At 44.8% G+C, this 70,053-nt stretch overlaps 1 protein-coding gene across 1 annotated transcript; it reads left to right on the top strand.

Moving 5' to 3' along the window:
- The first annotated feature begins 14,067 nt into the window (after positions 1–14,067).
- Positions 14,068–65,507, top strand: bag3 (BCL2 associated athanogene 3). The gene is given in 5 exon segments (XM_028825644.2): positions 14,068–14,445; positions 54,642–54,974; positions 60,981–61,243; positions 61,245–61,413; positions 64,621–65,507. Coding segments are annotated over 5 exon segments (1,707 nt in total). The 5' UTR covers positions 14,068–14,082; the 3' UTR covers positions 65,200–65,507.
- The last annotated feature ends 4,546 nt before the right edge of the window (positions 65,508–70,053 follow it).

The following is a 70,053-nucleotide window of genomic DNA, read 5'->3' as shown; positions in this document are numbered from 1 at the left end:
GCACTAGATAGATAGATAGATAGATAGATAGATGTGAAAGGCACTATATAATATAGATAGATAGATAGATAGATAGATAGATAGATGTGAAAGGCACTATATAATATAGATAGATAGATAGATGTGAAAGGCGATAGATAGATAGATAGATAGATAGATAGATAGATAGATAGATAGATAGATAGATAGATAGATAGATAGATAGATAGATACTTTATTAAATTCACACACTCCAGCAGCAGCATACTGATAAAGACAATATTAAATTAAAGAGTGATAACAATGCAGGTATACAGACAGACAATAACTTTGTATAATGTTAACGTTTACCCCCCCCCCGGGTGGAATTGAAGAGTCTCATAGTGTGGTGGAGGAACGATCTCCTCAGTCTGTCAGTGGAGCAAGATGGTGACAGCAGTCTGTCGCTGAAGCTGCTCCTCTGTCTGGAGATGATCCTGTTCAGTGGATGCAGTGGATTCTCCATGATTGACAGGAGTCTGCTCAGCGCCCGTCGCTCTGCCACAGATGTCAAACTGTCCAGCTCCGTGCCCACAATAGAGCCTGCCTTCCTCACCAGTTTGTCCAGGCATGAGGCGTCTTTCTTCTTAATGCTACCTCCCCAGCACACCACTGCGTAGAAGAGGGCGCTCACCACCACCGTCTGATAGAACATCTGCAGCATCTAATTGGAGATGTTGAAGGACGCCAGCTTTCTAAGGAAGTATAGTCGGTTCTGTCCTTTCTTACACCCGCTGCTTTGCTGGCACAAAGTCTCCTCAGGTCTCTGCTCACCTGCGCTACTGTAATTGTGGGTTAGGGTAAACTCTCTCCTATGCTGGTATCAGCAGAAGGATGTGTGGAGGGTGCAGTACTCTGAGGTGAGAGTGGGTTAGGGTGGTCAAACCTGTTAAAGAAGTTGTTCATTTGGTTTGCTCTCTTCGTGTCTCTCTCGATGGTGGCACCCCGCTTCGAGCTGCAGCCAGTGATGATCTTCATCCCATCCCACATTTCCTTCATGCTGTTATTCTGCAACTTCTGCTCCAGCTTTCTCCTGTACTGCTCCTTCGCCGCCCTGAGCTGGACTCGGAGTTCCTTCTGCACGCGCTTGAGCTTATGCTGATCACCGCCTTTAAAAGACCTTTTCTTCTGGTTCAAAAGGCCCTTGATGTCACTTGTAATCCATGGCTTGTTGTTAGCATAGCAGCATACTGTTCTTACTGGAACTACAATGTTCATACAGAAGTTGATGTAGTCAGTAGTGCAGTCAACAACCTCCTCAATGTTCTCACTATGTGATCCCTGCAGGATATCCCAGTCTGTAGTTCCAGTCTCTCAGAGTATTCTCTGCCTCAGGGGACCACTTCCTGAATGAGCGTGTGGTTGTAGGTAGGACCCTCACTCTTGGTTTGCAGTGAGGCTGAAGCAGAACCAGGTTATGATCTGCTTTCCCAAGCACAGGCAGCGGAGTGGCGCTGTATGCGTCTTTAACGTTTGCATACAGTAGGTCAATAGTCCTATTTCCCCAGGTGTTACAGTCCACATACTGGGAGAATGCAGGTAATGTTTTGTCCAGCGTCACATGGTTAAAGTCTCCAGCGATTAGCACAAGCGCCTCAGGGTGCTGCATTTATAACTTAGCAACAGCAGAATGGATGATGTCACCCGCTGACTCCACGTCCGCCCGAGGAGGGATATACACGATGACAACAATGATGTGTCCAAACTCCCTGGGCAAGTAATAGGGACGTAAACTTACGGCCAACAGTTCGATGTCCCTGCAGCAAGTGGAGATTTTAACGTTAACATGTCCAGAGTTACACCACCGTGTATTAACATCGAGAGCGAGTCCTCCTCCTTTGTGCTTCCTGCAGGTATTTGCGTCTCTGTCCGCTCTAACTGTGCTAAACCCGGGTAGCTCCACGTTAGCATCTGTTTTGGTGCTGAGTTGAGGCGCTGCTCGCATTTCCTCTTTTACTTTCTCTCTCTATGCGCGGTCATCCAACCACAGGCCATCAGTGACGTCATGGGCTGACAGCGCTGAGCTCCAAAGTGAACTTGAGAACAACACAATGTCACACACGTGTGCATGGGAGCCAGTCACAGGGACCAAAAGAAGGACACTCCATGCCCAGCCAGAGGGTGGCGGGGTGCATTCAACCCTCTTATTTTGTCCCCGCAGACCAGACATGGGAAATCCTACCTGAATACGAAGACGTCACTCCCTGTCCTGGCCCCCCGAGGGCGACGTCACTTCTGCAAATCTCCCTATAAAACCCCGCTCCCTTCCTGTGTCGATCAGTTTTGTATGTTGCCGTGCTGAACACTTTGCCTTAATTTGCAGCCAAGGTCAAGTACACGGGTAGGTCCCCCAAACCCTCTTTATTTCACAGCGGTTACCAGGGTGGGCACATGCTGATGCAATACGACCCGTGCATGATGGCTTCCGAGTAGTGTGAACGCACACACTGCAGCGTCAAAGGATCACGGACAATCACTTGGCTGCAGGATGGCACCACTGGTGAACAACGTGCCACTGTCAGATTTCTTTGGGCAGAGGGGGTGAAACCTGCCAAAAGTCACTAAAGGATGTTGGCTTGATGTAGTTCAGTAAGCTGTTTGGGTATCCATCTTGTGAAAAGTTTATGGTACCCCAAGTTATCACAGATCCATAGCTGATATCCAAATGTGCAGCCACAGTGGACAACGCTATCCGTCGGTCTTCTCCAATGAAGGCATCCGCCATTTTGATGTGGGCTTGTGTGCGCGATGTCAATGCTCAACCAGAGCGAGCTGCGGCGGTGACACTTGCTCTTTCTCCTCTTCATAAAGTTTCCATTGACTTGCTGTTCTCACTTCCATACTGAGCCGACATCCTCTGGTGAATGGCATGATGCAGGTTTCATTCCCTCTGCCCACAGAAACCTCCCCGTTGTGCAGCGTACAGCAAGGGTGGAGCGCCCATCTTCATTTGAGCTCGGCTTCAACGAGACTAACGGCAGAGCGCTGCACGCTCACCACCTAACTTTCAAACAGATCGAGATATACAGTGCATCCAGAAAGTATTCCCAGCACATCACTTTTTGCACATTTTGTTATGTTACAGCCTTATTCCAAAATGGATTAAATTCATTTTTTTCCCCAGAATTCTACACACAACACCCCATAATGACAACGTGAAAAAAGTTTACTTGAGATTTTTGCAAATTTATTAAAAAAAATTTTAAAAACCTGAGAAATCCCATGTCCATAAGTATTCACAGCCTTTGCTCAATACTTTGTCGATGCCCCTTTGGCAGCAATTCCAGCCTCAAGTCTTGTTGAATATGATGCCACAAGCTTGGCACACCTATCCTTGGCCAGTTTCGCCCATTCCTCTTTGCAGCACCTCTCAAGCTCCATCAGATTGGATGGGAAGCGTCAGTGCACAGCCATTTTAAGATCTCTCCAGAGATGTTCAATCGGATTCAAGTCTGGGCTCTGGCTGGGCCACTCAAGGACATTCACAGAGTTGTCCTGAAGCCACTCCTTTGATATCTTGGCTGTGTGCTTAGGGTCTTTGTCCTGCTGAAAGATGAACCGTCGCCCCAGTCTGAGGTCAAGAGCGCTCTGGAGCAGGTTTTCATCCAGGATGTCTCTGTACATTGCTGCAGTCATCTTTCCCTTTATCCTGACTAGTCTCCCAGTCCCCAGAGCATGATGCTGCCACCACCATGCTTCACAGATGGGATACAGTTCTTCTGCTGGAATGCAGTGTTTTCCTTTCTCCAAACAGAACGCTTTTCATTTGAACCAACAAGTTCTATTTTGGTATCATCCGTCCACAAAACATTTTTCCAATAGCCTTCTGGTTTGTCCACATGATCTTTAGCAAACTGCAGACGAGCAGCAATGTTTTTTTTTGGAGAGCAGTGTCTTTCTCCTTGCAACCCTGCCATGCACACCATTGTAGTTGAGTGTTCTCCTGATGGTGGACTCATGAACATGAACATTAGCCAATGTGAGAGAGGCCTTCAGTTGCTTAGAAGTCACCCTGGGGTCCTTTGTGACCTCGCCGTCTATTACACGCCTTGCTCTTGGAGTGATCTTTGTTGGTCGACCACTCCTGGGGAGGGTAACGATGGTCTTGAATTTCCTCCATTTGTACACAATCTGTCTGACTGTGGATTGGTGGAGTCCAAACTCTTTCGAGACGGTTTCATAACCTTTTCCAGCCTGATGAGCATCAACAACTCTTTTTGTGAGGTCCTCAGAAATCTCCTTTGTTCATGCCATGATACACTTCTACAAACGTGTTGTGAAGAGCAGACTTTGATAGATCCTGATCTTTAAATAACACAGGGTGCCCACTCACATCTGATTGTCATCCCATTAATTGTAAACACCGGACTCGAATTTCACCTTCAAACTAACTGCTAATCCTAGAGGTTCACATACTTTTGCCACTCACAAATATGGAATATTCGATCATTTTCCTTAATAAATAAATGATCAAATATAATATTTTTGTCTCATTTGTTTAATTGGTTTCTCTTTATCTACTTTTAGGACTTGCGTGAAAATCTGATGATGTTTTAGGTCATATTTATGCAGAAATCTAGAAAATTCTAAAGGGTTCACAAACTTTCAAGCACAACTGTATGTACAGTCTCTAATTTTGATGGTCGTTTCATTTTAATGGAGAGAGGCAGAATATCAACCAAAAATGCAGAAAAAGCACATGACATAAAAGAATTGATTTGCATATCATTGAGTGAAATAAGAATTTGATCAACTACAACCAGCTAGAATTCTGACTGCCACAGATTGAGAGCCAATGAATCGATCAATCAGATCCTCCTGATCTCGACTCGTGATGCCCACCTGTCCATAGAATCCGTTTCTTCCATTCCAACCTCTCCACCACTGTGGGCTACAACACCAAAGAGCTGTCAAAGGACGTCAGGGACAAGGCTGTAGACCTGCACAAGGCCCGTCTTAAGTTTACCAGTGAACATCCGGGCCTGTGCAGTATATGTGCCTTCTTGTGCAGGCACGCCATGATGACGTAGTGTGTTACCAATGGTGCTTTTGGCGACTGTGGTGGTACCAACTGCCTTCAGTTCATTAACAAGCGTGTAGTGTTGGGTCGACCCCCTCACCTTTCTCATGGTCATCCTCACCCCATGAGGTGAGATCTTGCATGGAGATCCAGCCTGAGGGTGTTTGATGGTCATTTTCTATTTCTTCCACTTCCTAATAATCACACCAACAGTAGCCACCTTCTCACCAAGCTTCTTACTGATGGTCTTGTAGACCACTCCAGCCTTGTCCCTGATGTCCTTTGACAGCTCTTTGGTGTTGTAGCCCACGGTGGTGGAGAAGTTGGAATGAAAGAAACTGATTCTGTGGAGGTTGGCACGGTGGTGCATTGGGTAGCGCTGCTGCCTCGCAGTAAGGAGACCTGTGGTTCGCTTCCTGGGTCCTCCCTGCATAGAGTTTGCATGTTCTCCCCGTATCTGCTCCAGTTTCCTCACACAGTCCAAAGACATGCAGGTTAGGTGCATTGGAGATTCCATATTGTCCTTAATGTGTGCTTGGTATGTGTGTGTGTGTGCCCTGCAGTGGGCTGGCACCATGCCTGGGATTTGTTTCCTGCCTTGCGCCCTGTGTTGTCTGGGATTAGCTCCAGCAGACCCCTGTGACCCTGTAGTTAGGATATAGCGGGTTGGATAATGGATGGATGGATGATTCTGTGGACAGGTGGGCTTTAAACACATCATGAGTTGAGATCAGGAGTATCTGTGATTGATTGATTGTAATCTACAGCCAATCTCTGGCAGTCAGAATTCTGGCTGGTTGTAGTTGATCAAATCCTTATTTCTCTCAATGACATGCAAATCAATTTCTAATTTTGATGTCATGTGTTTTTTTCCTGATTTTTTTGGTTGGTATTCTGTCTCTCTCCATCAAAATGAGAGATGGTTCATTTCTTCGCACATGAGCAAACTCACAAATTCAGCAGGGGATCAAATCCTTATTATTTCCTCCCACTGTATACATAAAGTCACACCGATTCATTCAAGAGCCCCAGTGCCACGGCATGGGTTTAAATCCAGCCGACTTCCAGTAGTTTCCATGTTCTATGGAAGTGTCAAGCATTTTGAAGGGCTTTGGTGTCACCACAGAAGATGTTCAGAAAGCTCTAATGTAGTCCTGCTTTCACTCCGCACAGGCCTTTTACTTCATTCACCATTAAAGAAAAGTGGGAAAGGAAGGATTCAAACCACAAGAAGGAGTCGTCATTTCCGTAGGAGGACTCACTTGAGGAGGCTGCAGGGACCGTCACTCCACTTTCACTCCCTAACCTTTTCCCCTTTCATGTTTGCTGCCAAATCTTAGGAGGTGTTTTCAGTGATCAGGGGCCTCATGTATAAACGGTGCGTACGCACAGAAATGTATTACAAATACCAGAACTGCTTTAGCGTTGTTACTCTCACTGCATCTTCTTCTTCTTTTTGCTGCTCCCGTTAAGGGTTGGCACAGCAGATAATCTTTTTCCATATTACTCTCACTGCACCAATCAGAGTATTTATATCACTGTATCTGAGTGGGGAATCACAGCAGCAGCTGATCGGAAAGAGAATTATCGGTATACAGTTTCAAGCACACACTACCTCAGCCACGGCAAAATGCGTCAAAGCCTTTCCTGTACGGACCTCGCGTTTCAGAAACAGTTTCATCCCAAGAACTCTAAACGCACTCAATCAGTCCATCAAGTGCTCCTTGTAGAACTGTTTGTACTTATAAGTACAATCACCTCACTGTAAACTTGCACTACAGTTATAATATTACACAACCTGTGCCACTTTATAAAGCGCGTATTTACATATGATGACGATATCATTTTTAAGATGAAATGCAGCAAATTATGTTGCTTATAGTATACAGATAAAACTTTATTTAAATAATCTGTATTATTAATAATAATTAAACATGTGAGGACACGGTGCCGCAGTACTAGCTAGTTCACAGATAGCTCCTGCCTTGCGCTGTATTATTGCTGGTGCTGACGCGACACTGGAAGGATAGACGGATAGAATAATTAAACATGTACTACGAAGATATTTCAATGTTCCTTAAAAGTTTTGAAGAATCTGCGTTCTAAGCTTACAGATGGCTTAACGTCTATTACAGAGCTGATTGTGTGGCGATTGGGTATTTGGAGAAAGAAAAGTAAGGACAGGAATTGGAGGTTAGTACGTTTGAAAGAGACAGTACTGCTGTGATAAATTATTTCATCGAAGGTCGCACATGGCGCAGCAAGCCTCTTGCGTGAGATATGAACAAGCACTGCGCCACCGTGTTCCCATGTTTAATAATATGCTTTCATTCCTATCATCATGAAAATCATATCACGTATACATCTCAGTATTTTAATTATTCAGAGAGCTGTAATATCACGAATGTAATGGATTCTGTGTCCTGTCGGAGAAAGAGAAAGAATGGAAGCACGTAGTGATTCACACACATAGAGCACATAGAAGATCAAACACAGAACAAAGCATTTAACGTGCTACTTGAGAAACTAGTAAAATAAACGATTTTAAGATGAAGTTTATGATATTCTACTTTAATGACAAAATAAACTACGTGATTAAAGTGGAAATTTCGAGATTAAAGTTGACATTTCGTGCTTTTTTCCTACTGTGTGCCTATTTTTTTTCTCTGTACCCTAATAAGCTTTTGAGTTTCTCCGACACTCTGTCACTCGATCAACTTCCTTTTGTTGATTATACCACTGTTTAAACCAACAAATAGTACGTTTTTCCTTTGCCTCCACTTGGTATTCGCTGAAATTCTTATATTTTCCCCCGTGCTTTTCCCATTGTCTTTTCACAGAAGGCTATTTATATTGATTTGCATATTCAAAGAGGCGTGATTCTGGGAGGAGTTGGGGCGGGACAGCAGGTGCATGCACATGTGTTACATTTCACGGTGATCAGGATTTATGTAGTGGAAGAATGTGAAAGTTTGCGTGCGCACAGATTCCTGCATCTGGATTTTTCTGTGCGTACGCACAATCCCACTTTTGTGCTTACGCCATGTTATAGTGTGAGTTCTACGCACGGCGTTATACATGAGGCCCCAGGTCATCATCAGATGGCACTGGTCCACTTTCCAAAGCAGATGCGAATGCACACACACAATGATCACAGGTCACTTTAGACCAAGTTTAAAGCAAACGACAATGCAAGTGTATTTTCCGTCTGCATACAACAGGCTGGGAAGGTGCCAGCAGCAATCTGGAAGCCAGCATTTTAAAGTTATGTGGATATAATCCAAAAACAGAAAGGTGGAAAGCAGGCCTTTGTGGGGGCCACATGACCATTGTCTGGTTAGCAGGTCTGAGTGCTCAAGTAAAACTTACCAGAATGCTTCAGCAGACTCACCATCACCTTCTTAGATATTTCTATTATAAAAAATAAAAAAGTAAATCTTAGAAGGAGACGAGACATGATTTTCTCGGACAGACACTTATACGTCCCGCGAGATGAGGCATGATACACAAGCAGAGCAGGTTAGAGATAATGGAAGTATGGAAATTCAAAAGTCTCAAAAAGAAGGGCAGTAAAGATCACGTTAGCGCAAACAAATGGAAATTATTACTCTGTGAAATAACAGAACAGCGAAAAGAGATCGAATATACTGTTCAGATTTAAACTTTAAGTCAGAGACTTGTACAGTAGATCATCTAATTCGTGTTGCCAGCAAGAATTACAAGATTCCAAAAACGTTGGCGTGGTATGAAGTCTTGTGAGAAGGAGACTTTTAACATGAGATTCTTTCAAGTCACGCCCTACTTACAACTACTTGCAAACAAGACCACCGTCATCTAAGCCCTCAGGCGTGTGAATGCTTTTGTCAGACACACACAGTTCCTGCGCTCTCAGCTCTTATAAATTTTAACAGGACAATCATTTTCTACGTTCTAGATGACACGTCAACGACAAAGCGAAGAAGAAAGAGCATGAACAAACATTCACAAAAAGTCATTTTTTTTATTAGAGAGAAAGAAGCGACATTCACTCACGGGCAGTTATATGTTGCGATGTCACGAGGAAAGTCCAAACACAGAATCAAAATTCAATGCAATCTTGAAGAAAAGTTAATTCCAAATATTGTTTTTACTAAAGTTTTAAAGTCAGTCAGTCAGTCATTGTCCAACACGCTATATTCTAACACAAAGTCACGGGGGTCTGCTGGAGCCAATCCCAGCCAACACAGGGCGCAAAGCAGGAAACAAACCCCAGGCAGGGCGCACACACACACACACACCAAGCACACACTAGGGACAATTTAGAATTGCCAATCCACCTAACCTGCATGTGTTTGGACTGTGGGAGGAAACCCACACAGACACGGGGAGAACATGCAAACTCCACGCAGGGAGGACACGGGAGGCGAACCCAGGTCTCCTAACTGCGAGGAGCAGTGCTACCACTGCACCACCGTGCTGCCCAAGTTTTAAAGTTAAAGTGAAAATAATGCATGTGTAACAGTTCCCGTGAAAATAACAATCTCTTTAAATTGTATATCCAGGTAACCAAACCCGGGGGTTGGCATGCAAAGCGGGCATCGGGCAGAGCCCCCTAGTATAGTGACATAAGCATCTTCACAAATACCTGACTTTACACCGGTGTCACTTGAGGGTCACCAGAGACTGCAGTGCAGGTATCACAACTGTGTCAATACCCATTCTTAAAATGGACTGGTGTGTACCTACTGCCCTTGGAGGATGTGATCACGCAGGGACACTTTGATGTCAAAGGGGTTTTTGTCTTCAGTCACTTTTCTGAACTGGCAAATAAATAAACACGTGTCATCAATTACTTAATAAATGCTTTACAGAACTCCACATTCATTAAAAATATAGGCTCTCTAGATAACTTTTGGGTCAATTTCTTAGACTTTTCCCATGATGCAAGACAAAGTTAGCTACCAAGTGCTTGGCTGAAATTTCTGCAAATGTCAGCAGTTTCAACCACATCATCAATATTACGAGTGGCAAAATCTACAGTTTGGTACATCCTGAGAAAGAAAGCAAGCACTGGTGAACTCAGCAACACAAAAAGACCTGGACGTCCATGGAAGACAACAGTGGTGGATGATCGCAGAATCATTTCCATGGTGAAGAGAAACCCCTTCACAACAGCCAACCAAGTGAACAACACTCTCCAGGGGGTAGGCGGGCATATCGATATCCAAATCTACCATAAAGAGAAGACTGCATGAAAGTAAATACAGAGGGTGCACTGCAAGGTGCAAGCCACTCATAGGCCTCAAGAATAGAAAGGCGAGATTGGACTTTGCTGCTAAAGAACATCTAAAAAAGCCAGCACAGTTCTGGAAAAACATTCTTTGGACAGATGAAACCAAGATCAACCTCTACCAGAATGATGGCAAGAACAAAGTATGGAGAAGGTGTGGAACAGGTCATTATCCAAAGTATAGCACATCATCTGTAAAACACAGTGGAGGGAGGCAGTGTGATGGCTGCCAGTGGCACTGGGACACTCATGTTTATTGATGATGTGACACAGGACAGAATTCTGAGGTGTTCAGAGACATACTGTCTGCTCAAATCCAGCTAAATGCAGCAGTCAAATTGATTCATGATACAGATGGACAATGACCCAAAACATACAGCCAAAGCAACCCAGGAGTTTATTAAAGCAAAGAAGTGGACAATTCTGGAATGGCCAAGTCAGTCACCTGATCTTAACCCAACTGAGCAGGCATTTCACTTGTCGAAGACTAAACTTCAGACAGAAAGGCCCACAAAGAAACAGCAACTGAAAGTAAAGGCCTGGCAGAGCATTAAAAAGGAGGAAACCCAGCATCTGGTGATGTCCACGAGTTCAAGACTTCAGGCTGTCATTGCCAGCAAAGGGTTTTCAACCAAGTAGTAGAAATGAACATTTTATTTCCAGTTATTTAATTTGTCCAATTACTTTTGAGCCCCTGAAATGAAGAAGGGATTGTGTTCACAAAATGCTTTAGTTGCCTCACATTTTTATGCAATCGTTTTGTTCTCCCCACTGAATTAAAGCTGAAAGTCTGCACTTCAACTGTTTCATTTAAAATTCATTGTGGTAATGTACAGAACCAAAATGAGAAAAAAGTTGTCTCTGTCCAAATATTTATAGACCTAACTGTAAATACTACTGAAGAATGTTTACTGTGCCATTACTAAAGAAATGCAATACTAAAGGCCGACGTGCTTCATGCATCATGTGTGACTGTACCTGTCGTGAAAGAGTAAGGCTTCGACTGATGAAAAATGAACACCTCATTGAGTCGAAGCCTTACTCTTTCACGACAGTCACAGTCACACATGATGCATGAAGCACATCGATTGATTTAGTTCCGTATGCATTGTAGCGGATAATTTTTCTATGAAAACTGCCATTGCAGAATATCACAGTGGCCCGTGTGGTTGCGATGTCCTGTGCACAGAGTACAGTGAAAGTTTTGCACGTCCATCCAATGTGTAAAATGTAGTTGGGTATCAGGAATATCAATTAACACTTTGAACAATCCAGCTAGGAGAGATGCAGTTATATGGAACTTGCACAACAAATAAATCAAAATACGGCATTTAAAGCCCTCGGTGCTGCTGTGTATTTACACATCAAAGACCTAAATCTTTATTAGTTGAACATTTTTGCTTTAATCAATATATATAATTGAGAAGTTACCAAAGTGGTTATGTAATAAAAAAATGAATGAACGCGCTGGCATCACTCAGTCAGTGCCCAGATTCCACAAAATGCTCTACTTATGAAGGAGCAATGGCAGGGCTGAAAATGCACTTTTGAGGAACAGAACTAGAAAATGTTCCTCTTTCTTTATTTAGAAATTGTACAAGGACAAAAAAAAAGGTATAAATTACCCAAAAGTGCAGCAGCCAAGTCAATGCACAGTTTGTGTTCAAGTGCTCTGCTTGTTCCTCATCTGCAGTGTTAAAAGAGGAAAGGCCCGCACAGCTGACTTTATTTAATATTCGCTGTTTAATTAGTTACTGCTAGTCGCTTGCACGTATGTATTTCAGAGCGGGGACTCATTTCCTGCAAACCTTTTAGCCCTTCCTATCCAACATATCCAACCCAGTAAATCAATTTTCAATATGAATAAATGAATTGCATTGTGTGCCATTCATGCTGCTGGTCTACATTGAAACATACAAGTCTGGACAGTCATGTCCTGAGTTTATGAAAAATGCCAAATTAATGTGGCTTACAAATTTATTTTGGCTTCATTTAATAAAGCCTATAGAAAGTCAAAATTGCTGTAGTTTATATGACCGAGAAAGGAGTAAAACAAAAAACAATTTGAATCTATCTGTATTAGAGTAATTAACACCAAGTTTAACACATTTGAATCTGTACATTTCAATTTGATTTTTTGTTGTTACAAAAAGGTCGTAGTCATGTCTGGAGATTATCTATACTGTACAACAGTGCAATGTTGAAGCTAATAAACACGCTGAGTAGATATAAACACAAAAAATGGATTGTTGTTAGAGATTTGTCTATATTTAAATACAATATAAATTCAGTTTTTGTTCATTTGAAATTTAAAAAGCAAACAGTGGACACGTAGTTTGAGAAACAAATGCCTTATGGGTCATCTATAAGTTGGGTTCTTATTAAACGCACACATAATCTCAGTGTCATCTACAACAAAAGAATGCTGACCATAAAATGCTATTCCAGTCATCTTCATTCAATGTCTTTGTTCTTTTACACATTTTAACCCTTTTATTTTGCCAGTTTCAGATATGGCCTTTTTCTTTGAAATTGTGCCTCTAAGGCCAGCACCCTGGAATTGTTTCTCAGACCACACACACTGATGATCTTCTTCTCTTATGCAGTTGTACGTCTGAGCCTTTCTCTTCTGGTTACCCTCATCTCTCAAGACAGTAACTAACACCTCTGAATGTAATCTTTAGTTTCTTGGCTATCTATTGTATGAATTTGCGTTCATTCAGCTTAAAAAAACATATTTCTTGAAAAAGATTTGAACCCTGAACTGAACTTTAGCAATGTAATCCAAGGAAAGAATGCATGAGCTTTATTGTACAGAATAATAGGTTTCAGTGGTGCTAACGTAATTACTGTACAAAGGTTTCTCTAATAACCAATTTTTATTTAAACACGATTAGTTTAGGATAAATTAAGGGAACTGCTGAAAATGGGCATTTACAGTCACATCTGAATAATACATTAAAAACAGTCATTTCAAGGAGTAACAGCCATTAGAAACACTAGTTTTTAAATCACTTCAATGGTATCTCGGTAGAAAATTCTATTAAAAGATTAACATTTCTGGTTGATTCCAAACTTTTGAATGCTAGTGTATATTATGGAAAATGTCAAAGAAATAACTGTCCAATGTTAACCTATACAGTGTAAACAAAGCGTACAAAGTTCAATTTTTTAATTACATTTACGCATTGCCATCTTTACGTTTAAACTTACCTACTTATTTGCCAGTTCAGGACAGTGAGATAGCTGGGGGGGGGGGGACATCTGTCCCCGGGCGCAGCATCCAGGGGGCGCCGAATTGATGTTCTCCATCAATAGGCAGGGGGCGCGAAATCTTCAGTTGTCCCCGGGCGCTGAGAACCCTAGCTACGTCTCTGGTTCAGGAAAGCCACTCAAATCAAATCAAAACAAAACAAAAACCCCATTAGCCGTTAAACCAAATAACCTGCGCGATCACATAAGAACATCCAATTTTAAGCCCGCTCGACTTGACCATAAACGGGAAGCGATCAGAGAATATCACAAAAGGGAGGCAAGTAGCTACTAAAAGCAAAGTTCTGCATTAGCATCCCAACTACCATCCATCTTCCAAAGCGGTTTCTTCCACTCTTTTCTCCACGCACGGGTATCCATTCTGTACAATTCTTTTCAAAGGACTATTCCCGGCCAGCCGACCACTTGTCTCTCTCCGTCTTCCGAATCCAGTTAATGCCTCGGTCAGGTCAGAGTTACACGCTTGCGCACTGAGTTCTCGCGCGCTCGCCGAGGCGGACGCATGCGCTCTTCGTGCTCTCCCTCGCGCTGGCCGGCACCTGCGCAGTCGTCCGTCAAGCTGGAATGCGTTGCCCCAAGTTTTGACTCAGCGCAGCTCGCGTTCATTCCAGACACTTCCACCCATTTCTATGACGTCAACGGAGCTTTCTATAAAGGCCACTGTCCTGGGAACGCAATGGCACAGTCCTTTCTGCCTAGAAGCTTTTGCGGTCTGAAGAGGCCCCCGATGGTGCAGATGGCAACGAATGATCCGCTCCCTCCCGGCTGGGAAATTAAAATTGACCCTCACACTGGATGGCCCTTCTTCGTGGATCACAACAACAGGACGACGACCTGGAACGATCCGAGGCACGACCTGAAGCGGGTAAGGTTGACGGAGGGGCAGCTGCGGGGGGCTGGGGGTGTCGCACTGTAGTCGGTGCCCCTAGGTCATGCCTTCAGACGTCAGAGGATGGACCTCATGGAGTGGTGTCTGCCAGACCGCCTCCCCAGTTGAAAGGCGCTATATGCAGAATGTTTGAGTCGCACATAAACAGCAACAAAGTAGAAAAGTCCTTGGGGCAGATGAATGTTGGGCTAGAAAAGTGACAGCTGCCAGTGTAAACCTGAACCGCTTTGGTGTGGCATGATTAGGCTGGCCAAGTTGTTTGGGACGGACCGGGCTGCAGGGTAGCTGGTCCAGTTGGGCAGGACACGAAGGCGAAGCTGTGGTGATCTGAGCTGCTGGCATGATGTCTGTGGCAGGAGCCAAACATTTGAGCACAAGTTACTGTGACACTTAGGGAATCTGCTGGAAGTGTGCAGCTGTCAGGAGCAAAAAATAGAAGGGCGTCCATCAGAGCGATAGTGTGGGCTGAGAGCAGCTGAGCACTTGGGGTCGCAACTGGGACTTCCTGGTGTGTGTGAGAGTCATGGCAATCAATCATTCCCAATCTTTATGATGTCTGTTATCCTGAGTATTGTTCTAAAGTTTTTTACAGGGGGGAAACAAAACAGAAGAAGACACCTGTGAGGGAAGGAGAGACAACAAGGACACATTTGGGCAAGGATAACATAGCAAGTGGCACATTATGTCCGATTGTATGCATGTGGCGAGCACAAACACTAGAAGCTATAGCCACATGTGTGGCGGGGCATTCACAACCTACAAGTTGTGTAAAGAAGAGAGGCTTTGAGGTGTCCTATTGGCATTTGGACTCACACAGACACTTTTTATGTGTAGTCTTTGTGACTCGAGTGACCCCATACTAGTTGTTTGTAGACGACTTGGCTCGTGTGGCCATCCTTAGCAAAAATCCGTGAGAGTGTCCCCATTCTTGTCTTTTAGGCTGACCAGAGTGGCACATTGTACAGTGGGGAATTCAAACGTCTCAGACACAAAGGCCAGAGTTGCCCGATCAGAACTTTACTTCTTCATTGTGCCACAAGAGAGGAGACTATCAGTGCTCATATAAAGTTCGGGAGACACTCATTCTCGGGTAATGTGGCCAATTCTGGCATGGATTTTCTGAAACACAAGTAAATGGCTTGACTACACGGGGCAACTACTTTTTCCTAATTTACATGGTGAGGCAAGTGTTTAAATATCTGAGTCTTCATTAAAACATGTGTAAAAGTGGGGGGCAGCTGTGACTTGGCATCTTGTCAGGGTGCTGATGGTGCAACAGATCAGTCATTGAGGACATTTCTTGTTATCATGCAAAAAAATCACTTTGCATATAAAGCAAAATGAGAAGAATGGCCGAACAGTTGAGCATGTAAAGTTACTTTGCTAGAAGGGGCCATAAGCATATGTGGGGAGCAGCCTGGCACATTCAGACCTCAGACATGTGCGCCCCGCAAAACATGGGATTGCCCATTGTTGCCATGATTTAGTCAGAATTCTCCACATACTTGGCCTTTTCCTTTTGCCTAAGAGGAAGCCCAAGAATACCTGCTAGTGCTGCTCAGAGAATTCCGATATAAATTTGCAGGTTTCCACAGCAACTGAAAAAGGAAGCCATAACCTGTTCCTAATTGGCACACACACTCTCACACACACATGCAGACGTCTCCGCACAAAGAGGCAAAATCTCTGGATTGCGTGGGAGGAGCTGGGGATGTTCTAGCCAGGTATTTCCTCAGCGAATGTCCCCTGCTGCACACAGGTCTGCTTCCTGTACACCTGTAATAATCGGCTTCTGTCTGTCACCACGGGAGTGAGTTGGTTTCCAAAAGCAGGAGGGCGGTTTCTACTTTTGAGGATTGTGGGCTGACTAGAGCAACGCTTAATGCTTACTAAAGGCCAATATTCTGCTAATGGAGGAGTCCATGGCAAGGAGGCACAGTTTTCAGAATGCTGTGGGAATCTGGAGCAGGTGGCACTGCATTTAGTTTAGTATGACACCATTTGATAGAAAGGGCAGCACGGTGGCATAGCGGTAGTGCTTATACCTCGCAGAAAGGAGACCAGGGTTCACGTCTTGCACCCTGCCTGCATGGAGTCTGCATGTTCTTCCCATTCTGGTTTCCTCCCACAGTCCAAAGATATGCAGGTTAGGTAGACTGGCAATCCTAAATTGTACCCAGTGTGTGAGTGTGTATGGTGCGTGTTCGCCCTGCGATGAACCGATGCCCTGTCCAGGGTTTGTTCCATCCTTGCACTCTATGATGGCTGGGATAGACTCCAGCAGACCCCTGTGACCCTGTTCAGGACTAAGCAGATTTGAAAATGACGGACTGACCTCTAGATAGACAGACAGCACCCAGGTACACCACCATTTCTATTCAGTAAGTGAAGGGCCACCATCAGGGTGAGATTCTGGTGCTTTTTAAAAATTGTTAGCGTGTGACATCGGGACGGCTTAAATAAGAAATTACCAAATAAGAGGCGTAGGAGTAGAAGGAGTCGTGCTTAGAGTTCTGTGTACAGAGGACAGCGAAATTCTTACTTGTGTGTGCTGATCAATATGCAGCTTCTCCCTCCAGTGCCGTGGAATCAGATAGGTATAGATGTGTAGGAAAGAAGTATCTAAAATAAAGTGGGAGAGCGTGGTAGAAATGAAAGGCAAAACTTAGACACTGACATACAGAACTGAAAGGCACTATGGGAGACATAGATGTGAAAGACACTATACAAAAGATATCAGTGGAAAGCACTGTTTAAAATAGAGATACAGAACGAGAGGTGCTGTGGCAATAGAGGCAGAAGTAGTGCAAGATGTGAAAAGTATTGCATAAGACAAATATAAAAATAAAAAGCTGTATATGATAGATAAGTAATGAAAAGCACAATATAAAATAGATACAATATATAAATAGACATGAAAGACACTATATAATAGAAGCACATATAAACAGCAGGTAGAAATGAAAAGGAACAATGGTGCTCTGCTGCCTCGCAACAAGGAGGCTGTGCTTGACGTCCAGGAGTGTGGAGTTTGCACGTTCTCCTTGTGTGCGTTTCCTCTCGGTGTTCCAGTTTCCTCCCACAGTCCAAAGACATGTAGGTTAGAAGGACTGGCAAAGCTAAACTGGACACCCTGGTGTGTGTGTGTGTGTGTGTGTGTAGTCATCCTCCAATGGACTGGCGCCCTGTACAGTGATTGTCGCTGGTTTATGCCCAATGCCTACTTGATCCGAGGATGGATACAAATGAAAAGCACTTGTACAGAAAACCGATAAGAAGTCATGAAAGACGCTATATAATACAGGCACATGAAACACAGAGAAATGTGAAAGATACAGCGTAGGCCACAGATAAAATGAAAGGCAGTGTATACAATATAGAATTAGAAATGACAGGCATTGTGTGATTGATATGATAAGCACTATAGAAAACAAATCAAGTAAATAAACATGAAAGACGCCATATAACAGGAGCACGTATAACTGATAGAAATGAAAAGCACTAATATAAGACCTAGATATGTAAATAGAAATGATGACCCTTTATGATAGATATGAAACACTTGGTGTAGAATATAAAACAGTTAAAAAAACATAGAAGAGCAGATAGAAGTGGAAGGCACTATATAACATCCATCCATTATCCAACCCGCTAAATCCTAACTACAGGGTCACGGGGGTCTGCTGGAGCCAATCCCAGCCAACACAGGGCGTAAGGCAGGAAACAAACCCTGGGCAGGGCGCCAGCCCACCACAGACATTATATAACACTGATATATAAATAATATGCAATGAAAGGCAAAAAACTAAAGACAGATGCAGATATAACAGACTGATAAACATGAATGGCCGCTTCATAACAGAACACTTATATTTGACAGCAGTAGCAGTCGTGCTGTCCCAGGTACAGAGTTTGGTGACATTCTTATTTGCATGTCCAGTTAGCATGTGACATATTGTCTCGCCACAGCACAATGATCAATTACAATTATTACAATACAGAGAATAATTTTAATAGAATTATTACAACACAGAGCATAATTTGAATAGATAGATAGATAGAAAGATGGGCAGGCAAGACACTAAATAACATAATGTAGGACATAATGATACAGTACATATGAAAGGCTCTATAGATACATAGACGTGAAAGGCACTATATCATAGATAGCCGTTGTATTTCCCCATCTATGGAGTCCAGTGAAAGTCTTCCTTTCACGTTGGACCAATGTGGCCACTCCCCGGCGCCACTGTCTGGACTGACTAGCGTCCTTTGTAAATCCTGCGTGCTCATCATCATCTCTTAAGCTCGGCTAATCTCCATTCTAATGGCATCCTTTCGGAAGACGCATCATCCCAAATCAGAACACAAGTCATTTTTGCAGTGCTGATGATGATACAGTACAGAAATGGCGTGTAACATGTCCGTCGACACATGGAGGCCCGTCTTTATGACTGCTGTTCCGTACAGTTCAGTTTCAGTAAGACCCTTTTCCTCGACAGATGCTTCTGGAGTTGGCTTAGTCATACTTGGCCTGTCTGACCTGACCAGGGGCCATGAGAGAGCAGCGGCCCACGTGCCTCACTCCCAGGCAGATCAGCGTGAAGCTCTGGCTCCCCTACGCCCAGGCGGACCCTCACTGATGCCTGATAAGCCACTGACCTGACTGGTCGTCCACATTGTAAGCGCCCCTTTGGGTAAAATGAGATCCACGAAGTCCACAGTCAACTGAAGGCGAGAGCGACTGAGGACCGCCATGCAGCTACAGCCTCACACAGCATGGCCTGTTCTGTACTGAGAACCGAAAAGCCTGCTATCAGTGAGGGGGAGTGGCGGTGGGGGGGTGACGGTACAATTGCTTTCGCCTTGCAGTGATTGTTATAATTACACAACACACAGGCCTGTGAGTCAGGCTTTACAAGAAGTCTCCTTTTTAGGGTCCTGGCTATATATAGAAAAGGCAGCAGAAACACGTCAAGGCAGCGCTGGCACATCCAGTGCCGACAGGAGCCTAAAAACAGAGTGGCTCACTGACTCTCCCATGGGAAATTAAAGCCCTGGGCAAGAGGGCAGGCCAATTGCAAAGTGGCAAACAGAGGAAGATCTCAGTGACAAGAATGATCTGCGCCTCCAGCCTGTGCCCATTCTGAAAAAGTGGCACGTGTGGGCACCTTGCCTGCTTACCCACCACTGTTATAAAAAAGCAGAGCCTTTGAAGTCCTTTTTTGGGCATTTTGGGATGAGGCTTACCATAGCAGCAGCCAAGATGCCCTTTTTGCCTCCACACTCCAGCGTCCTGATATTGTGGACTTCTCACGGGTACGATTCTGCTCTGCACATTCTTTTCAGGTCTAGGTCACAGTGTTGCATCCTTGAGCTACTCTCACCCCCGTGGCTACAATTTATTTGTGTTACTAAACTGAAAGTGGCGACTTCTTGCTAAGATGACAAGATGGTTGGAAAATGTGGACCAAGCCCATGTGAGATTCATAGGCTGGGTGTGATATGCAGCTGCTGCCAGCGGGTGACGCATCAAATGGAGGCCTGCTAAGCCCCTACTGCTTGGGCCTTAGCGCACTTAGAATGACACACACGCTGAATTATCTTCATGCTTTTAATAAAGGTCTGCCGAGCCCTGGCGTGCTGTGCATGCTGTCCCTGGTCTGGCTGGCGTTTATGGGATGGCCCAAGAGTGTGAGAGGTGGAGCAGCCCAGCACTGTATCTGTGTCAGGGTGGGTCGACGTCTATTGCTGCTCCCCATCTGTCCATCCATCTTCCCTAACTTGCTTCTCGAGGTCAGGGGCAGCTGGAGCCTATCCTAGCAATCATGGGGCACAAGGCAGGAACAATCGCTGGACAGAGCACCAGACCAATGCAGGGTGGTCACTCTCGCACGCACACTAGGGCCCGTTTAGTGGCACCACGTCACCTAACCTGCATGTCTTGGGATCGGTCTCAAAAAATATTGTTGTGTAGTGCATCTCTTCACAGACCCCGTCAAGCTGCTCTTGTACAAAGGACTTTGACTTGCACCTCTCTCTGTGGTCAACAGAAATGATCACCGCGAGCCACTCTAAGGTGGCAAAATAAGTGACTGTGCTTTAGTTAGTATTATTGTAGGGTCATTAGAGGGTCCGTATTGTCACTTGTACAGAGTACAGTGCTAATCGACCTGCAACACACTGTCACACTCCAGTGCAGTCGTTAATAAGTGAAACTATCCTGTCATCTAAAAGGTCCCTCGTCCTTACCTGAAATAACGATGCCAGCTTGAAAAGGTGGCATCCCTAACTACACTGCCCTCTAGTGTTCTAGCTCTCTCAAGCTCCTGTAAAGGTGTGATTTACCCTTGAGGACAAATAAAGATTATCTATCTATCTATCTATCTATCTATCTATCTATCTATCTATCTATCTATCTATCTATCTATCTATCTATCTATCTATCTATCTATCTATCTATCTATCTATCTATCTATCTATCTATCTATCTATCTATCTATCTATCTATCTATTGTGGAAGACCAGCCCAAGCACAGACAGGCAGACACCAACAGTTCCAAACACACACGTTTATTTACACTATGTACAACTAACAAAGTCCCGCACACAACCCAGTGTTCTTCCACCAATCACCCCAAGTCTGGGCCTCTCAATACTCCAGCCTTTCTTCACCGCCTCTACTCCTCTCCTCCGAACTTCGTCCTTTTCCTCTCAACTCCGGCTGACGACTGGAAGGAAGTGGCCCCTTTTATTTCTACCTGGACGTGCGCCAGGTGCCCCCTGATGAGCTTCCTGCGGCACTTCCTGGTGTGGCAGAAGTGCCACATGTGCACCCGGAAGCACTCCGGGTGTCCCTGGTATTTCTTCCGCCAGCACCTCCAGGTAGTGCTGACGTCCAGGGCTCCTCACTCATCCGGGCCCCTATAGGGTTGAGTTTCCAGGCTCCATTCCCGTGGCCTCCACACCAACCGGGGTGGCTGCCCTCTCCTGGTCCGTCCAGGCATCACGGCTGGGCACAGCCCCCAGCCAACCACCACACTATCTATACAGTATATCTTGCCTACTATACCAAATTCTATCTATCTATCTATCTATCTATCTATCTATCTATCTATCTATCTATCTATCTATCTATCTATCTATCTATCTATCTATCTATCTGCTTTAGGTTTATAATTATCATGAACCAGGACTCCCAAAGCACGTAGTCTCAAAAATACTTCCAATAATGCCCACTAGAGGGGGACCATCACCATCAACCCCAGGTAGTAGTAGGGCGCACACACAGAGTCTTTATAAATAAAAAAAGATTAATTCTTCACAAAACTGCTTGTGACAAGCATGAAGCTCTGTAGGAGCACAAAAGGCAAAAAAGAAGTTGCCTGTAACACCAGAGGCAATTAAAAGAAAACAAATCTGAATCCAGATCTTCAAAGAATCATCCAAATAAAGAGCAGAGGGTCAAAAATCTAGAAATGTAAATAAATCAAGTAAGCACAAGTACACCTGCCACTCCCTAGCACGTTCAAAATGAATCACCAGGAACTTTGGGAGACCCTCCAGATGTATACAGCGGGGGAGCAGTTCCTGGTGGTGAATGGCAGGTGGCCCCGCCTCTCAGGGGGAGCATCACCAAAACATATGGGACATAACGAAGGCAGCTTATATATACAGAACAAAAAAGAATGATGCACATAATCACAAAAAGTAACATTAATATACTCATCATAAATCAAAGAATTAAAAATGAATTAAAGAGACATAAAGCATTAATTTGAGCCCCAGCCAAGGAAGGAAACCGTAACTGAGACAGGATAATAAGGTCCATATTGTCACGTGTACAGAGTCCAGTGTCATTTTCACTCAACAAGCAATGCATTAACAGTGTGTGGCAGCTGTCATTAGTGAGCAGAATGTGAACCCTTTGGAAATAACTGCATTTAAGAATACATTTGTCTAAAAGATGTGGTCTGATCTCCAATCTAAACACAAATCTGTTTTAACTAATAATATCCAAATTCTTGTCCTGTTCTGGTGCATTTTGAACACATCATTCAGAAATTTGACAGTGTAGGTTGGAAAAGGTCCGTGAGCCCCCTCAGCTGATGACTTCAGCAGGTGCTGATTGGAGTCTGGAGTTAGTAAAGCGGGAGTCCAACCAATCAAATGTGATTGGAGGTGTGGCTTAGAGAGGCTTTGACCAATTAAAAAAAAGACTCAAAACATTCTGCATTTGCTGTTCACATGAAGCCTGTGCTGATGTGACAACATGCTGTACAAGAAGGTCTCAGCAGATTTATGATGAAGAATTGCTGATTTGCATGAAGCTGCAATGGCTACCGGAGTCATTTCAAAGAATTCAGATAGTCATCAGTCCATAGTTAGACAAACTGTGTATATACAGTATAATATATATATACTGTATATAATATATGAGGTTGATTTATTTCTGGGGTTACCCTCCCTTGAAGTGGGTGCCCAGCCAAGGAGACTAGTTCAACAAAGTAAAAAAGAACCTCAAGCTAACAGTTCTGTTCATGAGTCTACCATGGTGGCCAGTGAGGAGGCCATTGCTCACCCAAAAAAACAAACCATCGCTGCAGGCCTGACATTTGCCAAAGACCACCTTGACACTCCACGGTGCCATTCAGTGAATGTTTTAAGGACTGATGAAACTAAGGTTGATTTTTTTCCGGTGGAATACACAGGAGTGCATGTGGTGTTAAAACAAGGCACCTCATCCCAATGATTAAGAAAGTAAGATCTCTTGTAGTCTGACAACCCATGAAGCATTGCGAACGTCTTAGCAGACCTTTTGTTGAGCCGTTGGAGACGTGTTGTGTTTGTTCTGGTACTGTGATTCCTGATTTGCCAGTTAGGATGACTTTCTTGGAGACCTAATCCGTATTTGGTATAAACCCATCTGATGCTAGCAAGCCGGTGTATCGATATCTGCGGTGGTCAAGAAACAGAAGAAAGGGTGTTGCTAAGCAATAGCAGGGGGGTGGGCTCCCCGTGTAGTGCATTTTCCTTCAGTAAGGTGCCTTTGGGTGCTTTTTTGTGTGGAAATATCCATCGTGTCACGAGAGCTCTGAAAGAGAAGGGATTTGTTCACAATCTTCATTACTCCGCTGCTGACAAACCCAGATAAGCACAGAAGTCTGGTTGAGATTTAATGGTGTAATGTTCCTTGTTTTTCACCACCCAAAAATTGTTGTTGCTAGTGAGTTTCAAGTTCTGCAGTTGCAAAGACAAAACAAATTTTAAGGTCAGTTTCTCGAAACTCGTCAGTGGTCAGCGTCACAACTTGCCACTTCGGTTAGCTCTGCTGGGCTCGTTGGCTCCATTTGTGCTCCTCTTCACTTTGGTATATTTTTGGCCTTTTGCCTTCTGACTCTTTGTTTGATTCTTGTTATGATTCTGAGCTTCGTCACCCCAACATTTCATTTTCGCTATCTTTAGATGTAATTTCGGTGAGGTGTTTTTTTATATTTGCTGTGTTTCGAGACGTCGTTGTGACTACAGAGAAATAAAAGATGGCCATGCAGCACTCTTCTTATCCAAGTCTGGGGATCAAATCTTTCTTAAAAATCGTCAACATGCCTTTAGTGTTTTTTGGTAGGAGTTGCTTTCTGTTAGGTGTCTTGACGTTTTTGGTTTCAGTTCTATTTATTGACACTTTGATTTTTTTGCCTGCTTCCTAATATTCTTTAAGCTTCTGATCTTTAAAGGTTAAGGCTCAATCTTTTTTTACAGTTGCTTGTGGTAGGCTATAAGTTAAGAACATCAGAAAGAGAGAAATGTGATAATACTACGGCCCTACAACCCTATCACTGTATCATTAAATTAACAATGAAACTAACTGTTAAGGTTAGATTAAGCTGGTCAGTTAAAGGAGAAAAAAAATCAGTGCGATTATAATATCTTAAATACAGGTGCTGGTCATAAAATTAGAATATCATGACAAAGTTGATTTATTTCAGTAATTCCATTCAAAAAGTGAAACTTGTATATTCGATTCATTCATTACACACAGACTGATGTATTTCAAATGTTTATTTCTTTTAATGTTGATGATTATAACTGACAACTAATGAAAGTCCCAAATTCAGTATCTCGGAATATTAGAATATCAATTAAGACCAATGCAAAAAAAGGATTTTTAGAAATGTTGGCCAACTGAAAAGGTATGAACATGAAAAGTATGAGCATGTACAGCACTCAATATTTAGTTGGGGCTCCTTTGTCCTGGATTACTGCAGCAATGCGGCGTGGCATGGAGTCGATCAGTCTGTGGCACTGCTCAGGTGTTATGAGAGCCCATGTTGCTCTGATAGTGGCCTTCAGCTCTTCTGAATTGTTGGGTCTGGCGTATTGCATCTTCCTCTTCACAATCCCCCATAGATTTTCTATGGGGTTACAGTCAGGCGAGTTTGCTGGCCAATCAAGAACAGGGATACCATGGTCCTTGAACCAGGTACTGGTAGCTTTGGCACTGTGTGCAGGTGCCAGGTCCTGTTGGAAAATGAAATCTGCATCTCCATAAAGTTCGTCAGCAGCAGGAAGCATGAAGTGCTCTAAAACTTCCTGGTAGACGGCTGCGTTGACCTTGGACCTCAGAAAACACAATGGACCAACACCAGCAGATGACATGGCACCCCAAACCATCACTGACTGTGGAAACTTTACACTGCACCTCAAGCAACGTGGATTCTGTGCCTCTCCTCTCTTCCTCCAGACTCTGGGACCTTGATTTCCAAAGGAAATGCAAAATTTACTTTCATAAGAAAGCAGCAGTCCAGTCCTTTTTGTCTTTAGCCCAGGCAAGTCGCTTCTGACGCTGTCTCTTGTTCAAGAGTGGCTTGACACAAGGAATGCGACAACTGAAACCCATGTCTTGCATACGTCTGTGCGTGGTGGTTCTTGAAGCACTGACTCCAGCTGCACTCCACTCTTTGTGAATCTCCCCCACATTTTTGAATGGGTTTTGTTTCCCAATCCTCTCCAGGGTGCGGTTATCCCTATTGCTTGTCCACTTTTTTCTACCCCATCTTGTCCTTCCCTTCGCCTCTCTATTAATGTGCTTGGACACAGAGCTCTGTGAACAGCCAGCCTCTTTAGCAATGACCTTTTGTGTCTTGCCCTCCTTGTGCAAGGTGTCAATGGTAGTCTTTTGGACAACTGTCAAGTCAGCAGTCTTCCCCATGATTGTGTAGCCTACAGAACTCGACTGAGAGACCATTTAAAGGCTTTTGAGTTAATTAGCTGATTAGAGTGTGGCACCAGGTGTCTTCAATATTGAACCTTTTCACAATATTCTAATTTTCCGAGATACTGAATTTGGGACTTTCATTAGTTGTCAGTTATAATCATCAACATTAAAAGAAATAAACATTTGAAATACATCAGTCTGTGTGTAATGAATGAATCTAATATACAAGTTTCACTTTTTGAATGGAATTACTGAAATAAATCAACTTTGTCATGATATTCTAATTTTATGACCAGCACCTGTACATAAACCCATTTAACGATATCAGAATCGCACTTCAACAATATACGGCGGGTGCTAAATTCATCTTCCAAAAGTATACCATAAATAATTATCTAGCACCCGGTGTATATTGTTGAGGTGCGATTCTGATATCATTAAATGGGTTTATGTATTTAAGATATTATAATCACACTGATTTTTTTCTCCTTTAACTGACCAGCTTAATCAAACCTTAACAGTTAGTTTCATTGTTAACTAGCAAAATGCCCGCGCTTCGCAGTGCAGAAGTACTGCCTTAAAATTGTTCTTAAGAAGAAAAGTAAACCTTTTTAAACTGAGGGAAAACATAGCAATAATTATTTGTTAAGGATCTCTTTGTATACCACGTTGTCAGTTCGGTTGTAATATGACCAAGCTGTGCGCTGAGCTTACTCTTGAGCATGCAATGTACAGTTGGCCATGTGAAAAACAATCTTGCTTCAAATCAATGCCAACCTTTTGTAGGGTCTGTCCCTGAGACTTATTAATTGTCATTGCGAAGCAGAACCTTACTGGAAATTGGAGGCGTTTCAATTGAAATGGGAGATCAGAGGGTATAACGGGGATGTGAGGAATAAAAACTCTCTCCCCTGAGCCACCACCAGTAAAAATAGTTGCCTCAATTAGGTTCTTTTGCAAGCATGTGACCTGAAGTCTCGTGCCATTACAAAGTTTCAGTGGCTGTACGCAAATCCACAATCGGCTTTTTTGAGCCAAACCTGTTGTTTTCGTATGAGCCGCTTTTTATTATTGGGATCGTACCTAGAAACAGAAGCTGTATTAACTTGTGGATTTGCGTGCGAATATTTAGTGACAGTGTCTCTATTAACTTGTGGATTTTTCTGCGAGTATTTGGCGGCAGCGTCACAAAGTTGTTTCCGTCTAGCTGCATCAGAAAATGTACCACGACGTCTGACACGCCTCCTTTTTACTGTTTTCTCACAGCTTGGATTGCTGCTGTCATAATCGGTTTGAGTTTCATGGTTTGTTTCAATTACGTTGGTATTTGCAGCACTTGTTGTGTTGAAGTGACATTCGGCATCTGTCAAGCGTTGTAAGCATACAACCGGTTTCATCGATAACTTTGCATCCAGCTTTTGAGAGTTGAAACATTCATAAACATCAAAGTGTCCACTACTCAAATCGTCACCTGTGAATCTAAGATGTTTAAGAGGCATTGGCGGTTCTCCAAACGTGTAAAATAGGGAGGCAGCCAACTACGTGGGAGGCCGGGGGACGCAGGACACAACCCCGCGTCACACGGCGACCGAGCTGCAGGCTATGGACGTCTATATGTACGTAAGTAGGATTCAGTTATGACCGTTACACGTAGAATTTCGAAATGAAACCTGATTAACTTTTGTAAGTAAGCTGTAAGGAATGAGCCTGCCAAGTTTCAGCCTTCTACCTACACGGGAAGTTGGAGAGTTAGTGATGAGTGAGTCAGTGAGTGAGGGCTTTGCCTTTTATTAGTATAGACTAGCAAAATACCCGCGATTCGCAGTGGAGAAGTAAGTTATATGAAATAGAAAAGGAAACATTTTAAAAACGTAACATGATTATCAATGTAATTGTCATAGGCTTATTTTAGTATTGAGAGTGAATTTGATGATTGTAAAGAGTTTCATTTAGGATTGTAAATGTTGTGTATGCGAAATGCACATTTTTAGGCAGGGAGCCAACCACGCGGTAGGTGCGCGGACAGCAGCCGTGCGGAAAAAGGAAGGGGGACCGGGGAGGCTGTTGTGCGTCTCTGCTGTGAAATAAATTGTCTGTTGATGTAAATTAGGAATGAAACCTCCAAAAGGAGAAGTCAGTTCCGAAAGTTCCTTACAGCATAATGGTGAGAACCACCAAAAAGAAGACGTTGTTTTCGAAAGTTCGTTACGGGGCACGGTGGGAAATGAAAGATACTTAACATTTGTAAGTACAGTGTAAAGGATAAGCATGGGAAATTTGGGCCTCCTACGTATATTGGAAGTCTCAGAAATAGTGAGGAGGGGTTTCCCATATCTATATATACAGTTTAGGGGGTACACCTGTTTCCCCCCACCTTGGGTGTTGCAGTAGGACATGAAACAGAACTAACTTTTGTAAGTACACTGCAAGGGAATGAGCACACGAAATTTCAGCTTCCCACCTATATGGAAAGTTGGAGAATTAGTGAGGAGTCAGTGAGGGCTTTGCCTTTTATATGTATAGAGTTGCCGTCCCCTGCGGCTTCGCCCGGGTAGTAGTGAAACAGGACAGGGAGATTGGCCCTGCCCGGCTCCCCACTCCTGACGTCATGATTCCCTCTCCCCTCAGACCACAGCCTCTCTCTCGGATTGACATGAAAATATGGTATCATTCCTACAAGCGAACTATGATACTTAGTGTGATGAGAGAAGTCGCAAAATCAACCGGAAAGTTCAAGAAAATTCTAGAAAAAAAAGATCTAAATCCGTTAACTAGTTCTCTCATTCGCTAGCTAAGAAGAGGTACGGTACACGCCCCGAGGCTGGCACATGAGTGAGGTAGGACCCGCCCCCCCTCCCCTCGGTCCGCTGCGTGTCTCTTGGATTCACACAAATAAATCGGTGCTGCAAGCGAACTGTGAGTCTTCGCGCGGTGAGAGAAGTTGCAAAATCAACTGGAATGTTCAAAAAAATTATAGAAGGAAAAAACAATCTAAATCCGTGAAGTAGTTCACTTGTGAAAGCGGACAGACAGACAGACAGATGTTGGATTTTATATATAGAGAGAGGTTTAATGGCATGATGTAGGGTGGTAATAGTAGTACACTTCTCTCTCTTACGGTAACGTTCTTTTCTGAGTGAGTGTAGATTTGAATATTTATGACGGCTATAGTATGAGAGAGGCTACAAGTTCAACAATTTAAAGGCAATGCTACCAAATATGAACAAAGTGTCTGTAAACTTGTGAGCGACTGGAATTGTGATATCGTCAAGAAAAAGTGAAACACTCCGAGGTCTGGGAACATTGGTGGAAAAAAACGACTTTTGCCCTGTAGATAGTCGACATCTTAAACGATGTGCCAGATTTAGAGTTTAACTTCGTCTGCGCGTGTTCCTCTTGGGACAAAAGAAGACGTTATTTTCGAAAGTTTGTTACGGGGCACGGCGCAAAATGAAACATACTTAACGTTTGTAAGTAGAGTGTAAAGGATGAGCATGGGAAATCTGGGCTTCCTGCGTATGTTGGAGCTGTCTATATGTACAGTTTAGGGGGTACACCCGTTTCCCCCCCTTGAGTGTTGTAATAGGACATGAAACATAACTAACTTTTGTAAGTACACTGCAAGGAATAAGCAGGCCAAATTTCAGCTTCCCACCTATATGGAAAGTGGAAGAATTAGTAATGAGTCAGTGAGGGCTTTGCCTTTTATATGTAGAGATTGATCAATATATTATTAATTTAATTTGATTAGATTTGTTGCTGATGGTTCTTTAATGTACATGATATAAAAATATAACCCTTGTCTTGTGGTTTACTCCTCAAATATTCATCCCTGTACCTGAGTATATGAGAAAGTCGATTTTTGACTTTGGCTTTGATTCAACTTCCGGCTGTGCTCTGTGTATTTGATTCTACCCATAGCCCTTTGCAAGCGTGTTGTATTATGTCAGCTTTGTAATGATACAAAAAGGACAAGATGAAGGTTTTCACTGGGGGGGTGGCGCGGGGGTCCACCCCGTATATTGTCTGGATCGCTACACAACAGAAAATTGTTTGTTAGCCAAAGAGTAGTCTCACGGGACTGATTCAAAAAAAACGTGACTGCTGTATTAGATGAGTGGTGGGCTTATATAGCGGGAGGAAGGAAGAGGTGGGGTGTCAAGATGAGGAGGGGAAGTGACATCATCCAGGGGGTGTGGTTTAATGCCGGAAGGGGCGGAGACTGGCTTTACTTGTTCTTGCAAGGAAGGAGACAAAGGCATTTGTGCACATGACTAGCCCTGTGCTTTTCTGCACTAAGCAGACCCTGCTGCTGCTGCCCCCCATGCCCACGTGTGTGACACCTTTTATCCGTTGCGTTTATTGCGTCCTTTTCCGATTGCCTTTGCTTTTTCCTTCCCCCTCGTACAATCATCGTGTGCTCTCTTGGTTTTGGAGGACTTGCTTGGAGATTTGGCCGCCTTTTTTGATTTGTTTAGTACGTGTAGTCATGCTTTGGGATTCCTGTATTCTTTGATTAGTGGATGGTTTTTAACAGTTTTTAATTTCTGTGAAATGTGTATCTTTGGAGATACTTTTTGTTTTTGCTTTTGTTTAATTTGTATTCAGTTATTACATATTGAAGTACCTTCAAATCAGATCAGACCTCGAGGCAGACTTGTCCCCATATCCTCAGCACGCCCCTCCCAGCCACTTTATAAACTCTCTTGCTTATTATCTCCACACTGCAAGCCAGCATCATCCCAATAGGCATAAGGCATCTGCCGGACCCCCACCTTTATTTTCAGTCTGCCAACATGACCTCCCTTCTTCTGCACCCATCTTGTGGAACGATATCCCTGACAATATGTCCGCATCCTCCAAAAACCCCAATTGCCGGCTGTCGCACGTGCTAAAGGGTCTGAATGAGGGTAACTCCACTACAGACCAGGGGGTGGCGGAGTGGGCTGACCCTTTTATCTCTCTTTCCACGGCAGACCAATTACACGAAATTCCACCTGGGTGCAATGACCTCACTTCCGGCTCCGGCCCTGATGACCTCACTTCCCTCTGCTCTCCCTTAAAGCCGCCATCTTTGCCTCCTTAAGACAGTTCTGTTTTGGACTCGTACCTGTACACCTTGTGCTCCCAGTTTAACTCTTTCTCAGCCAAGGAAGCATTATATGGGTGGCTACCCCGACTCTATTGTCCATGTTTGACACAGCATGCACAATTTGAATTTGGACGTCGTCAACACCTCACCACTCATAAAATGCCGTGCAGTGGGCAGTTGTGTCCTTTAACTGTCCCTGGCACTTTCCTCCATTTGGTTTGGAACTGTCCTCCAGTTTCTGCTCATCATTTCCACTTGCCTATCCAGTATTTTCTCTGCTAATATTTTTGCTTCTCCTGGACCTCTGATCTCTTAGCTTGACTTGTATCCAGCAGACGTTATTCCTCCTGGTGCCAACTCCACTAAACTCCTCATAGCCTGTCACTTTGTGTAAAGTTCTAGAAATCCTCTTTCTATAATCTCACCTTACTTGAACTTTGAACTTTGGGTAGAGCGCAGATCAGTGGATGATCTGACTCCCAATATAATGAAGCTGCTGCGCCCTTGTGGTTCAGAGCTGGTTGGCAGGGGGTCCACACCATGCCAATAATCTCAATCCTTCATTTTCCCCTCTTATTCTTTTTTCTCCTCTGAGCACCAATAATTTTAATCTTACATGGTCCCCCTTTAAACAGGACAATCTGAGAGGGTGCCATGGTGGGTTACACTTTGGTTTTTTTTTTATGATTCCTAAATGTTGTTCTGCTTATTGAACCTTAAATTTAAAAATGTTTGGATTACAAAAACAAAGTTTTGTTTACTTGAGCCAGGAGGTTTAGTGGCTCCCCTCTCCATTTTGGGACATTGCCTATTTATATGGTCCTTAGGCCTGAGGCTCTTTTACGTTTTTGGGCCTGGCCCTGGATACGGCCCTTTGTCCTTGTCACAATGCAGAGCTTTGCTCTTTGTAATCCTAATGTTGGACGTTTCCAGGTGGTGAGGGCTTTTTCATTTCGGCAGCTATCTTTGTTACCCTCAGCACTGTCCACTTCGTGATGGCGGAGAGACCCGAGGTGAAGGTTTACTACTTTTGGCTGACGCAGTCAGGGATTAGCTTGTGGTGGGCAGTGCCGTGCGACAGTTAAGAGGGTTGGGGCCATGATGGCCTGTTCAGTTCTTTCTTAATCCACTTACTGAGGTGTGGCGAACACTAAACAAATGACAAGGCGTGTGTAAAGTGGAGCCAGACAACACGTTAGAAATGGCTGGGCTGCAGTACCTTAGGCAGAAAAAACAAAGAACCAAAGGAAAGGAGGAGGAATAATAATAATAATTCGCCCTTTTCTAACCTTCTCTAAGATCTTTACATAAGGAGTGGGGAGCCACTTTAACCTCCACCGATGTGTAGCATCCTCCTGGATGATGAGACCGCGGCCATCCTCGTGCCAGTGTGCTCACCACACATGAGCTGTTAGGTAGTGAACAGATATGAGAGAGAGAGTTAGCCAGCAGCTGGGAGATTGGGCAGGATGGACAAGGCCAGGACTGTGGGATACACCCTTCTCCTTCCAAAATGATGCCCAGGGATCTTTTTCCGACCACCGACAGTCAGGATTTTGGTTTTATGTCTCATTAGAAAGACGGCGCCAATTTTCTAGCACAGTGTCCCCATCATTACACTGGGATACTGGGATCCACATTCAGACCACAGGGTAAGTACCCCTTTGCCAAAATCTCTTCCAGCTTTTCCAGGCTGGTCTCCCATCCCTAAACGTGTGACCTGTTCTGAAGTGACGGTGCAACGCCTGCTGCCCAGTGTGCTCCACAAATGAAGAGGCACCCACCTGAGAGTGCCGCCACAAATGACGTGACAACTGGCAGACGAGAAGGGGAGAGGCCAAAGGGGTAGAGGAAGTCTAATCCAATCAAAATGAATTTGGTTTGTCACGTACAAATTATACACAGAAAACAATATGTAGGGAAACTGCCATAGCTCTTCATCTGCGAAAAATATAAAAGGACAATAGCAGTAATACATGACTCTCTAACTAGCAATCTACATCATTAATAGGAGGAATGACAGGTCTCGGCTCTTTGGGGTGCCAAGCCAGCTGTATCTGTTTACTTGGCAAAAATACACAAATAAAAACAATGGCATTTAATAGTAGCGTCAATAAGATGAGGTTGCCCCTCGATGATCAGGTAATCGAGGCTTCTTTTCAGGCAGCTTTTATACCCTAAGTGACCGCTCTTCTCAGGATGGTCTCGAATTTATAGCCCTGGGAGCCGAATGGGCAGAGTTAGTTGCCCTCACTTTGTGGTCTTTCCAAGCTGAGGAATAAAGAGAAGACAAGGTCGTTAGCAGAGGCAGCGCCCCCTCTAGGCTCGGGGTGGTACCACATACCTGTGAAGAACTTGGAAGGTGGCCCTGTGATGCACATGCGTGACGTAGTTCTAAAATATGTGGTCAATGTAAGATTTGGAATGAAATGTAAGAAGTGTAACAATAGGGCATCATGTAAGTTCAGACGCTTTCCTCATTGGAGTTGGAGAGATGCTCCTGGCAGCCATAGCGTTGACCTGACCACAGCCCAGAAACGAGGCCATCGTTGGGGTGGCTGTTATCGCTGACCGTTTTTTCTTTCCCCTGCTCCGATGATGTCAGGCTCTTCAGGTGGGACTTCCTTCACCCTAAGGACCAACAGTTTCTTTGTGTTAGGGTTGTGTTGTCCATCCATCCATCCATTACGGTCACGGGGTCTGCTGGAGCCAATCCCAGCTAACACAGGGCACAAGGCAGGAACCAATCCCAGGCAGGGTGCCAACCCACCACAGGACACACACAAACACACCCACACACCAAGCACACACTAGGGCCAATTTACAATCACCAATGCACCTAACGTGCATGTCTTTGGGAGGAAACCGGAGCGCCCGGAGGAAACCCACGCAGACACGGGGAGAACATGCAAACTCCACGCAGGGAGGACCCGGGAAGCGAACCCAGGTCCCCAGGTCTCCCAACTGCGAGGCAGCAGCGCTACCCACTGCGCCACCGTGCCGCCCCGTGTTTAGCTTCCGAGATCAGACGAGATCGGGCGCATTCACACTGGTGTGGCCGTAAGCGTGTTTTGTTGTCTATTCGTTTATTGTGCGGTTAGTGGTTTTGTCGCGGCCCTTTCCTCACCTCCTCAAGGTGTAGCCTAACACCCCCCTGTGTATCACTTCTGTGCTGAGCCGTTCTTCTGATGTTTGTCTCCCCTTCTTGGATTTTGGTTTTTTTCGAAGTTCTTGTTTGATTTTTCATGTTTTAGACTCTCTGCTCTTTTGTAAGGTTTTGCTGTTTGGTTATTTTATGTGTGGCGCCTTTTGAGGTGTCCGTCTGTGATTTGCTGGTTTTTACTCTTTTGTAAATAGTCTTCACCTTTATTACAGGGGAACATTTTTCCACCTTTAAATAGTGAAAATTTTCTTTTCTGTGCACGCTTTGATGAAATTGTAATGTGAAACGGCACAGTCAGTTTTCATAAAAATTACCAGAAAGACTCGCAGCAGACCTGTAACACCACGGGTCAGGAATCAAGAAATCACAAGAATCAATGTGGTGGTGTGAGCTCATGCCATGCAGGCCAGCCCGTCCACTAACCGCCTTTTTGACTGCAGGATTTGGCCATTCTTCTTGGACATTTACTTTGTTTCTTGCTGCCCTGTGGGACATCCAGAGGGTTCGCGGGATCCCCTTGAGGTTGCTGGATATCATGGCCGGCCTGTACACTGGTACTGTGAGTGCTGTGCAGAGTGGAGGCAGGACCTCTGTGTTTTTCCCAGTTGATTCTGGGGTTCGTCAGGGGTCTCTTCTGCTCCTGCTCTGTTCAGTGCTTGTATGGACTGGGTGTTGGGCAAGGTCGTGGGGTCTGGTGGCTGCGGGGCATCTGTTGGTGAAGAGAGATTCACTGATCTTGGCTTTGCTGACGGTGCTGTGATCGTCGCAGAGTCAATGGAGGCTCTGATCGGGGTTCTCAAGAGACTGTGTGAGGGGTCTGAGTGGCTGAGGGTCCTGATAAAAACCAACATCCAGACCTTTAATGACCTCTTGGGCACGGCCATCAGCAGTGTGTCTGTCTGCAGAGAGAGTGTCGACCTCATCAAGAGGTTTACTGACCTCAGCAGTGACATTCATGTGACTCTGGTTACTCTTCCTATGAAGTCAGTAGATGGATTGGGAGAACATGCGTGGTCATGAGGTCGCTGGAAAGGGGAGTGTGACGCTCCCGATATCTCTGCAAAAGGACGAAGGTCCAAGTCTTTAGAGTCCTGGTGCTCCCTGTTTGTGTGACCTGAGATGAAGACTGGACTCCTTCATGTGTGTCTCTTCAGAGAATCCTTGGGTGCCGCTGGTTTGACTTTGTGTTGCTCACGGAGTCCCAAATGAGGCACATGACCTGCATTGTAAGGGAGCGTCAGTTACGGCACTACAGCAATGTGGCACCATTACCCAAAGGTAATCCAGCTCATTGTTGAGGACTTGAGTGGCTGGACCAGGCCTACAGGACGCCCACATAATGCCTGGCAGCGGCAGATAGAGGGTGGGACTGGACCATCATATGTCTGCCTGGGGGGTTGCCATCAAGGATCCCAAGCTGTTTCGACGTGTGGTGGGTGCGGTAATACGCTATACCAGTGCCTGCTCCCCAACCTGACCTGACATTGCCTTTCAGGTTTGGACTTTGTCCTGCCTTCTGACTCTCCTTTTTGTATCCTAATGCACTTTTCTCTGTCCTTTTTTTTAGAATGTCTTCTTTTGGGACTTGCACAATTGCTAAATTATCCTTTTTCAGGAAAAGTCTTATCATTCTTATGAAAGGCATAACACCTGGGGCCTCATTTATAAAGTTTGTGTACGCACAAAAAGAGGCCTAAAATGTCCATACACAACTGCCCATGCAAACATTGGGATTTGTAAAAGGGGGAACTTCCGCGGGTGTTTTTGTGGCATACGTGACTCCCTCAGTCAAGTAGGGAAATGCAGCCAAACCCGCGAATTGACAACTCGGGTGTATAATAATTCATACCACGAGCCGTTATTATAATGTGTGTGAATGTGACAAACGGAATACCCCTCAAAACAAATTGACGTGATGCCCAGACTGTATTTTCATTTGTTTTTAAGAGGACCAATGCTGCGTATTTGCACTGAACAAGTTTTTTAGTTTTTCATCCATTTATATTGGCTACTTGTTCTTCGTGAAATGACCAACAGGTCAACAGAATCTCAGCCAGGCTTCACTCCGTCAGGCCCGCTGCATGTGCTAGAAGCCTTTGAGTGACCGCTGAGGTACTACGTTCAGTTTTCGTAAGGTGTGGGTGCACATTGTGGACCAACGGGGCGTGTTCAGCTCCCCCAACACAGACACAGACAGGCACAAGTTTTCCACACACGTTTATTCCTGCGGTTGACACTCTTTTCTTTATCTCTTACAGCACAGCACAGTACAACAAAGCACTACAAACACGGTCCTTCTTCCTTCTCTTTTCCTTCTTCCTTCTCTTTTCTCTGCCTCCACTCCTCTCCCAGCAAACTTCGTCTTACTCCTCCCGACTCCAGACTGGAGTGAGGCAGTTTCTTTTATTCCACTCATGGAGTGCTCCAGGTGGTTTATCAGGTTTACCTGGAATCACTCACAGGTGTGGTGGACATCCATGATGGGGCTCTGCAGCTCCCCCTGGTGGCCCCCACGCAGTCCAATCCAACAGGGCTGCACCAAACTCCAGCTCCCAGCATGCCCTGTGGGAATCTGTGGTGCCACAGCCTCCCAGGAGTGGAGGTAGTGCCTCAGCGATCCTCTCTCTTCCCCTAGTCCTTCCATTCCACTGTGTGGCTGCCTGTCACAACGTATATAAAGCATGACATTCTTTTGCAAATATGAAAACGTTAACTTGCAGCTCTGTGTGCTTCACCTGGCGTTATTGTAGCACTTTACTTACATTGAATAGGGCGGAGTGGTGGCTCTGAGGCCAGGGATCTGAGTTGGCAATCAGAAGGTTGCTGCTTCGAATCCCATAAACGTGAGGCCCTTAACCTGCAATTGTTAATTTGTATCCAACCCTGCATGTAGGCTCTCCAGCTTGCAGAATTGGCACTCCAGCCACCATAAAATTACCTCCCACTGGTTCCATTCCATCTGAACTGGTGTGGGGCGGAGGTGTGACCTGTCACGTGGCTGCACTCGGGTCCTAATTTGGGATCCTGAGGTGGATTGTCATGTGGTTGGTGCGACAATGTTCTGTACCCTTAGCGAGAATGACGCTGTTTTTGTTAACTGTGAGCGGTGACACTCCCATTACTGCACGAGTCGTCTGTGATGTCAAGGTGAGACTGACAGACGTCACGGCTCAGTGGCCTGGCTCAGCCCGTGATTCAGAATAGTTTTGACAGACATGACACTGCTGGACGTGGTGAATGGCTTGTGGGTAAGGAGACTGGCTGAACCCGCAGTGTTTCACGTGGCCCGTAATGTCCATCGTAACAGCGATCGTGTCATTACCTGTGCCGAGTGACAGTGGCTACCCGCTCAAACGATGGCTCCATGCGCCTTTCCCGGTCCCCCAGAGCACAGAGGAGAGGCGCAGTAATGCCACACGTGACCTTGCACTCTCCATTGTGAAGCAGGTGGTGGGGGTCTCAACTCTTCATGATGGGGTCCCTGGGCCCTTTCCTTTTTGCCTTATTTTTCAGGTTGTCAAAAGCTGTCATCACAGAGTGGGAAGGATGCGCGATCCTCTGTGGAGGTGTGTAGGGAGGTTTAAGTCAGGCTAAGTTAACCAGCTGACCGCAGACTAGGCTAGCTGGGCCGTGTCAGGTGAGCGCCGTCTCCGACCTCTAAAGCAGGTTTCTACTACTGTGACTCGTGCGCGTGCTCCTTTTACAGGCGGCCATTTGTAGTCCTGCTTCTTACAGTTTTAGGGCAAACGTTGAATGGAATCAGTCACTCGTCTCATAAAAGGGCACTCAGCATGGCACTGGGCCAGCTTGGCCAGCGTTAAGAAGCGGTTGTGTGCCCGGGTGTCATTACCGTATCCAGCTTGTAACAAGAAAGTCACGAGTACATCAACAAAGGTTTGGGGCAGCCACCCATATATCGTGTCCTGGCTACAAAAGGTTAATTTTGGTGAGTTGTGTTCAGGTTAAAGTTCTAAACACAACTGCTTTTTGGTTTGATAAGATGGCATCTTTAAAGGCCGTGGCAGGAAGTAATGTCATCTGGATCGGGACCAGAAGTGATGTCATTTAGACTTGAAGCGACGTCTTTGGGGACTGGAAGTGAGGACCTGAGTGGCTGGACCAGGCCAAGGGGATGCCCACGTAACACTGGGCTACGGCAGGTAGATGGGTGGGACTGGACCGCATGTCTGCCTTGGGGGTCGCCAACTGAGATCCTGAGCTGTTTCGTCATGTGGTGGGTGTGACAACGTGCTGTACCATTGCAGGATCCATGACCTGACCTGACCTGAGTTTTGACCCCTGCCTGTCTGACTACGTTTTGGGGTCTTTGGCCTTCATCTCCTGGTCCCATTTGCTGTCACAGTACATCATTTGGTTTACCTGTCTTGGCACACGTAACATTAGTAGAACTTTGGCCATTTTTTTTTTTTTTTTGCTTTTGGATTCTTGACTACAGACTGCTTTTTGTTGCTTTGGATTTGCGTGCCCTTTGCTTTCTCCTCCTTTCTCTGTATTTGAATATTTTGTAAAATAATTTTTTAAAAATTATTTACATTTTTTTTTTTTGTCATTTGGACGAAGGGGTTTCCACTTACCCTCTTCTCTTGTTTAGACTTTTGAATCAATTTCTCTGTTGGGCCTGTGCAGGCCATAGGCCTGCTTGTTGAGTTTAGTAATTCAGCCTAAGGAGCACTTTGAGGCCTCACTTTGGTGGAACAGCCAGGTTTTGAACTGTGCGAGTGTGACACATGACCTCTCAGTGCCACTATGATAAAAGGTGGCAGTGTGCAGCTGTTCTCTCCCAAGTGTTACGATTAAATAAAAGACAAACTGGGTTTTGATTCTTTTTGTTAGTGACAGTTCTGACCGTTTGCTTCCTGTTTTACTTGTTGGGTGTTTGAATTCAGGCCTGTTTTTCTTTTTGTTTTGCCCTTAAAATCTTCAATTTCCTCCACTATTTGCCTTTGGTCCTCTTTAGGGCAGGCATTTGTGTCACCTGAGGCACATTAGTCACAGTTTGGGGCTGCAATGCTGCCCAGTGTTTCCTCCTTGGCAAAAGGTGACATGACACAGGCCCGTGAGCCTCAAGTCAGCAGAGGCAGTGATCTGGTCATCTCCTGGGCTGGACCTCTGAAAAAATCTTGTCATGCCTGCTGGCTTTCCACGTGGTCCCAGCCTGTGCCCACCTGAAGCTTAAGTTTCTGCGTACTTGGCAGAGGCTGCTGCTATTTCTGTCCATGCTTGTCTCGGTGTAGGAGTGCGGCTGCGGTGTCTTATCGTGGGGTACTCTCCTAAATGACGCATCCACAGTGGGACGCATTGCTTTCCGTTTTCCAGTCCTGGTACAGGCAGCTCCATAGTGTGTGAAAAGGAATGGCAGGATGCCAAGGAGTGGAGGTGGGGAATTGGGAAACTGGTACCGGTAATTGGCACGGCCTGACTGTAGAGAGTGTGAGTGCGTGATTGTAACTGGCACACCAATAACCGCTTGCCTGTGAAATGAGAACCTGGGCACAGCTTGTTATGAGTGGCGGCGCCACAAACTCCACCTCAGAAAGGAACTCTTAATAAAAAAGGACGGAAGAACACAAAGCAAATAAATAGCAGTTTTAGTTTTAATTCAATTTAAGGAAAAATGGAAAGAAAAACTGCCAAACTGAAAAGCCACCAAGGCAGGTGAGTCGCTGCTGCGTAGGCAAAGCCCACCTGCGGTTTGTTTTTTATTTTTTTAAACCCAAACTTCCCTTTTACAAAAATAACTGACGTTACTGACTCAGACAGAGAGAAGAGAAGCTGAGACGCAGTCCAAGTGGTCAGCCAAACGATTAGGAAAGCCAAAGCAAAGCTCTAGAGCTTATTATGGTATTGCCAGAGCTTCTGTTTTAATGCCATTTTTATTCTTTTTGAGTGATTATGTTATTGTGTTTATTATTGTGTCCACCTTATGAGAAGGATCTAGGAGTCATAGTGGACTCTGAGCTATCAACCTCCCGACAGTGTTCAGAAGCCATTAAGAAGGCTAACAGAATGTCAGGTTATATAGCGCCTTGATGTGTGGAGTACAAGTCACAGGAGGTTCTGCTCAAACATTATACAACACTGGTGAGGCCTCATCTGGAGTCCTGGGTGCAGTTTGGGTCTCCATAAAGACATAGCAGCACAAGAGAAGGTCCAGAGAAGAGCAACTGGGCTGATTAAAGGGCTACGGGGGATGAGTTATGAGGAAATATTAAAAGAGATGAAGAGGAGACCTTACTGAAGTGTTTAAAATTATGAAGGGAATTAGTCCAGTGGATCAAGACGGTGACTTTAAAATGAGTTCATCAAGAACACGGGGACACCATTAGAAACTCACACAAACATTAGGAAGTTTTTCTTTACACAAAAAATGATAGACACTTGGAATGAGAGAACAAGTAGTGTGGTGGACAGTAAGACTTTAGGGACTTTCAAAACTCGACTTGTTGTTATCTTGGAGGAGTCGAGTGGACAGGACTGGCGAGCTTAGTTGGGCTGAATGGCCTGTTCTTGTCCAGAGTGTTCTAATGTTCTGTCTCTTTAAATTTACTTTTGTTCTTTGTGCTTTGTGGATGGAGCCCCAAATTACATCACCTCTTCTGAGCCCTCCTTCTGGCTATACGAGTCTGAGGAGCAGGCTCAGGAGTTGGCAATCATGTGTTGCTGAGTCAAATGAGTGTTGTGTTTTCTTTGTGGAGTTACTGGTTTTGTTGATTTTTTTCTTCTCCTTAGACTATTCTCTTGGATTATGTACAGTGGAACCTCGGTTCACAACCATAATTCGTTCCAAACCTCTGGTTGTAAACCGATTTGGTCGTGAACCGAAGCAATTTCCCCCATAGGATTGTATGTAAATACAATTAATCCGTTCCAGACCGTACGAACTGTATGTAAATATATTTTTTTAAAGATTTTTAAGCACAAATATAGTTAATTACTCCATATAATGCACAGTGTAATAGTAAACTAATGTAAAAAACATTGAATAACACTGACACAAACACCCAGGCTCCCTGCTCAACTGCACGAGTAGGCTCGCTCGATCTCAGCTGCACATGTCCTCTCTCTCTCTCTCTGTCAGCAGCACGCGAGCCCGCTCTCTGTCTCTCTCTGTAACACTTACAGGAGCTCGCGCTATAGCCTTACAACCCGATCGCTGTATAAACACTTTCTTTTAAGCACAGGGGAAAAAAAAGGAACATTTGAAAAAAGAGAAAAGTAACACTGCAACAATTCACACTACGAACCGAAAAATGAACATTTGAAAAATCCGTAATACAAAAACTAACCATAAACCACCAAGAAAACTAACCTTGCATGAGTCGAGGTCTGGCATGAAGTGAGGAGGTAACAGTTTTGAGGGAGAGTCTGGCTCCGTGATGGAGGGATGTTTTCCTTCAGGTGTTTTCTCTCTTGTGATTTCTTGGGTTTCTGGTGTTTTTAGGTGTTTAGCTGGTGGGAGCGAAAGCCTCGTGCAGCCATTCCAAAAACAAAGTCTTTGTGACCCAACCCTTCGTGTTTGCCCTCCACATCACTGGCAGTCTGGCTTTGTTTACATTGTGCTTCTTGAAAGCACGAGGGTTCTCAAATTGGTAAACGAGTAAACTGGTAAACAGTTTTTCCACCTCTTCCAGCACTTGAGGCCTCTGCCTGGTTAACGCTGTAACTCCTTTTGCAACATCTGCTGCTTTAATAGATTGTTTCTGCTTTAGAATAGTCGAAATCGTAGGTTTTGACTTTTTGTACTCGGCGGCAAGATCAGTAACACAAACGCCACGCTCATACTTTTCAATAATTTCTTTCTTTACTTCAATTTCAATTTTCTGCAAAACTTTCTTCTCACCACTCTTCACTTGCTTAGAAGCCATGGTTAACTGCAAAAGCACACGAAATACTGTAGAGCACAAAGAGTTCACAGGTAAAGCACGCACGTCTGACTGAGAACAATGAACAGGGAGAGGCTGAACACGTGCTTAAATACAGTAATCGGCGCGTACGAACCAGAAGGGAAATGAAATAGAGCACAAAGAGTTCACAGCGAAAGCACAAACGCACATGCAGGCACGCACATCTGACCAAGAACAATGCAACACGTGCGGAAATCATCGGCGTGCGCAAACCAAAAGGGAAACTGGCTTGTTCGTATACCAAGTGTGTGGTCGTGAACCGAGGCAAAAGTTTGGCAAACTTTTTGGTCGTAAACCGAGTTGTACGTGTACCGAGACATTCGTGAACCGAGGTTCCACTGTATTGGAGGAAATCCAAAACAAAGCTCTAAAGCTTATTATGGTATTGCGAGAGTGCAGTTTTTATTGTTTTTGAGTGATTATGTTAATTATTGTGTTCTGTCTCTTTAAATGTACTTTTGTTCCTTGCTGTTTGTGGGTGGAGCCTCAAGAGGCCGGAGTCACCCTTACATCACCACCTGAGCCCTCTTTCTGGCTATATTAGTCTGAGGAGCAGGCTCAGGAGTTGGGAATCATTTGTTGCTAAGTCAAATGAGTATTGTGTTTTCTTTGTAGAGTTGCTGGTTTTGTAATTTTTTCTCCTTAGACTCTTGGATTATGTATTGGGACTTGTTTGCTTTGGACTATCTCTTTACACAACTCCTGGTGCCTCTTTTTCCTCTGCTAATCCTTTTGTTCAGTATTCTGGTAAATTCATTCTTGATGTGTAAAGATACCTGTTTGCCCTTTTTACACAAGCTGAGGGTTTACCCCTGCAGATTTTATTTTTTTCTCCAGCCGGCTGGAGTTTTTTTTTTGTTTTTTCTGTCCCCCCGGCCATCGGACCTTACTCTTTTTCTATGTTAACTAATGTTGTCTTATTTTAATTTCTTATTTTGTCTTTTATTTTTCTTTTCTTCATTATGTAAAGCACTTTGAGCTACTTTTTTTGTATGAAAATGTGCAATATAAATAAATGTTGTTGTTGTTGGTTATGGTTATCCCTCCTTTTGTGGGGGTTTTGGTTATGTATTTGGAGACTTAAGTTTATTTTTTAAGGCTAAACTCCCTACTGGGCCTGTGAGGACTGAGGCACTTAAGCCCACTGGGGTGAGGCCTTTTCCCAGGCAAGCAAAGCAGGCCTTGCCTGGTCAGTGAAGCCTTTCGTAAAGTGATTGGAGGCCTCGCATCCTTTCTGCTTTGCTTAAGACTCCATTTCATAACAAGTCCTAATTTAGCAGCTGTGATAAGAATGACACAGGTACATCAAAAAGGTTTGAGACAGCCCTGGCTGAAAAAGGTTCATTTTTATGACTTGTGCTCAGGTTGAAGTCCAAAACAGAAATGACTCAGGTTGGATAAAATGGCGGCTTTATAAGCCGTGACAGGAAGTGATATCATCCGGTGCACCGGGACCGGAAGTGACATCATCAATGGCGCCGGCACTTAGTGGGATTTCCCGAGAATACTCTGCAGAGGACGGAGAGAGAGAGTTAGTGCAGCTCGCCACCCCCTGGTCTGGTGTGGTATTACAATTATTTAAGCCCTCTAGCTGACTCCCATGTGCACATGTGTGACACAGCCAACATTCTAAGCAGATTCTCTCTGCAGTTTTGGATGCTTAAGAAGTCACCTTGTCATGGTTGCAATGATGACGTCACAGTGGTGCACCTCTGAATGTTGCACCATTGCACTTACTAAAAGAAAATGGTGGCGCTCATAGGATACTACATTGCCTGTTGGTAAAATGAGAAAATATTTTAATATCTTTTAAATACATTTGTATGCCGAAACAAACCTGAAGTTGTGAATTGTACATACAAGGGGATTTCCAAAAGTCCATTTGCTTTAAACTCCCAAATTTTTGTCCCTCAGAAACCTTCTTCATTCTCGAATTCTCCACATAATTGTCACCAACCTCAGAGCACTTTTGCCATCTGTGGATCCATTTTTCAAACCTCCCCCAGAAATCATCTTTTTTTTTTGTTTTTCTGCTGTGCCATCTCATCATTCACTGCCTTGACCACATCTTCACGTTCCCCATTCATTTTCCACACATGTTGGCCTTGATTTTTATAGAAGAGACAGAAATCACAAAAGGCGAGTAGGGTGGCGCAATCAAAAAGGCACCAGTAAAGAGGACAGTCTTGGTGACTCGAGGTGCAGGAGTGTTGTCACGGTGGACTAACCAGTCACTCATCTTGCACTTAGGGCGAAACCACGCTCGAGATTTCAGCCAAAGCTCTCTTTGTGTGGACGCCTGAAACTGGGCAAACCACTTGGGGGCCATTCTCTGGGCTGGGGCTTGGACACCAAGATGAGCTTCCAGCTGCTTGAAGCATTAAGCCGCTGATAGGCTATGGCATGAAACAAGCCAGTTGACCTCATCCAGGCCAGTTGGAGTTGGGTGGAAGGAGGACAAAGCTTACCTGGGAGGTGTGGAAGAGACGAAGAGAAGACAGAAGAATTGGCCTTCTTTAAAGCCTTTGTGTCAAGTATACATACATACATATTGTGAAGTCAACTCCGACACAGACAGACGCAGGAGGCGCAAGTGCAAGCACATAGGACTTTTATTTTCTTTCTCCCTTGTGGGAAACGTCCTGCCCGTCTCTGAAAAGCACAGCTAAGCACAACACACAATTCTCTTCTTCCTCTTTTCCTTTTTTCTCCCCCACTCCACCAGTCAAGCTTCGTCTCCCTCCTCCCGACTCCGGCTCCCAGAGAAGTGTCTGCTGGCTCCTTTTATACGGCACCCGGAAGTCATCCAAGTGGTCATTGACGCATTTCCGGCAACACTTCCGGGCTCAGCAAAAGCTGCAGCACCCCCTAGCGGCACCCACAGAACCCATCAAGGGCCACATCAAACTCCAACTCCCATGGAGCCCTGCGGGAGTCCGGGCACTGCTGCAACCCAGGGGGGCTCCCATATGGCATTCTGGGTGAGGGAATGTTCTAGCCATGCTTCCTCCCCTTCCAGTGTGGAGGTCTCCCGACCGGGCAAGGGTCCCGGCCATCAACCACTATATATATATATCTACTCTCTATATATAACATTCTAAGCCTAAAAGTGCAAAGATTTTATGTGATGTTTTTATGTCACTTTTTTGTCACGATTTAAATCAGGCTTAATTTAAAACCTACATATATATACTTTTGGTATTGTTCTTTTCAGAATTTATCGAACATTAATGTGATGTTGTTAGATTTTCAGATTCTTATTCCATTTTTAAATTATAAACTAAAATATCAAGAAAGTCGTTTGTATTTAGGTGATTTAATTAGCTGAAGGTCGAGTTACAATGGCCCATTGAACACCACTTTAGTGATTTTTTTTCTGTTATTTAAATGAGTCATTTTTTTAAAAAAGAAGCTTTTTATCTATAAGAATGTCAGTTAAAATGAATGGATCATTTATGTAGTCTCTTATAAACACTCATCGAGCACAGTGGACCTCAGTTTAACGAGAATACTCCAATCGGTAAGAGAGGAAATATTTTATTCTCATTTCATGATTTTTACTGCGTTAAATAATAATTAATTTTTCTTTTACATATTTAAAGAATTTCATGATTTTGGCTGCAAGTGGGGCAGCCTACAAGGTTGCAACTGGGGGTTGGGCGCCAAAGACGCCAGGGGGCTTGAGCCCCCTACTGTATGTGTATATGCAGTGCATCCAGAAAGTATTCACAGCGCATCACTTTTTCCACATTTTGTTATGTTACAGCCTTATTCCAAAATGGATTAAATTCATTTTTTTCCTCAGAATTCTGCACACAACAGCCCATAATGACAACATGAAAAAAGTTTACTTGAGGTTTTTGCAAATATATTAAAAATAAAAAAACTGAGAAATCCCATGTCCATAAGTATTCACAGCCTTTGCTCAATACTTTGTCGATGCCCCTTTGGCAGCAATTCCAGCCTCAAGTCTTTTTGAATATGATGCCACAAGCTTGGCACACCTATCCTTGGCCAGTTTGGCCCATTCCTCTTTGCAGCACCTCTCAAGCTCCATCAGGTTGGATGGGAAGCGTCGGTGCACAGCCATTTTAAGATCTCTCCAGAGATGTTCAATCAGATTCAAGTCTGGGCTCTGGCTGGGCCACTCAAGGACATTCACAGAGTTGTCCTGAAGCCACTCCTTTGATATCTTGGCTGTGTGCTTAGGGTCGTTGTCTTGCTGAAAGATGAACCGTCGCCCCAGTCTGAGGTCAAGAGCGCTCTGGAGCAGGCTTTCATCCAGGATGTCTCTGTACATTGCTGCAGTCATCTTTCCCTTTATCCTGACTAGTCTCCCAGTCCCTGCCGCTGAAAATCATCCCCACAGCATGATGCTGCCACCACCATGCTTCACTGTAGGGATGGTATTGGCCTGGTGATGAGCGGTGCCAAGTTTCCTCCAAACGTGACGCCTGGCATTCACACCAAAGAGTTCAATCTTTGTCTCATCAGACCAGAGAATTTTCTTTCTCATGGTCTGAGAGTCCTTCAGGTGCCTTTTGGCAAACTCCAGGCGGGCTGCCATGTGCCTTTTACTAAGGAGTGGCTTCCGTCTGGCCACTCTACCATACAGGCCTGATTGGTGGATTGCTGCAGAGATGGTTGTCCTTCTGGAAGGTTCTCCTCTCTCCACAGAGGACCTCTGGAGCTCTGACAGAGTGACCATCAGGTTCTTGGTCACCTCCCTGACTAAGGCCCTTCTCCCCCGATCGCTCAGTTTAGATGGCCGGCCAGCTCTAGGAAGAGTCCTGGTGGTTTCGAACTTCCTCCACTTACAGATGATGGAGGCCACTGTGCTCATTGGGACCTTCAAAGCAGCAGAAATTTTTCTGTAACCTTCCCCAGATTTGTGCCTCGAGACAATCCTGTCTCGGAGGTCTACAGACAATTCCTTTGACTTCATGCTTGGTTTGTGCTCTGACATGAACTGTCAACTGTGGGACCTTCTATAGACAGGTGTGTGCCTTTCCAAATCATGTCCAGTCAGCTGAATTTACCACAGGTGGACTCCAATGAAGCTGCAGAAACATCTCAAGGATGATCAGGGGAAACAGGAGGCACCTGAGCTCAATTTGGAGCTTCATGGTAAAGGCTGTGAATACTTATGTACATGTGGTGTCTCAATGTTTTTTTATTTGTAATAAATTTGCAAAAACCTCAAGTAAACTTTTTTCACGTTGTCATTGTGGGGTGTTGTGTGTAGAATTCTGAGGGAAAAAAATTAATTTAATCCATTTTGGAATAAGGCTGTAACATAACAAAATGTGGAAAAAGTGATGCGCTGTGAATACTTTCTGGATGCACTGTATGTTGTCAGGAGCTACATGCTCCTGGTAGGTCTTCCCAAGGCAAACACGTCTGAGGTGAAAATCTAGACTAACTCGATCCTGAGACCCCACATGGATTTAAATCAAGGATCGGCGTTTCCCTTGCCCGAGAAAGGGTACTTGGAGCCCCACCCTGGAGCCAGGCCCAGGGGAGGGGCTCACTGGCGAGGACCTGGTGGCTGGGCCTTTGACCACGTGGCCCATCCGGGCTCAGCCCAAAGGAGCAACGTGGTTCCGCTGTCTTGTGAGCCCACCACCTGCAAGAGAGGTCATAGGGGTCAGGTGCAATGCGATATGAGTGGTGGATGAAGGCGGGAGCCCTGGCGTTCCGACCCTTGGTTACCGAAACTGGCTCTTGGGACATGGAATGTTACCTCTCTGGCAGCGGCCGAAATTATTTTTCTCCACAGGGTGGCTGGACTTTCCCTTAGAGATAGGGTGAGGAGTTCAGTTATCCAGGAGAGACTCGGAGTAGAGTCGCTGCTCCACCTCATTGAGAGGAGAAAGTTGAGGTGGTTTGGGCATCTGGTTAGGATGCCCCCTGGACGCCTCCCTAGGGGGGTGTTCCGGACATGTCCCTCTGGGAGAAAGCCACGGGGCACACCCAGGACACACTGGATGGAATATATCTCCCAGCTGGCCTGGGAACACCTCGGGGTCTCCCCAGAGGAGCTGGAGGACGTGGCCGGGGAGAGGGAGGTCTGGGCTTCATTGCTTAGGCTGCTGCCCCCGTGACCCGACTTTGGATAAGCGGTGGACAATGGATGGATCTATTATAATAAAAAAAAATGACGGAAGACACTTTAACATCCTGTGAGACAAAAGGACAGCTACTGTACTGGCTTTTAAATGATCAACGCGCAGCACGACAAGCAGAACTCTATGCAGCTCGCCAGTAGCAAGCCAGCAGCTGAACTAACTGCATCTCCTTAGCATGCCTTCAGGCCCCCCCTTCACAACGCAAGCGGCAGAGATGCGAAGTGGCTGACGCATGGCATGCTCTTTGTCAAGGAAAGTGAGCAGGGGGCAGCCCCCTAGTATGTGTATATATATATATATATATATATATATATATTAAGACATGTTCTCATCAGGGAGGTTCACTCACGGCCGTGCACCACATTCACATCTACTTTCATTTCTTGTCTCCACGATGTCTTATGAACCTGAACATTTCCGGACGTTTTTGTGGCAAGCTGAATAAGATTCCCTGAAAAAAAAATCAGCCACAGGGAAGAAAGAAACTTAAAGGTCTGTGTGAACGGACATTTGGAACACCCCTTGTATTTCAAAACCTCAAATGGTAAAGAAAAGTAAGCAGTGAAAGTAGTAGGAAATGGGAGAAGCAGAACTGCAAAGCATTCAAAAATATAATAGCGTCAATTTCATTTATTATTTTCTTGTAAGGTCACATCTCATTTTGGTATTTTGAATATGGGAGTCGCCTTTTTTTTTTTTTTGCTTGTTTTTTGGTTTATGGAAATGGCGCCATTGTTGGCAGTCATGTGATCACTATGACACACAGGGTCATCGGCTGTTTTCTATCTAACATGGCAGCTCACTGCTCCCAGTATCCTGGCTTTAGCAGAATCTAAACAACTCTTTAGTCTTTTAGAGAATAATTTCTGGTCTGCTTTTTGAACTTTGCTCTCACAAATTGTGAGGTCACTTAAAACTTCGATGGTTCTGACCACCAGCCTGGTTTTTGTCTCGCCCCTCCTCACAAGTTTATTTCCAAGTCACTTTCCACTAAAGAACCTTTGTGTCCTTGTAGGGCTGCCCTTTCTCTCCAAGGCACTTCTGTCAGTAGCCAGTTTGAATAACGAGTGTGTGGCCAGATCACTACTCTTCTCGTACGCAGGCTTGAAAAAACTCAAAAGAGTCTTTATCTTCAAAAGTGGGCCTCACTTTCAACAAGACAGACCTGAAAAGTCCAAGTAGGCCTGACAAACTAAACTTCACAACTCTAGAGGCAGCTTTGTGGCCTGCACGGACTAAAAGGCGAGGATTCTCCAAAGGGAGAGGTGAACTGTAAAACCCCTTGCCTAAAATAATAAAACAGTGTTCTTTAGGACTTAAGGAAGGAGTTTATTTTACAAAAAGATTCAAAAACAAGAAAAAGGCTAACAACGGTAAAGCTTCGTGCGTAGGTTTTGGAAACCAAAGATGAGAGCAGGAGTCGAAAAAACAGAGAAATCGTAAAGACGACTTTCTCGTACACTGAGATTGAGGAAAAGGTCATCAGAACCACCTCCAGTTGCGTAGCATTTCTCAGATATCGTATGTCTTTGTTTCTCATCATAACTAACTGATAATATCGCTGCACAGTCATGTATCTCTGTTTATAATCAATCTTTATATTAAAATGATATTTTCGCACTTAGGGAGGTCAAACGGTGGTGGAATTTTTTCATGATTACAAGTGCATTACCTCGATTACGTGCAAAGTAAAAAGAATTTTAGTCACCTAAAAATATTGAAAACTTGTTAGTATTAGATAATATTTGTTGCTATAAATTGCTATAGGTAAAACTGCATTTAATTATATTTTTTTATTTCCACCATCATTATCATATCATATAATTAAATGTATTACCAGGAACACAACGGGGACGTAGCAGCTTATCATTCCCATTACATCTTTATATTTACAAGGCATGTTCAATGTTTACACGTTATTATTAAACTGATGATGTGTGAATTAAAATAAAATTAATAATATGCGTTATGTTGAATACGGTTTTTAATATCGTGTACACATTTATATTTCCATGATTTGTTTAAATAAAACACAACTTCTGGATGAGTAATTTTTCTCGAATTTCATATCTGTTTGCTTTTTATCATTTTAAATATCCATACCAAATGTGAATCATCTATCTGTAATTCTAACCCTGATCCCTTGAACTATGCAGGTGTACAGAATCTCACTGACCAAGGTCAGAGCGTCTTCGAGATCGTGTTGACACACAGGCAGACATCATTTAAAAATGGTATTTCTAGACTCGGGAAGGTCTAAAATGTCAACATTTATCAAAATCGTGAGGTCAGATTTTTTCACGATTCCTATACTTTGTCTATATTACCGTATGTGTACGAGAATGTAATAAAAAAGAAAGAATCCAAAGCTAAGTGAAAGGAATCCCCTGGACTGAGGCCCTGAGGACAGTCCCTGCAGCTGCTGTGTCGAGGACACTAACTAACAGAATTACCATAAAATACAAAGTGATAAATAAAGGAGATAATATAATGAATCAAAAATGTTCAATAGTGTAACACACAAAAGAATTCAATAAGAAACTAAAGTCGGGGAGGAATGGCGGGCCAAACCGTAATAGATGAGAATTTCAAACCATTCTGTCCGGGCTCAGTCACTGACAAAGCTGAATGTGCACTTCATGGCTGGGACAAGACTCTCCATTTCGCTGAGCTGCTGCAGGATGGCCTTAAAGGCCCCAAGGCCAGGATCAGGAGTCTGCGGAGACGTTCATCTTTTCCCAGGTTATTTTTATGCAACCAAGTTTCTCTTCACACAAAGAACCACAGACGCTGTACAGAGTATAGCAGGTAGCATGGTGGAGAGTTGAGTGGAACTTCAGCGACCTGGGAGAACAGAGTTGGTGAGCTTGTCGGGCTGAATGGCCTGTTAACGTTCTAATCCATTCCCAAGCTAAAGGGTGAGAGAGATCAAGATGACCTTAGGGCTCTCGGGGTTCACCGGCAGGAACATGGCCAAATTTATATGGTGATTAGGTCATGAATATTCCAAAAGTGCATTACGTGGTGGAGGTGATGAGGAATGGCTGAGTTTATTTAAGTTGATTTGAGATTTATAAAGGATCTTGGTGTGGGACTTCGCTGTACACTGTTTTTTAAATCTGAAATATATTGTATATGTGTAAGCCTGTGGTGTAAAAAGCCCAGGGTCCTAGAAACTATTGAAATTATCAGAAAAAAAATTGAAATGCTGTGGTGGGCTGGCGCCCAGCCTGGGGTTTGTTTCTTGCCTTGTGCCCTGTGTTGGCTGGGATTGGCTCCAGTAGACCCCCGTGACCCTGTAGTTAGGATATAGTGGGTTGGATGATGGATGGATGGAAAAATTGAAATGTAGAGATGTCAGGTAATTGAAAGAATTGAAAGGAACTACTCAGGGTGTCTCTCTCCATGCAGGTTTCATTTTGCCGACGTGCTGACCTCGCTTGTGTATCCTCTGAGGCGGCACCCTCACCCCGACTCCACCTCTCACTTCCGGGCCGGACAAACAGACAGACACACTTCCACGCGTAGTCATTTTTATATATAAGATGTATTTTGTGCATGCACTGTTTTTGCCTTTCTAGCATAAGCATCATGTTCGGTTTCATACACAAGGCTCCAGGTCTGTCCTGATGATGAGGCTCTAACAGGTTTGGTTTGCCTGTTGTAGGCCTGAAGTCTGTCATCCCCTCCTTAATCCTGCTGAGTCCTTCAATGAAACCCTTAGGCTGACACCTGAACCACTGAGAGCTGAAACATGAAGGAATCTGGACCAAGTTACTATTGAAACAGCTGTATCGTATTTATTAACATGCATAACCGAATAGAAAGTTAAGAGATCATCAATCAAACTGAAATCCTGATTTAACAATTAGTCTCTATAATTCAGGTAAAGTACAGGGCTGTGCACCACTTGGTGTCCACAATACGTTCTGTGAAGCAGTCAGTTGTGCGATTTGAACACTGTGCGGACATTATATTATAGACAGTACTTAGTGGATAGTGGTGGCTCTGAGGCTAGGGATCTGCACTGGCAATCGGAAGGTTGCCGGTTTGAATCTCGTAAATGCCAATAGGGACTCTGCTCTGTTGGGCCCTTAACCTGCAATTGTTGAGCGCTTTGAGTAGTGAGAAATGATAAATGCAAATAATAATTATTAGTATTCTTATAGTGCAGTGTACCTGTTTGGACTCAATACAGAGAGATGACGCTGCATCACTCCAGAGACACGTGGCACACGAGATTGGGTGCTGGTGCCAACGAGTCGGAGCTTACACTGTTATACGGTAAACGTTTACTTTTGTGAGTAGGGAAAGGTCACATTAAAGAACAATCGAAAGTACAATACAGTACAGTACTGGCAGCACAATCGCTTTGTGTACAAGAAACATGAGACGCTCCACTACGTCTGGTTACACCCGTGCTGTCCTGTTCTCTGACTGGAATTCCTGCATTCTGTTATAACCCTATTGGACCACAGAGATAGATACACACGGTCAAGACGTGGCCTGCACGGACGTTATGTGGTGCAAAGCTGTATGCCCTCAATGGCCACTTTATTAGGTACACCTTGCTGGTACCGGCTTGGACCCCCTTTTGCCTTTGGAATTCTTTGTGTCATAGATTCAACAAAGTGCTGGAACATTCCTCATTGATTTTGGTCCATATTGACATGATAGCATCCATGATGTGAATCTCCCGTTCCACCACATCCCAAAGGTGCTCTATTGGATTGAGATCTGGTGACTGTGGAGGCCATTAGACTCCAGTGAGCTCTTTGTCAGGTTCAAGAAACCGGCTTGAGATGATCTGAGCTTTATGACATGGTGTGTTATCCTGCTGGAGTAGCCATCAGAAGATGACGGTCACAAAGGGACTGTCATTTAAATGATGCTTGGTTGGTACTAAGGGGCCCAAAATGTGCCAAGAAAATATCCTTCACAGCATCACCAGCACCAGCCTGAAGTGTTGATACAAGGCAGGATGGATCCCTACTTTCATGTTGTTGATGCCAAATTCTGACCCCACCATCTGAATGTCACAGCAGAAATCGAGACTCAGCAGACCTGGCGACATTTTTCCAATCTTCTATTGTCTAATTTTGGTCAGCCGTGTGAATTGTCGCCTCAGTTGCCTGTTCTTAGCTGACAGGAGTGGCACCCTGTGTGGTCTCCTGCAGCTGTAGCCCACCTGCTTCAAGGTTCGATGTGTTCAGAGCTGCTCTTCTGCAGAACTCGCTTGTAACAAGTGCTTATTTGTGTTCCTGTTGTCTTTCTGTCAGCTCAAACCAGTCTGGCCATTCACCTCTGACATCAACAAGACAACTGCCACTCACTGGATGTTTTCCCCCTTTTCAGACCACTCTCTGTAAACCCTAGAAATGGCTGTGTGTGAAGATCCCAGTAGATCAGCAGTTTGTGAAATCCTCAGATCAGCCCATCTAGCACCAACAGCCCTGCCACCACATTCAAAGTCACTTCAGTCCCCTTTCTTCCTCACTCTGATGCTCGGTTTGAACTTCAGCAGGTCATCTTGACAATGTCTACAGTGAGTTGCTGCCTTGTGATTGGCTAGATATTTGTGTTAACAAGCAGTTGAGCAGGTGTACCTAATAAAGCGTCAGTAGTGATGTGATAATCCTACAGAAGTTCACATGCTCTGCCCTTCTACCTTCAAGATGGATTCCCCACTCCTCAGTCCATTCTGCTGCCTTCTTAAATTGTCCGCATCATGTCCCCGTATATTGTCCATGTTGTCATTCTGGGCTTTGAGCACAGGTGTAATTTCTGTGTTTTTTTAGTTATTTTTAAGCCACCATTCTGGTTACTTTTTTAGATTGGCAGCCATGTAGCTGATAGCAGCCATTCCCCATTGCTGTTATGTGACACCAGGGAGTTGTGCAGGGTGACATTACTCTCAGGGAGTATATAAGGTGACAGTGCACCACTCCTGGGGTCCAGGATTATGGATTTTGTTGTTTTTAACAAAACATACGTTTGCGTTGTTTGGAGGTGTTGGGGTTTAAAAGATGTATTGAGGGTCATGCTTTGGTTCAGGTGTTTGGCCGTTTTGGTTTTGCTGTGATCTCCTGGCATTTTGGCTCTTCCTTTTTCTTTCTATGAGTTTTTGTCTCCTGGTCCATTCAGTTTTTCTTTTTCTCTGCCGTGCATGGGATTGTTCAAAAGGCCTCCATCCATATTGAGCCTGTGTGATGGCATAGTGTGTGTCTGCTTCTAATCAGCTGGCAGTGAAAGGTGAGAGGGCACCCGATGTCGTAACACGTGAGAACATGGCAAGTGTGTGCCTGATGGTGCACTGCAGAGCTGATTTAGGTTTTCCATTTTAATCCACTCTTGTTTATCATGGCACCGGGGAATACGTCAGGCACATTTTTCATACAAATGGTGAACCTCAAAGTGCTCAACAAGATGTCAGAGAGAAATTTACAAGAAAAGAAAACTAGACTGGGCTCAGTGCCCATGACAACTTGACTCGGACTGCTCTTACTGCTTACATTTGTCTCAACTCTAATCGGAAAAGGTACAAAATGGCGGCCCTCTTGAAAAGTGGTGTTCTGTTTGTTGGACTCTCCCCCCGTGTCAGCCCTCCAATTTCTTTGTTCTAAACCAGTTTTGTTTGACTTTCTTCCAGGAACGTCACTCATCCAATGGACCGTCTGCGTCTCCACAGCCAACAGCCCAGGAGAACTACAGCCCTCCTGTCAAGGAAATGAAGCCTCCCAGCCTACGGCCGGGCTACATCTCCATCCCCGTTGTCCACGAGAGTCTGGAGCAGCGGCAGCAGCATCCGTTTGCCTCCTACGCTCAGCCCGGAATAGCACGGTTTAAAATGGAGTCTCGGGAACAGTGTCCACCGGCAAGTCATTCAGGACGCTCGCAGTCTGCCATCAGAGAGAGTCCTCCCGCTGAGCCACAGTGCACTCAGAGCTCTCCGACATCAGACCCGGGCCTTCACGGAAGTGAGGTAACTACACGGGCCAGCTGTGTGTGTGTGTGTGTGTGTATGTGTGACCTCGGTGACAGATGAGCCTCAGAGGCCTGTCCACAGTTGTGCCACTGTTCCACTTCCTGAAAGGCTGATGTTTAGAAGGCATTCTCACACCACATTCAGTAAATGACACACAAGTACTGAGGAGAGAATCGAGGAGGAAGGACAACAACAACATTTATTTCTAGAGCACATTTTCATACAAATGATGGAGCTCAAAGTGCTTTACATGATGAAGAAAGAGAAAAATGACAAAATAAATAAGAATTAAAATAAGGGAACACTAATTAACATAGAATAAAAGTAAGGTCCGATGACCAGGGAGGACAGAAAAAACAAACAAAAAAAAAAAAACTCCAGACGGCTGGTGAAAAAAAATAAAATCTGCAGGGGGTCCGAGGCCACGAGACCACCCAGCCCCCGTAACATAAATGACCTCAATCAGTCCTCATGGTATTCAGGGTTCACATGGAAGAACTTGATGATAACGGAGGCCGTCAGTGTAGAGACATCATGGTGCTTTGATCAGGTGGTTGTGGCGCAGATCGGCACCACAGAAAAAGAACAGAAGAGAAAGTAGGGGTTAGTATGGATTGTGGAGCCACCATGAGTGATAATGATAATTAATTGAATATACAGATAATCAGGATTAAACTAAGATGAAGCTATGAGAAAGCCATGTTAAAATAATGAGTTCTTATCAGTTTTATAAAGTGCACCACTGTATTAGCCTGGCGAATTCCTATTGTTCAGCTATTCCAGATTTTAGGTGCATAACAGCAGAAGGCCACCCGCCTCACCACTTCTTTTAAGTTTAGCTCTCAGAATAATAAGCAGACCCTCGTTTGAAGATCTAAGGTTACAATTTGGAGTGTAAGGTGTCAGACATTCTGAAATATAAGATGGAACGAGATGATTTAAGGCTTTGTAAACCATAAGCAGGATTTTAAAATAATTCTAAATGACACAGGTAACCAGTGTAGTGATGCTCAGACTGGTGTGATGTGCTCGGATTTTCTTTTCCTAGTTAAGATTCTGACAGCTCCATTCTGCACTCGTTGCAATCGATTGATGTCTTTTTTTGGGTGGTCCTGCGAGAAGTGCGTTACAGTAATCTAGTCGACTGAAAACAAAAGCGTGAACTAATTTCTCAGTATCTTGCAATATTATAAGAGGTCTAACTTTTGCTATATTTCTTAAGTGAAAAAATGCTGTCCTATTAATTTGTGATTTAAAATTCAGGTCAGAGTCAATAGTTACCCCTAAATTCTTTACCTCCGTCTTGACTTTTAATCCTAATGCATCAAGTTTATTTCTAATAACCTCATTATATGCATTTTTGCCAATCACTAAAGTTTCTGTTCTCTCCTTATTTAGTTTGAGAAAATTACTACTTCGGTGGCACAGTGGGTAGCGCTGCTGCCTCGCAGTTGGGGGACCTGGGTTCGCTTCCCGGGTCCTCCCTGCGTGGAGTTTGCATGTTCTCCCCGCGTCTGCGTGGGTTTCCTCCCACAGTCCAAAGACATGCAGGTTAGGTGGATTGGTGATTCTAAATTGGCCCTAGTGTTTGCTTGGTGTGTGGGTGTGTTTGTGTGTCCTGCGGTGGGTTGGCACCCTGCCCGGGATTGGTTCCTGCCTTGTGCCCTGTGTTGGCTGGGATTGGCTCCAGCAGACCCCCGTGACCCTGTGTTCGAATTCAGCGGGTTGGAAAATGGATGGATGGATGGAAATTACTACTTATCCATTCAGAAACACAAGTGAGACATTGGGGTCAGTGAATCGAGAGAGTCGGGGTCATCAGGCGCTATTGATAAATACATTGTGTGTCATCAGCATAGCTGTGGTAGTTCACGTTATGCCTTGAGATAATCTGACCTAATGGAAGCATGGAGATCGAAAAGAGCAGCGGACTCAGGAAAGACCCTTGTGGACCACCATATAGAATATCAAGGGTCTTTGAAGTATCATTACCACAACTAACAAAGAATTTTCTACCTGCCAGGTAGGACTCAAACCAATTTAAGACCCACCCATTGACTAAGGCAATTTCTAAGAATATTGTGGTTAATGGTATCAGATGCGGCACTCAGATCTAAGAGGATGAGAACAGATAAACGGCCTCTGCCTGCATTTACCCACAAGTCATTGACTACTTTAACTAGTGCAGTTTATGTCCTGGGATTTGTTCTGAAACCCATCCCAATAATCCGAGTCCCTTGGGAGTTGAAACAGTCAACCAATTTTTATATCATTTTACTCGGAGAGGCACTTCACAAAGCAAACAAAAATATAATTTGATTCAAAATTCTCATTATAACGTACAGTTTTTTAATTATTACTGTTATGATTTGTCCAGCTCACAAAACTCAAACAGACATCAGACTGCAGATTAGGCCTAGAAACCAGAAAGTAAGCCTTGCCCTTAAACTCATAAACAAGACTGCAGCCTGCACGGCAAAAAGGGAAGCTTGTAAAAATTGAAAAAGGAGAGGGGAACCTTGAAACCCCTGGCCGAAGAACGAGACAATGTTTCTCTTATAATAATAAGAATAGTTTTATACACAAACACAAACAAACATTCAAAAAGATCATTCGGAAAAATATTGCTTAAGAAAGCAGTCCAGAAGAGCAAACAATTTATTAACTCGAAGAATCGAGAAATGAAACTATAAAAAGATCAGAAGGGAAGATGTTATGATTCCTGGGGGCTCACAGGCTCCAAGTGTGGCTGAGCCTCCAAAATCTACGCTCAGGCTTCTTGGAGGCTTATGAGCCAATTGTCAGCCTTTTCTTCAGACTCAAAATTAGGCTTCAGCTGACTATGAAAGGGAACAGGCCAAAAAAATAACAAAATGACAGGAGGGGAACTGCCAAACCCCGGGACCATAAAAATAAAACAAAGAATTTATTTAACAAAAGTAAGTAGGCAGAAGTGGATCATAAAGGGTGGTACCCATAAGGCAAAAAACCCAGCCCATAATCCAGTATTTATAAACTTTAAACAGAGTCCATATTTGAAAAAGCATCAGAAATAATCTAAATGAACCACTTACACAAATATCTAAAAAACTCCACCAAATAATGAACCACAAGAGACCCTCGTCCTCAGCCCTGAATTGATATAGCCCTCAGTCATGACATTGTGACATCAAGGGATCATGTGTATAAGTAAATAAATATACACACCAGAGTGACTTAAAAGGAAGAAAATTAAAAAGAAAACTCTCCTGGCTTCCCAGTCCCAGTGAGGCGCTATGCAGGTGTTTTGCCGTTGATATAAAGGGACCCCCATTGTGTTTCCTGACCCACTTCTGCTAAATAATTTGTTGGCTGAAAGTCCTCAGTGTTGGTGCATCACAGAGAGGATGTGCAGAGCTGTTCATAATAGCACTCAGAAGTTTTGTTTTCATTCTCTCCTTCTTGAATACCTCGAGGGGGTCCCGAGTATGTCCTATAACTGTGAGTGCCCTTTTAATTGGCTTGTTGATTCGGTGATCTTCTCTTCAAGTGATGTCGCCAGCCCAGCACACCACACTGGCCATCACAGAGGCGTAGGAGATGGGAAGGCTGTCACCACTCACAGTACAAGTTTGCAGTCTCCAAAGGAAGAAGAGCCAGTTGGAGATGAGTCCAACCTGTCATGGATGTGGACCCCCAAGTACTTGTAGGAGAGGACCACCTCTACATCCACTCCCTGATTAGTGACCAGACATAGTCACCGCTTTTTGGTGCGGTGAAAGTGTCAGATGTTGAGTTGCAGACAATTCTCAAATTCTCTCCTGACTCCTCTCCTCTGTCTTATCCCCCCTTATCAATACCCCCCATAAGTGCAGAATCCTCTGAGAATTTCTACAAGGGACCCGACCTGCTGTTCTGTTTCTAGTCAGAGGTGTAAAGAGTGAAGAGTAAAGCAGATGGGCCTGTTCCTTGTGGTGCTCCAGTGTCGCTCACTCACAAACTGGGGTCTGCCTGACTGATAGTTCATCATCAGGACACCACAGGCTCACCCACCTGCATGTCCCTGAGTTTACTCCTTTGGGTGGTACTGAAGGCACCTTGTGTGATTTTGGGCTATATAAAAATAAATTGTACTGGAGAAATCAAACAACAGAATCCTCACAGTGCACCCAGCTTTGTCCAGCCTTGTGCAGCAGACAGATAATAGCAGCCTCCACACCAATCTTTGTCTGATAAGCAAACTGCAGTGGGTCCAGGTGGTCTACCACAAGAGGACTCATACAGTCCAGGACCAGCCTATCTAAAGTCTTCATGGTGTGAGACTGAAGTGCCACTGGCCTGTAGTCATTGAGGTGAACAGGAACAGTGCAGGATGTTTTCCACAGCAGTGGCACCTTCTGGAGCCATTTGTAAAGTCAAAAAATGGATTGTGAGGAATTCTTTATAAGCTTATCTGTCAAAAGTTTTGGTGACGCTTGACTTGGCCTCGTCTTTCCTCTCTCCATTCTAAACCTCATACTCAAGCCTGTTTAATCCAACATCGAGTCGCAGGAAGGTGGAGCCAGCAGTAACTCGCCAATCAGCACACCTGAGTACTCTTCTTAAAGGGTGGGCTCACTCATTGCACACAGTCCACAAACAAATTCCTGTCAAATTTTCCATCTCTTGACACACATTGTATGGAAAAACTCATCCGAAACTTCAAAAGACTTTGTTGGACAGTTATCTTATCCAAAGATCTTGACCAGACATTGTTCTTCTCTCTTGTTAAATGAACCCTAGCCTGACGATCTCTATTAATTTTTTACATTTAAGATGTCTCACTTAAAGATTTACCAATGTTGTTACTTGTCCCAGTGTGTATGGAAACACAGGGAACTCCAGTTTCTGTATAACATCTCGCCTGAAGAAGGGGCCTGAGTTGCCTCCAAAGCCTGCATGTTGTAATCTTTTTAGTTAGCCAATAAAAGCGGTTATTTTGTTTGACTTCTCACTTTATAGCAAAAAGTATTCTTTTCAAGTGGGAGCTTCGAAAATCGGGCAGGACCCCAATGATACCACAGCACCCTCCTAGTGGCTCCCACACAACCCAGCAGGGCAGACCCATGGGACCACAACTCTCATGCTGCTCAGTGGGTGTCCATACTGGGTCCCTCCAGACAGAATGCTGCCACCCGATGTACAGGGGAGTGTTCTGCCCATAGTAGGCAGTCACCCCCCACTGTCCCAGTGTTTCCAGTGTGCCCCGCCAGTGTGTCCTGTAGGGACTGGTGGGACACCCATTCCGGTGTGGCTGCTGCATCTTCCTGTACCCGTGTCTGGGCAATGCAGGGGAATGTCTGTGCTCCCCAGTTGTCCTTCTGGCCGGGTAAGGGAGTAGGACCCATCCCAGCATGGGTGCCCTTCGGCCCCTCACAAATTATATGACAACCAATTAAATTTCCTGGTCACACCTGACCTGGACGGTGAGGCCCCTCGTCATGGTCTTTTCATTTTTACTTACAGCATCAGTCGTGTGATACGAGACGGGGAGATAATAACATTAATCCGGATTTGTCATTAGTGCCAAGCAAAAGGTCAAAACCAGGAAATCAAAATAAATCAAGCAAACAAAGCACTGGGGCGAAACCAAAAAGTCATCGTTAAAGTTTATAAGAAAATCAGAAAACCTGAAACAAGCCTCGTACTTGATCTTCTTGAAATGAAAACTAAGTGATGCTGAGAGAGTTGTCAATTTATCCAACTGAAGGATACTTTCTACTTGCACTGCAGCCATCTTTGATGTGACAGTGATGCCATCCATGTGATCAGCTGTCATCACATGAACAATCAACCATGCCACATAAATAATAATGTGCATTATAACACTGCGGTGTATGTTAGTGACGCCTCCCCCAGGTTCTAACTGAACTGAACAAAGACCCTCACTTTCCTGTTGAGCTTTTGAAGTCACTTGCTGCCCTGCATTTCCTCGCCCTTTCTCATCTCCCCCCTTGATTCATAGCTGCTCTCTTTTCTTTTCAGCTTCACCATCACCTTCCTTCTCCTCCTCCTCCTCCTCCTCTTCCTCCACCACCCCCCTGCTCATCACCATCATCATCATCAGCAGCAGCAGCCAGTCCACTCAGGAGCTCCCTTGCAGTCCGGCAGACCCCTGAGCGGAGGCCCGCAGCTTCTGCCCGGCTACATCTCCATCCCGGTGATCCACGAGGGAGTGGGGGGCCACACCCAGCATCTTCACACTCATCCGCCCCCTCATCGGCCTCAGCACATCGTCCAGCCCACTGAGTACTCACCGGTCTTCCACAGAGTCCAGCCTGAAGACTGGTCCAGCCCACCGGCTCGCTCACAGTCTCCACGAGAGCGTCAGAGTCGAGAAGCTTCGCCAACAAGGATCGGCACACAGCTGAGACCTCACTCGCCCATCATGTCATTTCCAGCGGCAGAGAGGCCACAGGTTAGTAGCTCTTTTTGGGCTTTCTTGAATTGAGGTCTCTTTCACATCACTTCAGAAACTGGTCTTCATTTTTCGGAAGCCCAGAGATGGTGGCGTGGGGTTATTAGCGGTCATGTTGGCCACCATAAGTGCAACAAAACACAGAGCAAGCATTGTGATTGTCAGACTATCAGGGTGCTGGGCCAGAGTGTGATGCAGGGTGACGACTAACATCATGACTACCCAACTTGCTTTTATGTAGTGTAGAGCACAGGTGGCATGGCTTGTCATGTTGTGGACCTCAGACTTGACAGCGGGCCCAGGCAGGGACACAAACTAGAGCATATAGCTAGTGTAGAGATCAAACCTCCTCCAAAAACTCCTTCTTGACACATCACACATGGAATCTTTGGTTCTACGCCAATCTTGTCTAAGCTGCTGAGCTCAGTGCCTTGTGACCATCTAAAGGTGACAGCTGAGACCTGTCATGGCTTGTACAGCAGCGTGGGTGGGCACAAGTAGTTACATGCTTTCCATGAGTGGAGTTCTTTTACCCATTCTATCCAGGAGTTGGTCTTCATTTTGGTGTGGCGTCACTAGAGTCACAATGCCACCATATGTGCAACAGAACTGAAAGCCAGCATTATGACATGCCACACCATCATGCTGCCCTTAAGGATTCTGAGCCAGAATCTCCATGCTGCGTGACATTTGACTCCTGAAATACCCAACTTGCCCTCATCCAGGGCTTTCAATGTATATTAGAGAACAGGGGGCATAATGGCATAGCTTACTGGCAATTGCGGCACAGACACTATAGCATTGTGTCATGTTGTGAACCTCAGACTTTACAATGGGCGCAGGGAGGGACACGTTACACGTGGCATCTTTGCTTCTTATCCAGTCTTACCTAAGTTGCTGAGTGCAGTGCCTTCTGGGAATCTGCATGCGTGTCCCTTGTGACCATCGAAAGGTATTCTATTCACTTGTGACAAATGACTTTTACAGCAGCGTGGGTAGGTGGGTGGGCATAGGTAATTAGCCATTCTTGGCTTTCTTGAGTGGTGATCTCCTACCCTTTGGCCCGGCATTTGGCCTTCATGTTGGTGTGGGGTCACTAGAGTCATGATGCCACTAGAAAAAGCAAGCATTGTGAAATGTTACATAACACCGTTCAGTCCGGGGTGCTGAGCCAGGGTCTCCATGCGGTGACATCCCGATTAGCGACGCACCCACCTTCAAGGCTTCTGTGTAGTTTAGAGCGCGGGTGGCATAGCAGCTTATTGACAATCAGAGCACAGATGCAGTGGCATTGTGTCATCACTTTGAAATTATTCTTTAACTAGCCGTGCCCCACAGTTCCGCCCGCGTAATAGTAAAACAGGACAGTGAGGTGGACCCCGCCCACTCCTGACATCACGCTTCCCCCTCCCGTCAGCCCACAGCCTCTGTCTCGGATTTGCACAAATATATCACACCTATAAGCGAACTATGAGTCGCAGCGCGATGAGAGAAGTCGCAAAATCAACAGGAATGTTCAAGCAAATTCTAGAAAAAAACAGATCTAAATCCGTTAAGTAGTTCTCTCATTCGCTAGCTGATCAGATGTAAGGCACGCCCCTCGGCCCCGCCCCCCTCCCCTCGGCCCACTGTGTCTTTCTTTCAGATTCGCACAAATAGATCAGTGCCGCAACTGAGCTATGATACTTAGCGCAATTAGAGAAGTCACAAAATCAACCGGAATGTTCAAACAAATTCTAGAAAAAAACAGATCTAAATCCGTTAAGTAGTCTTCTCATTCACTAGCTGAGTGGATGTAAGGTACATCCCAAGGCGCCACCCCTTCCCCTCGGCCCACTGCGTCTCTCTCTTTCTCTCTCAGATTCGCATGAATAGATTGGTGACATAACCGAACTATGATACTTAGCGCAATGAGAGAAGTTGCAAAATCAACCGGAATGTTCAAGCAAATTCTAGAAAAAAACAGATCTAAATCCGTTAAGTAGTTCTGTCATTCGCTAGCTGAGCGGATGTAAGGTACGCCCCTTGGCCCTCTGCCTCTCTTTCAGATTCACACGAATAAATCAGTGCCATAACCGAACCATGATACTTTGCGCGATGAGAGAAGTCGCAAAATGAACCGGAATGTTCAAGCAAATTCTAGAAAAAAACAGATTCTGTTAAATAGTTCTCTCATTCGCTAACTGAGCGGATGTAAGGTACGTCCCAAGGCGCCACCCCTTCCCCTCGGCCCGCTGCGTCTCTCTCTCAGATTCGCATGAATAGATCGGTGCCGCAGCTGAACTATGATACTTCGCGCGGTGAGAGAAGTCGCAAAATCAACTGGAATGTTCAAGCAAATTCTAGAAAAAAACAGATCTAAATCCGTTAAGTAGTTCTGTCATTTGCTAGCTGAACGGATATAAGGTACGCCCCTCGGCCCCGCCCCCCTCCCCTCGGCCCTCTGCCCCTCTTTCAGATTCACACAAATAAATCAGTGCCATAACCGAACTATGATACTTTGCACGGTGAGAGAAGTCGCAAAATCAACCGGAATGTTCAAGCAAGTTCTAGAAAATAAGCCCACTCTAAATCCGTTAAGTAATCCTCTATCAAAAAGCAGACAGACAGACAGACAGACGTCGGATTTTATAGAGAGAGAGATTACATTTTTGTGAGGTTTTCTGTTGTGTTCTTCAGGGAAGAGCATCTGAAGTTATTCATTTTGTTTTAGCATAGGACAAGGCCGTTTTGTTAGTCCTAATATTAGGATGCTGGGCGGTGTGGCCTCGGAGGTTGTGGCATCTGACGTCATTGAAAGTTTGCTGGTTGTGACTTTTTGTCATCCGAGATTGCAGATGTTATGATCTTTTTAGCTGACAGATTTCTTATTAAAAGTCTTTTTAGTTTACGATGTTCCTGTCCGATTTTCGGACCCTGAATTCTCATGACATGTTTTAGCTTTGACGAAAGTTGTTGTTTGGTTTGCACTCTAGCTTTGTTTATAACATCTCTTCTTCTAGTCCTACTCCATCTCTAGCCTAACAGTCGTATTGTGAACCCTGGACTTTAAAATGGATACACACACTGGGACCTCTCTGCCTTGCCCATTGGTTGACCAGACTGTCTCAGCTAATTGGCTCCCTGGCCGGGTCCACCTCTGCACGGTGCCATTTTAAGAGCTCACTGCTAATGTGTGGTACTAAAGTGGTCTCTGCTTACTTACAGGCTCAGCACTCTGTCCTGCTCCAGGGGTCTCCTCCGGCAAGCCACCCCCCAGCAGCTGTTCCACTACAGGCCTCCTTCAAGGATATGGACACAAGCCCAGTAGCACAAAGGCCCCCTCTAGAAAAATCCGAGGCCAAGATCGCCAAGCCTATCCCACTGGAGGCAAAGCCTGTCCCTCGGGAGGCGCCTTCACCCATCCCTGTAGAGACCGAGGAGACCTCGCCAAGTCACCCCGGTTTGCTCAAAGTGCAGCTGATTGTCGAGCGGGTTAACAAGTTGGAGGCAGAAGTTGGCAGCTTTGAGGGCAAGAAAAACGACAAGCGTTATCTGTTGCTGGAGGAACTGTTGACAAAAGAGTTGCTGGCACTGGATTCCGTTGATCCCGAGGGGCGACCCGATGTGCGCCAGGCCAGAAGAGATGGCGTGCGGAAGGTCCAGAAAATTTTGGAAGGACTGGAGTTCATTGCGGAACAAAACAAAGCGGCGGGTCTGGTTGAGGAAGCTGATCTTACAGGAGGCAAAGGGGACTCACCCATGATCGGTGACGTGGAGACGTCCATGGAGAAGGAGATCTGCTGAGCTGAGCCGAAGCCGGGTGACGAGACAAAGAGAAAGCCCCCCCCCTTCCAGGTTTCCGTCCATAGTTGTGAATGAACTTCAAAATGCATGCCTTAAGGAATATACAGCAGTCGTGTTCCTATCATCCTGTAGACGTCTGGCCGGAGGGCACTGCCAGCAGCCAAGGAGTCGCGGAGGTGAAGCCAAGACGGCCAGGGCCAGAGAGCAGAGAGGCGCTGTTCAGAGGGGGCGTCTCGTGGGACGAGAGAAGGGCGGTTCTGTTATGTTACTTGTTTGAATAAAATGTTCTATCCAATCTGTTCCTTAAATGGTGACTGCCTTCTGATTCTTCATGTTGGGGTGGTGAGATTGTGACTGAGTCAGGCATCCCTCATTTTTCATTTTCCTGGCCATAGGACCACTAGCTCCACAGATTCTTTTGGAATGAAAGTTACTGCCTCAGAACTGGCTGCCCGGCCTCCATGCTAAGGACACAGAAATTGACCGAGGATTATTGTAAGTAAAAAGGACCAGGCGATGAACAAAGTCATAAAAGGAATAGTGAGCGTCAAAATAACGGGGGACAAAACGTAAAATAGCAGAGTGACAAACCTGACACGTGTCACACGACAATCAAGCCTCTTGAGCCCATTACGAATTTCTTTCCTTCGTTTTTTCATGAGATTCATCATGGGGCAAACCAAAAACTAAAATTCCTAATAAACCGTCTGTAAAAAGTTTAGCAAAGACCAATATTAGGATTCCCTGTTTTAGGAAACGTCCAGCCTGTTATTGTTTGGGAGAATCGAGAAATGAGTGCCTGGAGTGTAAACATACAGGCTGCTGTACCTAAAAGTGCAAATATTGTGATAGTAACACATTACTGCGACTGATGCGTTGCATAAGATACCCAAAGTCGGAATGGTAATACAAATCTCCTTTTTAATTTCAATCCAAAATGCAAAACTAGTAACAATGAAATTCTCACCTCATTTTCTTAACCGCTTTTCCTGGCGAGAGACGCCCAGACTTTCCTGTCCCCAACTTCCTGAGGAATTCCCAGCCAAGACGTTGCTAATCCAGCCAAGCATTAGATTTGGGTCTAATGGCCATGTGAGATGTGTCTGGGGGGAACCTTCCAACAACCTCCTTAACGGTCTCCTGTCGAGTCTCTCCCGAATTCCTGAGACTCTCACCCTACCAACTACCCTGCAAAGAAACCTCGTGTCTACCACAGTCCCTTGAGATCTCACCACCCACAGTACTCATGACCGTAGCTGAGGACAGAGATGTAGATCGACAGTTTGTCTTTAGACTCCACTCCTGCTTTACCACAGTGGACTGGTACAGCACTCACAGAACAACTGACGCCACTCCAATCCACTTGTCGATGTCACATTTTCCAATCAAGATCCTTAGATACTTGGAACTCCTCCACTAAGGGCAGTTGTTTCCCCCTCACCTGGAGAGGACAATCCACTCTGTTCTGCTGACTTGGTGGTGCTGATCCTCATCCCAGTCACTTCACCCGAAGGTCCAGAGTTGAATGAGGCAGAGAGGGTAACATTGTCGGTGTAAAGGAGCAATACTACCCCTCGTCTCCCTAGCTGGAGATCCTCGGCTGCACCTTGACGTCCTGTCCATCAAAACCACAAACCAGCGTGGTGATAAAAGTCGTCCAAAAACGACTGTGAACAAACTCAACACCAAGCATTCAGACGCAGCTCTCGCTGCATCCATATAGGGAAGGAACGGCACCCATGAGCGGCCCTGTTAGCTCAGACTAGTAAAGCACACACCCAGGGACATGAATGAACACCCGGAAATAACTGAAAGACTCCCATCGCTGACTTCCTCACAAAACTCAGAAAGAGACCTCCGATCTCGAAAATAATCTGAGCAGGCCTCCCGTGCTCCAAGTGTGCCTGGCCCCCAAACTCAAGAAGCAGACTTTGTGGCCTACACACCCTGAAGGGGAGCCAAAGTTTATAAATCTGAAAAGGGAGAGGAGAACCGTGGTAAGCCCTGGCCCAAAATGACAAAAGCAACATTTCTGTTCTGGTTTAGCCTGGGCGTTATCCCTGGCTCAAGTCGTCTTTTTTTTCTTTTATTTTTAATTTCATATTTTGGGTTGGTTGTTAAATATCATTTTGTGTATTATGTTAGTAATCATGTTTTTGGTCTTATTGAATTTTCTGTTTTGAATATTGATTTGAAGAAGAATAATTTAGTATTTATGTATGTGTATTTATGGTTTAGTGTTTTTGGTCATCCACCTTGTGTTTTGAGTTTCATATTTGGAGGTGGAGCCAAAATTGTTGAGGTCACTGAAGCTCCGCCCCCTCTCTATAATCTTCACAATTGCATTTTGTTTCTGTGTGAGTGTTTGGATTTTTCTGGTCCTTGAATATTTTGGCTCTGTTTTTAGGATTTTGAAATGGTTTGCCTCGTTTATTTTCTGTAACATTTTTGGCTTATTTTTGCTTTTCTATATTTTTGTTAATAAATCTTTAAAAATGACACAAAAGAACACCTTTGCTTGATTCTTACAGGACCCCAGTTTTTCCAGCGTTCTTTTATTCTTTCTCAATTTTCTTTGCAGATAGTTTGCCGCTTTGCTTTAAGGAAGCCGGAGCTGAGGTCAACTTTTGATATCGTGCAACAACACTTTGGAGCTGCAGGCCTGATTTTGTTTGAATTTGGGTGGCTTTTGTTTTTGGAAAGCCAGAAAAATCAAGAAGGGTCTCGCTACAGACCTCCCCAGCTCCACCATTTTGGAGATCAGCGGAAGAAGAGCCAGTCAGAATTTTATGTTTATGTCACATGATTTACACCTCAAAAGATCTGAGCAGGGCGTGGCCACCGCAAAGCATGACTGTGTCTCCTCCCGAATGACTGCAGTACACTGTATGACACGCCCACACCAAGACACACCCACCCGGCCGTCATCATTATTCATGAGTCCGATAACTCCTCCCACAACCACCTAAGTAAGTGCGAGGCGCACCTTGAAAATAGAAAGAGGCCGATGACCGAGCATATCGTTAACATCAGGGGCGTACAATGAAAAGGACACCAAATGGCATAGGATTGGAGCAGCGCTCCGGTGGTCTGCAGCTCAAAGGAGGGCACTGTGAAGCTGCCAGCTGAGAATATACAATTAGGGGGCGGAGCTCCAGCAGACATGTGAACGGTGACCCCGCCTTCAACAAGCCTGTAAGGTACATAAATAATTATGAGGCAAAAGGGTAGAGATGGGGCCTTAGGTAGGTCAGGCCTGCACCCTTAAACTCCATTCAGGAAGAGGGGATAACGTCAAATACAAAACGATTCATGAACAGGACGATATCTACAACTGCAACTTTACAGCACAAAAAGAAAGACACCAAAAACACAAAAGAATTTATAAATTATAAACAAGATATAAAAATATACATGAATAAACATTGAAGGTGGCGAGATCAGAACACTAGAGGGCGGCACAGGCAGTAATAAAAATGAGTAACAGACTTCAAACACTAGAGGGCAGCATATGCTGAACAGCAGTGACAGAGCTGAGCCACTAGAGGGCGACGTAGTCTGGGATACCATCAGTGATCGAGATCAGACACTAGATGGCGCTGTCGTCTGTGATGCCATTACAAGCATTCATAACCAGATGTAATGTTGTCCAGCATCCACAAGAGGGCAGCAATGCCAGAGGAGCACAGGCAACAAAGATGCACAGAGAGAGAGGGACGTAAGGACTGGCATATCCAGTGATGAGATGTTTGTAAATAAATGCACGACGCGATCGAAGCAGACGCACTTACCGTTGTGCCACTATGCCCATTTTAGTAAACGGCCTTTCGCTATGCCAGTCTCAATACTCGCCGTCTATTTCAGCTACGGAGGACTGAAGCGTCGAGGTCAGGTTGCTCTCCTCACTAATGATGGGGCTGGCAGTGCATGTGAAAATAAGACCCCCTACTGGAGGAGGGGTATAATCCCAGGTACTTTCAGGTTTGTCATGAGCCGGTCCTTGTCACATCTAAAGCCCTCGACTGCTGCTGCTTTCCCGAGCAGCAAATTCAAACTGATCTTTTTGGATGTTCATCCTGGAGGAGGAGGATTTGTAAGGATTGGACTTCTAAGGGGTCCACCTCTGTGGTCTGGGGTGCTTATGAAGGTGGTGGACTAGTGAAGCAGGGGACTGAAGCTTCACAAAACCAGTAGGTTGAAACCCCAGTCGAATGGACGTCTTCATTGACTGCCCAACCTTGAGTCTTTAACCGACGGGAGAAATTGAAGAAACTCTGAGAAGACCCCTAAAGGTAAAGTAGGCCTGGTCCTAAAACACCGAAGCAGGCTTGTTGCCTACACACACTAAAAGCAGGGCCAATTCAAAAAGGGAGAGGGAAACCAAAGCGACCCCTGGCCCAAGCACCAAACACCAGAGTTCAGTATTCATGCTAAAGTTAAAATTAAAGGGGAGATTGAAAAAAAGGAAAGGAAAAGAAAAGGTGGGCGCCCAACGATTACCAAAGCAGGCGCCCATCGGTGAAAGAGAGCATCCAACCAGGAATGCCGACGGGTGGCAGTGCATAAACCAATTGTGGAATCTGATGTACGAGAAAGAGAGACGAACAGCACAAGGAGGAAGAGGAATACCTGAGCAACACGGCCGAGGGACCACTGAGGGGACCACAGGCTGAGCCCACCATATAACAAACCAGGAGAAAGGCGCCATAAAATGAGAGCCATAATCCAAAGTAACCAAGGTTAAAGAAATTAGAGCCAGAGTGGGCAGCAAGGTGGGCACGCTGGCATAACAGACTAGCCCTGCTGCCTGTGCCATGGAGTTTGTGAGTAACTGGTAGCCCTTTGGGGTGGCAG

The sequence above is a fragment of the Erpetoichthys calabaricus genome, chromosome 2 (genome assembly GCF_900747795.2).
Source record: "Erpetoichthys calabaricus chromosome 2, fErpCal1.3, whole genome shotgun sequence".
Taxonomy (NCBI): domain Eukaryota; kingdom Metazoa; phylum Chordata; class Cladistia; order Polypteriformes; family Polypteridae; genus Erpetoichthys; species Erpetoichthys calabaricus.
The sequence above is the reverse complement of the archived record's forward strand: the minus strand, read 5'-3'. Positions and strand labels throughout refer to the sequence as shown.